Source organism: Musa acuminata, chromosome BXJ1-1 (genome assembly GCF_036884655.1).
Source record: "Musa acuminata AAA Group cultivar baxijiao chromosome BXJ1-1, Cavendish_Baxijiao_AAA, whole genome shotgun sequence".
Taxonomy (NCBI): Eukaryota; Viridiplantae; Streptophyta; class Magnoliopsida; order Zingiberales; family Musaceae; genus Musa; species Musa acuminata.
This window is the reverse complement of record NC_088327.1, coordinates 37911275-37983363: the sequence shown is the minus strand read 5'-3', so window position 1 is coordinate 37983363 and position 72089 is coordinate 37911275. Positions and strand designations below refer to the sequence as shown.

Here is a 72089-nt window from a genome sequence, read left to right as displayed (position 1 = left end):
AACCAATGAACGAATGAAATGATTTGGAAAAGAAGACTTTTTCCTTGAATGCTAAAGCGATGAATACTTTATTTTGTGCTCTCGATAAAAATGAATTTAATCGAGTTTCTATATACGAAACTACACATGATATTTAGCACACATTCGAAGTCATACATGAAAGTACAAGTAGGGTTAAAGAGTAAAAAATTAATCTTTTGGTTCATAGCTATGAGTTGTTTCACATGAAATCAAGCGAGACCATTAGAGACATATACACCCATTTTACGAATATCGTCAATAGTCTAAAAGCACTTAGTAAAAGTTTTTCTAATTTTGAATTTGTTAATAATATATTAAGATCTCTTTCAAAAAGTTGGGGTCCTAAAGTAACGACAATACAAGAAGCAAAGGACCTAAACAACTTTCCATTTGAAGAACTTATTGGGTTCTTGATGACCTATGAAATGACGTGTATAACACATGATGAACTTGAGAACAACCTTATAAAGAACAAGAAGGACATGATACTTATGTCAGGATCAAGAGCCAGCACTAAGAGGGGGGGGGGGGGGGGGGGGTGAATTAGTGTAACGGTAAAATAACGTTGATTTAAAAAACTTCGTTCGATAAAAATCGTTTCCGATGAAAAATCGATTTCGGAAACTTAAGTTTGAAACACGTTCGTAAATGAATAGAAGGCAGTAAGCAATTAATGAGGTTTGCAGTTAAAGTAAATTGCTCAAGACATAAATGCAAACCAGATTTTTATAGTGGTTCGATCGTCGTGACCTACATCCACTCCGTCGATTCCTCTTCCGTCAAGGCCACCGACATCCACTGTCGGTCTTCCTTCAATAGGCGAAGACCAACCACCTTTTACAACTCAATTCTCCTTTTATCGGGTTTAGGAGATAACCCTTACACCCCCACTCACTCCTCTCTCAACTATTCTAACACTTAGAACTTTGAGAGGAGCTCACATAAGATTGCAACAACATTTCTATATTTTTTTACTCTCAATACTTATGTGTTTTAACTAGGGATAAGAGGGATATTTATAGGCTTCAAATTAATTCAAATTTGGAGCCTAAAAATATCTCATCCCGGGTTCCCCGAGCATGGGCGGTACCACCGCCTAGTGTCAGTCTGACACTAACATTGCCTTGGACGGTACTACCACACAGTCTGACGGTACCACCGCTTGGGATACAATGCTAGGCGGTACCACCGCCTGGCACCCTACCAAGGGCGGTACAATCGCCTAACACAGTCTCGAAGACTGTGCCACGTCGGTGAAACTTCTTGGGGTACTATTTGGGCCCAACACAGTCCTTACATGGGCCTAGCTGGCCCTTAATTGTGTTAGCCCAAATCCAAACCCAATTACGTGCTAACTACGATTCCTAAGACATATTCTAAGCTAAACAAGTCCCTATGTCTATTCTTTCAACGAGCTTCCAGCGATCTTCCGACGAACTCTTGGCAATGTTCCGGCAGACTCTCGGCAAGCTCCTAGACTCCACGATGATCTTCTTTGTGAGTTTTGATGAGCTTCTCTAGTAAGCTCTGAGACTTCTCAGTTGGTTCTGCCAGAACTTCCGATGAACGTCTGGACTTCCAACAAGCTCTCGAACTCCGAACGAAATCGCGTCCTTGACTCCGGGACTTCATTTTACTTCATGCCTTACTTTCATAGTTAATCCTGCACATGTAAAACACACTTCGATCTGGACAATTAATACTAAGCATATAATCATATTGTCCGGCATGTCATTAGTCCCTCGATGCTTCGTCTAATTCTTCGGCGCATCGTCCTCTCTTGCGAACTATTGCCCAATCGACCAGTTAACTCCACAACTTCGATATCCTTAGTGCAATATCAGCTCTTCTTGGCCCGATGCCTGAAGCCTTCTATCGATACGTCGATCGTTACTCCAGCTCGATATCCAATCTTCTGACATGTTTTCCCTCGGCATAACATGATTTTTTCTACTTTAATTGTCTCATCTTGATCGAAGCATCCTACGTCACTGAAAACGCAGATTAAAACATAAATACTTATCAATTTGTTTCATCGTCAAAAATTGAGATTCAATAGTTTCTTCTTCACTTGGGAACATTTATTTTTGAAGTGCCCCGGCTTCTTGCATTCATAGCATATTATTTGATCTTTTTTAGTTTACTTTTATTCTTAATATCTTATTTTATTTTGTTTCTTTTAAAAAATTTTTAAACTTTCTTATAAGAAGTGACAAGTCATCGTCATCACTTAGTTTTCACCCAAGTGACCTTCTTTGATTATATATGTATATGTATATACATATAAATATATATACATATTAACATATATACATATACATATATATATATACATATATATATAAATAAATAAATAAATAAATAAATATATATATATATATATATATATATAAATATAAATACATATATATATACATACATACATATATAAATATATATGAATATATATATATGTATACATATATACATATATTTGTATACATATATATACATATATATGTATACATATATTTGTATACATATATATACATATATATGTATACATATATATGTATACATATATATACATATAAATATGTATATATATGTATACATATATATGTATATATATATATATATATATGTATATATATATATATATGTATATATATATATATATGTATGTATATATATATACATATATATATGTATATATATGTATATGTATGTATATGTATATATATGTATATATACATATACATACATATACATACATATATATATATATATATATATATATATATATATATATATATATATATATATATATATATGTATAGATGTATAGATGTATACATGTATACATATATACATATATGTGTACATATGTATATATGTATACATATATACATACATATACATGTATACATACATACATATATACATATATATATATATGTATATATATATATATATATATATATATATACATGTATATATGTATATATATATGTATATATACATGTATATATGTATATATACATGTATATATGTATATATACATGTATATATGTATATATACATGTATATATGTATATATACATGTATATATGTATATATACATGTATATATACATATATACATGTATATATATATATATATATATGTATATATATATATATATGTATATATGTATACATCTATACGTATAGGGAGGGATGGTGAGGGATGGTGGTAGCATAGGCCTGATTAGAGTTTGGGCATAAATTTTTTAAAAGGCAAAATCATCTTTTTATTCATTCAAAAGCTCTCCGTAGAAAATTTTCAAAGCGCCCTACTGAAAAATTCTAAAATTTATATTAAAAATTCATATAATTAGTAGGAAAAAGGCAATGACTGACTGACTACCTCATCACATCTCAATTTCTTTGCACTTCCGAATGGTACAATTGAGTAAGTATTATCTTGAATATTATTCAATAATATCTTTTATTATTCGGTATTACTTGTACGATCCCTTCGACATTTGCTCGTAGCCTTTTTTTTTTTTTTTGGTGGTGCTTCGACAAGATGGAAATTAGGTTGACAACAAATATTGGAAAGGTTAATATTTTTAAATATCCAAAATTTAAAAGTAAAAATATATTTTATAATTTTTGATGGAGAGGGTTATGGCTTTAAAAATTGTATGATCTTCCTAAAAAATATTTATATTTTAAGTATTTTTTAGTCTGTACCCCCATTTTATTTTTTCAAAAAGTATTCTTAATTTAAAAAAATACTTAAACTATCCCTCAAAAATTTTCTCGAATGTTATAGTATTTTGATCTATTATAATGTTTTTAACTTATTATAGTGCCTTTGCCAGCATAATAAAAACACTATAAAACTTATTTAAAAACATTGTAAATGATTTAAATATACTTTTAATCTCAATCAAACTAATTATAGGCCTAAAAATATGATATTATAATAATTTATAAGTAATGACAATCAAAGAAGCATGATATAATATTATTTATATATATTTTTAAATAACATTTATAGTATTTTTAATATATCAATAAAATATCATAAATATTATTAAAAAATACTATAAAGAAACCAAATGAAAGTACTACATCAGTTAAAAAATAATCAAAAATAAAAAAATTAGGGATATTTTGGATTTTTTTTAAATCAAGAGTATTATTTATTTTTTGAAAAATACGTAAATATGAATATTTTCTTGAAAAATCACACTTAGAAATTTATATCATTATTATTTGCTGTATATATACATATTAATCGTTGCATAAGCTTTTGACATTAAAAAATCTTGCCGTTTCGGAGTAAAACACTCTCTAGAAAAGTGCATAACCTGACACGGACATCTCTTCTTGCACGCCCGTCGAAGGATCACCAGCCGCGATAAAAGCCTTCCTTGCTTGTTCGTTGCAACTCTCTCTCTCTCTCTCTCTCTCTCGATCGAGATCGAGATCGAGATCGAGATCTATCGATTCATCTCTCCGAGAATTCTATAGCGCCTCTCGGTATCCCATCATGCATCGGTTGCCATTCGCAATAGGGGTCACGGCCAGAGCGCAGCGAGCGGGCTCGGGCTTGTTCCTCAATGCTTTGAGGTATCAATTCTCTGTGTCAGTTTGTTTTCTGTTCCTTAGGGTTTAGGTCTCTGATCATGGAATTCGGTCAAGATTTTTGCCTTTATGCAAACTTGGATCGTTTAGAGCAGCCTCCTGGGCTTTATCCCATTGCTATGAGAGCGAATTTGAGCTTGGATAGTTTTCTTGTGGATTGATTTTGGTCAACCTACTGTTCTAGATTAGGTTGTTTATTTTCTTGAAAGAAGTTCTGATTTTGTTTACGGTGCTGCCCAACTAGAAAGTTTGGTCACAGACATCGAATCATCGGTGCTGGATTTTGTTGGAGCATTGACTTATGATGTATGCTTCTCCGTAGGGTTTCTTCATTAGAATGTTCCTGATTCAGTTGTTTGGCGATTTTGTTGTGTATCTAACTTACTCTTTTAATTTGATGGTTATTGATGTTGATTATCAAGTCCTGTCTCTGATTCATTTAATTTTCAACATCAGCAGAACCCTACACTCAACATCTTTTGCTACAGTGACAGTCGAAGCTATTTCAAGTTCCCACCCAGCAGAAGTAAAGAACTTGGGTACGTTGCTGTCATCTCGGATGTATTCAAATGCTTACTATATTTGTTTCCAAGAAAGTTGAAATATGATTTTATAGTAATTAAGGAGCAGGTTTTTATAGAAGCACAGACTGGGATGCTTGACAAAGTCTTCTGAGTTTCAACATTTTGAAACGTGCTTTCTCTAAATGTTAAAAAGTGATGATCGAAATTGGATTGGTAAAAGCTTATGTCAAGTTGTTCATCATCATTTTTCGGTTAACAGCTATGGACATTATGAACATGTTTATACACACTTATGGGGGAATAATTCTAGCTCATACTCAGACAATTTTTTTTGTAAAAAGGATACCTCTTTATAAAGACATGCTTCAGTAATATTGAGTACTCTTGCTAGGGGTAAGCTTTATTCTTAGTCATTACAATAGAAAGTATGTAAAATAATTTATTATGTAAAGTCTAAACATTTCACTTCTCAATGTTCTTAACTGCAGTAATTATTTGCTCCCTGTGAAAAGAACTTTCAGTTTGCTTTGGTTCCATAATAGTTTATTATGGCTTTGTTCTAGTGCTTAGTAGGTTGCAGTTGTAGATGTAGAACAATTCTCTGTTTCTGTGGCATGCACTCAGTTGTTTAAGTCTTTAAATGAAACTCTGTTGCATAGATGGATAACTTGTCATGGTTTGATGATTTTGTTTAGTTCAAGGTGAATGGAAGGTATCTTCTGGTTGGAATTGGCTTCTTGATCCCTTAAATGGCAGTCCTTTCATTAAAGTTGCTGATGTTCAGGAAGCAGAAATTGAGGTATGCAGCATTTATGGCCCTGCAGCACATTTTCTTCCTAGCTATGCAAAGAGAAAAAACCATATGTTGGGTTCGGTTACATGGATCCTTGCCATTTAGCTGTGCTTAGTGCAATATATCCTCATTTGACCTTCATTAGTATATATGGGAATCAGTTTGGAATAATTATTGGGTATTCATCCTACTTCCGGGTATCATACTTCCTGGAACTAATCTCTTGTGGTATCAGATCTAATTGTTTCACTTGCTTTTTGCAGCCATTTGTGCACAGCTTATGCAGGTGCCCCAAGTATGGGCTCCACAATCCATTTAGAGCTCAAGATAGGTTTGTTTTCTTAGTAAATTAATGAAATTTGGAATAAGTTTTATAACTACTGCATAATAACATGGTTATTTCATGCTACTTGAAGTTCAGTACATATATTCAGTCACATGTTTGTAACAATATTTTTTTATCACCTCTACAACCTTGCAAATTCAGAAAAATATTGTAACTTATTCTTTCAAAAGATATTCTCTTCCATCTATCTTAAATTTTCTGTTTACCAGTGGAATTTGTTAGTTGTTTTACATTTAAACAAGTTTAGTCTGTTTGTTTCATAGATCATCTTGATCCATAAACCACAGGGTTTGATCTTTTTATGATTTTTAATACTTTGTTTCGCTTGAGGGACTAAAATTTGTCACTGTATCATAAGATTTTTTAATGTTTTTTATGTAGCCATCCAGGTTAATTTGACTGAATATGATAAAATTTTGTAAAATCCCATGGTGCCTTTGTCATAGTCTAATATGATAGGCCTACTTGCCTAGTGATTGGGATAAAATGAAATTTATACAAAGTTGTTCAAAATTCTTAGGCCTACTTGCCCAGTGATTGGGATAAAATGAAATTTATACAAAGTTGTCCAAAATTCTTACAGGTAGAAGAACCATCTGATCGTATATAGGATGACCATTAATCATTTGTATCCAGTACAAAGCTAATTTGGGCATCACAACCTTCTGCACTCAATGGCTTGATGCCTTGGTCAAGGCCCACCATGCATGTTCTAAAATTGACCTATGGGGTTCAAGAAAGCCCCCATCTTGACCCATATTAGTTCAGACTTCAGATCAAGTGGTTCACAAGGTTACCTTATAATGGATGTTGGATTTTGTTAGTATATGAGGTTTGATGGATCTAATACTAATATCTTGGGCAAAAGAATTTTGGGAAATATGGTTTTAAGTTTACTAGCATCTGGCCTTATATACCAACACAATCCACCATCCATTCCTTTTGTGGAACTATTTGTCACAGCCTTCTTGTTTTTGAGTTGTATTCTATAGCTACCCTATATGATGATGTGTACTTGACAAATTTTTAGCCTATCATTAAATGTTTATATGCTCTTCTGGGTTGAATAATCTGAATGTTGTGCTTTGTACTTAAAATACAGTTACAAGAATCCTGCTTGCTTTTTGAACTTTTTTTCATTGGAAGTACTTTACTTAAAAGTTGCATGTCTGCTTCTTTTGAATTATTGAGACAGAAAAAGAAAAAAGATCTATTTGTCTAGTTTCATCTGATTTTCTTGTTCGCTTTAAGCATGGTCACTTCTTTCTTTCCTTTTTTTTCCTTTCTTTACTTGCTGATTTTTGTTCTAATTTCGTGTAGATACTTGCTATATGGTGATGTATCTGCAAAAGCTGCACAGATGCTCGCTCAACCTCAGGTACATTCTTTTTGAATATAAATGATAATTTTTTTCGGTAGTTTTATTTTTTAAATATGTGTGATGGTCAGTGGACATTCAGGATGAAGCTTTGGATAGTTAAGTCATATATTTATATGCTTGATTCTTGTGTATAATATTAGGTTTCAGAATTTTTTGCAAGGCTTATCCAAAGAGTATCACCGAAGAGTTATAACCAAGCTCTTGGTGAAGTCAATGTAACCCAAAAATTTTTGGAGAATTTTTCTGGAGACCAGGTACAAACAGAAGGTTTAGACTTTTTTAAAATCTGCTGTTCTGTTTGGATCATCTGCTCATATTTTTTTTTCCTTTCAAATAGGATGCAGTCTGCAATCATTAACTGCCATCAGTTTTAATCATTTCTTTCTGATATGACAGGTGCGGTTCCTAGCTCGATCATTTGCAGTACCAGGCAACCACCTTGGGCAGCAGAGCCATGGCTATCGATGGCCATATGGTCCTGTAAGGCTTCTCTATTTCTCCTGTTTGAGTTAGCAGGTCTCCTTTGTATGGGACTCATAAGAAGGCTATCCTGTATTGCTTTACAATTTTGGAAAAAAAAGCATTGTTAGTTATAAAGCTCAGACACGTGTTCTTGTGTCCCTCTCAGATATCAATGCTTGTCAGAAGCTTCTTAAGTTGGACACTTCAAAGTTCAAAACACATGAGAACTAGTGAATTATCTATATTCCTCTGTCATTACATGATATTAATGCCAGAACCATGCGATCTATATAAGGCTTCTAGACATGTCGATCTTAAACAATGTATATATTTCAGATGTTCAGCTTATTCTGACTCTTAATATTTTAATCTTTTAAATGTAAATTTGTGGTACTTTGTGAGTGATTGTTATTTCTACTTATAAGGTACATATGAGGGTCATAATTATTTTCATATATCAAATGTTAAAAATAAATATAGATCTATGACAATTTGCTACAGCCACATCGATCCTGTCATGTCCATGTCTGTACTTTATAGATGGTCAGTGACAGGAGCATGAGTTGGAATTGTTGGAAATTTTAGGACTTGGGAAAATTATGGACAAGGAGCATAAGAATGGCTTACGCTGTGAGTTCTCATTTTTTGCAAAACTTGTATTGGTGATTTAAGCTACAGTTTTAAGGATCCATTGCAAGAGTACTATTTTCATCTTGCTAATGTTTATCAAATGTTCTATCTTTGGTGTCTTGGTGAGGCCCAAAATTGGAGTCCTGATTGCCCTGACATTGCCTTATATTTGGCATCATAAAGTGAGAGGATATTATGACTGTATCATTTAATTGAACGACACATAACTTCCATTAGAGATTTCATTAAGTGATTTGTTTGGCTGAAAGTCTTCAAGAGCTTATCAACCTGATCAAATCCAGGAACCTTAAAAACAGTAATTCTAATCATCCAAGCATATCTGTTAAGCTAAATAAATCATGTCAAGATTCAACTAAATGTCATTGAAGCCTGTCAATTTTAAGAAATCCCAACAGTAATTTAAAACTCGGTAGTGCCTTATGTTTGATATCCCTCTACTGATTCTCTAATATACATCCACTATGATTTTTGTTCTTCCAAATACAGTTATCTATGCAATATTATTGCCTTCTTCTAAAAGTCTTAAAGTGAGAACTTTATTTTGCATATCCATGTGTTGTTCCTGATTAAGTAATAGGGTATTTGTAGTCCATGGCACTATTGTCAAATCCCGAAAGCCTATTGTTAGCAAACATTCTTGTTTTCTATAAAACCCTGTTTCAGATAGGAAAACTATGTGGTTTATGGAATCAGATTTAGAGCTGCATCTCTAGATGTTGGTCCACATGAACCTCACAATTTTCCATGAATGAATACTTCTTTTAATTAATGACCTACTGTTGCCTGATCTACAAACAACAACAAATGCATCCTTTTAGGACACCTTCATATGAAAATACATACTTCCAGTGGTTTATGAAATTAGGGTGTTGCTTGTGAAGGTATTTGACTATGAAAAACTATGAAAATTCTCTAAATTTTGTCGGTCTATACTGTTATCTGCTATACGACTGCATTATTGTCACAGTTCTTTTTTACCTATGTACATATTAACTTATTTCTGGTTTTAGTCCTCATTTTAGTTCATGTGATTTTCTTCTTGCGAAGAAGTATTTCAAAGGCGAAAAATATATCAGAGGGTGATAATGGTCAATGATAATACATCTGATGCATTGTGACTATCTCTCTGCTTTGGAACTAATTTAATTGAATAATCTAATTCTTTAAATTGTTGAAATTTATACTGGAAACCTCTAGTGCCTTGGAATCTCTGTGGTTTCAATCTTGCATGCTACATCCATATTATAAGAACTTAAGAAGTATTCATTAAAAGAGATTTCTGTTACTAAAGAAATGAACAATCAAAGTTCTGTTTAGGAGGTTATCTGAGATGTGTAGTACAATAATTATCATTCCCTTCATGCAATAATGTAAATGCATGTGTGTTCATCGAGGAAAAGTATAAGTTAAATGCCTATCCGCATGCATTAAGTTATAATACATAGAGATGGTTATCGTTTTACTGGTATGCATGTCGCATGCTTTTTTACTGTAAAGACAAAATACATGCTAGTGCCTGTGTGGTTAAACCTGTATTAACCTTTTTGAATTTTACACTAAATATTGTGATTATTTATTTGTCTGTTTAATTCACATATTGTTACAGAAAAGAAATCTAGAAATTTTTATTTTTGAATTTCAACAGGTTGCTATAATTACGCCTTTCAATTTCCCATTGGAGATTCCCGTATTGCAACTAATGGGTGCACTATACATGGGCAATAAACCAATTATTAAAGTTGATAGCAAGGTAATGTTAATAAAATTTCTTTGTTTGAACAGATGCCTCTTTGAATTTCTCAGCTCCTACAACATCAATATTTCTAGGACTTAGTTGTATTGAAAATCTCAAATACTTGTTTGACCATTATGTACTAACCAGTATTTACCAATTCAATCAATGACTAGTACCAGACTATATATATTATTTTTTCTGGTGATAGCGTATGTTACAAATCAGCATATTGCCTAGTATCCTAGTACCAAATCAGCCCAACTGATCACCAAAACCAATATCGAATTGAAATTTAAATCCTTGGTTGGAACAATCCAATAATATATGTCAGTGGCTAAGTATTTAGCCTAGTATACTAGTCAAGGTCCACGCACAAAGAAACACACTCAATCCCCATGGCCTATACCAGTAGTCCATGTTAGACATGTGGGAAGGATAACATGATAGTGGTTGCTCCACTTTATGTTGTGCTTCACAGGTAGCACATTTATTCTGGCTCATTAGTGGACACATTTGCGGTCCTAGGTTTGGCTCTGTTCCAAGTGTCAGAATTCAATGTATCGACTGATGTAGCAACTTATACTTAAACTGATCTTATCCATGTGATTTGCTGAGTTATCAGGATTCAGTCTATCTATATATTCTGTAGATACCAACAATTCAACATCACCTGGTGATGTGGGAGATTGGGTTGTCATATCAACTCAGTAAGTTCTTTCTCGAAAAAAGCTTGCCTATGTTGTCAAGCTCAGCTCACTTTCCTTTTGCTCCAATTTGGGAAATAGATTGCATGTGGATTTAGATAACACACAATTTAGTTGAGGCAGTAAGATCCATAATAATGATCATTCAACTGATGTATGACATATTTCAAATTTTATTTGGAGTATCATTAAACTGAACTATATTTGGCACATTATGCCATGTCTCAGCCAAAGCCATGTTGCTTTATTCTTGGATTCAAATTAAATTTTTTTCTTTTTTTTTTCAACATAATGTCATTGGCTTGACAGGCTGAATGGTTCCATGATTCCATCTTTCTTCTTAATTTTTTTGAATGGTTGGTTTCCTTGTTGGTAAGTTGCAGTCACAGTTTTTAGTGGTAGCTTGGACACATTTGAGATCTGTTACCTCCAGCATCAAGATGTCATTATTGCCTGTTTTATCATGTCTTGCTGATGCTAATGTTTTCCTTTGCTTTTAATTTGACTATTCTGACCATTTGTATTTTGCACAACTGATGGGAAATTTTGGTTGCTACAGGTGAGCATTGTGATGGAGCAAATGCTTCGATTGCTTCATGATTGTGGGTTACCTAGAGAGGATGTTGACTTCATCAACTCGGATGGTAAAACAATGAATAAACTTTTGCGAGAGGTTTGCGTTTTCCTAAAGGAATTTTTATAGTTCATTGTAATGCTAAACACACCTGAACTTTTACTGTTTGTCTGAGTTCCCATTTTGTCAAATTGTTAAATTAGCTTTCAGATATTTGATCTAAATTTTAGTTGAATACTACCAGAAATATAATGAATGGGGAGTCCGCTTGCTGACTGTTAAAACATTTTGAATTTTCTATAATTATATTTACAAGCTTGTTGGTATTTCTCCTGTTCTAATTGGAATGTTTTATATCTTTGTGCTTTGTACAACCAGGCAAAGCCACAAATGACACTTTTTACTGGGAGTTCACGAGTAGCTGAAAGTTTAGCTGTGGACTTGAAAGGCCGCATTAAATTGGAAGATGCAGGTTATGATTGGAAAATCCTTGGTCCAGATGTTCAAGAGGTTTGTTAGTTTATAGCTAAAGCCACCTTTCATATGCATGTCACTTGCATATGTAAAGCCACTTATCGGCTGTTTATCATTCTGGCAGGTTGATTATGTTGCATGGGTATGCGATCAAGATGCTTATGCTTGTAGTGGCCAAAAGTGCTCTGCTCAGTCAATTCTATTCATTCATGAGGTGCCATTTGTCATCTTAACTTTAATGCAAGGATTGCTGTTATGATTGTCATGTAATGGGATATGTTGAAACTTGATACAACTGCTAGAAAGCTATCAATAAAAGCCATGTCAACCTGTTGGAGGTGCCAACATATGACTGCCAATTTCTGGTCTATGATTGCCTGCATAAGGCATACAGGTGAACACAACACAATTTTGTGCCATGCTAAAAAGGCATCAAGATTCTTGTGCCATGTAACTGTAGTATTTTCTTAATGACAAGAAGGTTAATCAAGACATTAACAAATCACTTCATTATATTATTAAATAAAAACTAATATGCAGCTTTAGTAAATTGCAATTTTTCTCTAGTCTATACTTCTTAATTTTGTGAAATTTATGATATACCATAGCTTGCTTGCATAAAAAAATTTAGATTGACATGCTATAGTTTAAATCAAAGACTCTTGTTTTACCTATATCTCACAAGTTGGAAAATTTTCCATTTTCGTTTGCAGAATTGGGCTTCCAGTGAGCTACTGTCTAAAATGCAACTTCTTGCTGGGCGACGAAAGCTGCAGGATTTAACTATTGGCCCTGTTCTTACTGTAAGTGTGCTAGTTTGATATTCATAGCAGATAAATTGTCTTTCAACTTAACATTAATTAGCAAATGCAGCACAACGTTGAATCTGGAATAGACCTTTATCAACAATATTTGAGTTCATTCGTAATAAGTTTCTTCCTTAATTAAACTTTTTGGGATTTGCAGTTCCTTAACATGGTGTATAATTTTTTTTAGCCAGAAAATAAGTCAAGCTATTTTTAATTCACATGCCTTCTAAAATATCAAAATTTTGTTTCTCAATTGGAATTAATTTTGTGTCCTATGGTTTATGATAATTAGTTATTGACTCTACTAGCTCTTTCTCCAATACAAACCTAAAGGAAATAACTCATGCCGTACTTTGTGTTTATATTTGTGTAAGATTTACTATAAATTTTTAGTTTTCTTCGCTTGAATGTAGGTTGCTATTCAAGATAAGAGACAAATGGTACTTGCAGTAAGTGGATTAAGATATTCGGTGCAGGCAGGAGCACTCCGCTAAGGGTTAAGGTTATGTGGCATAAAAATATTCTGGATATTTTAGGTAAAGGTGGATTAGAGACGTTGTAGATATAACAATTGAATGTCATCTCAGTGAAAATTAGTGTAAGCAATTTAATACGGAAGCTATCAGAGGTTGCTAGGAGAACAACAGCCAAGAAGCTTGTAAGCAAGGGCGTTAGTAACAACTATGAATCGATATTTATGTGCATTAGCGAGTTAGTTAAGTGAGTCAAGAGTCGTCTGGCTATGCCACTACATAAGTTGTGTACTCAAGGCTCTCATACCTAGTGAAAGCCATTGCTTGTTCTATAATTGAATAATTGATTATGTTCTAAGATAGCATCTCCTCAATCTGCAGTAGAAGCAAAGCAGTCATTTTACTACACATTCTACTATATATATGAGGTGGATAGCTTAACTCTCCTCTTTAGTGCTGTTGCTACGTGCAAATATTATCATGATCACCAATACCTATGCTATCTGCAAAAAATCATTGAGGTTTCAGCAAGACAAGTGTCCTAGAGTACAAGAAGATAAGCTTTTGTTCAAGCAAGCTTTGGTCCAAGCAAGACAAGCTTTTTCTTGTTCCAAAACAACATAATTGAATATATTTCAAAACAATTAAATTGAATTTTTTTATATTTGTCGGGTGCATATGATTTTGATATGTATATACACTGAGTCTGTTGGGTCAAAATATCTTCTATCTTTTATTTGCTTTATCATGAGATATTAAATTCTAAGGAATTGTCTTGTTCACACAGGTCACAACAGAAAGCATGCTGGAACATATCCAGAAGTTGCTTAAGATTCCAGGATCTGAACTACTTTTTGGTGGTGAAGAGTTGGAGAATCATTCTATTCCAAAAATTTATGGTGCACTGAAACCAACAGCTGTTTTTGTTCCTTTAGCAGAAATACTTAAACCTGATAACTTCGAGCTTGTTACAAAAGAAATTTTTGGCCCCTTCCAGGTAAATGTTAAAGTTAAAAGAGTGTACCTTTAATTTTACTCCAGGGTAAAATTTCTCAATTGTGATTTAGAATAATGGATATTAAAGCATGGTTGTGCTTCATTGTTTTATTTTTATCATGAACATTATTACTTGTGGTGAAGTTTTCTGTTTCCACCTTATTCCATAACTCAAGCCTTTTAAAGCTTTATATCTGCATTAGGTTTTGCTTTCAGATAAGTTCCTCTCTGACCTGAAATTTTCATGGCTAGACAATGGGCACCATCTTGTCTAGTTACAACGGGCTTAGGAATTTTCTCAGTTTGTTTGTGAAATATTTGACTAGTGGTCTAAAACTGACCATGCATTTGAGGTAAAATGGTCTAGATAATAATGATGGCCATGGTGATGAGTCCACTGTAGTTATTTTTTTCATGCATCTAGAAAAGTTCTCACTACATGACTTTTGTGGGCAAGAACTCTTAGCACACATTGAAAATCCATCTTTTCTTTTTTGGCTTTCAATCAAGAAATTCTACAAAGTCTCATCATTTAATTGCAACTGCTCCCTCACATAAGTCGCTATTCTTATCTCTGAGTTACCACCAATATAGATAAATCAAGGGAGAAAGGGAATGGTTGATGAGTCTAAAGCATGTCCAATTTGGAGCTCATTATTGTTCTTTCACTTGCTGATTGAACAGCTGAAATATGGATTCAGGAAAAAATATGCTTTATATTTTTTCTCCTGTACTTCCATTTTAAATAAGAGAAATTCATTTTGTATCTGTAAATATTTTATTTGGAGTTGTTTTTATTGGAACCACAGCTACAATTAAAACTCACTGATGACTCTTCTCACCCAGATTATCACTTACTACAAGCATGATCAGCTCACTGAGGTGTTGAATGTTTGTGAGAGGATGCATGCACATTTAACAGCTGCTGTGGTCTCAAATGATCCATTGTTCCTGCAGGTAAGATTTGCAACTGTCTGAAACTGTTGTGGGCTATATTTTCTTATATGTTCAAGTACTGATATAAATATCCACAAACCTAGTCACTTTTTATGGAATATGTGTTTGATCAATTTGATTTGGATTTTATTCATGTCTTCTGATTGACTTCTTACCGAGTAAAGCTTTGACAGATTGTAGCATGATTAAAGGAGCTTGTAAATGATGCCATTTTCTTTTGGAGAATAAGTTATACAATCTTAGGGCACAGGATTCAATAAGTATTATTATGATCCACCTAGACTACTAGGTCCCTAAAGGTCTCACATTTTGTTAAGGAAGGCTATCGCTGCAAAGCAAATTTGCTAAGTTGAAGTAAATGTTTTCAACCTTTTAATAATTATGGCTGTTAGTTATCCCAATCCTTAGAAGAAGCCAGATTCTATCACTTCAGCAATGCCTTTGGATTTTCTTTCCGTTTATGTTTCATTGACAGAGCTTCCCTTTAGCACTTGAGCTCCTGTCCATCACTGCATTTGCTTGGTATGCTGAACCACATCAGTCCCTGTTCATTTATTTATTTTGAAAATTAAAAGTTTAAAACTGCAACTTATATGGTAGTTCATAACTGTAGTTTTTTATTGTATTTCATTTTTTTTTCCCCACAATGCTATGTTTTGGATGTTGTGTAAGTTGGAACTGTTCATCATCACATAATCAGAAATTTTGATGAGAGATCTAATTGAATGGACAAAGGTCGTAATACCAAAGTAATGTGTTGTAACTTTTGGTATTTGATGTACCCCCTTTTGCATCCATGCAGGAAGTGCTTGGGAAGTCGGTGAATGGGACAACATATGCTGGAATCAGGGCAAGGACCACTGGAGCTCCACAGAACCACTGGTGATTGGAAATTAGTAGCATCAAATTTACTTCATTTTAGGCTGTGAAACTCACAGTATCATAATGCCAATGGTTTAACATTGTAGGTTTGGCCCAGCTGGCGATCCCAGAGGTGCAGGAATTGGCACCCCAGAAGCAATCAAACTTGTTTGGTCTTGCCACAGAGAGATTATACACGATATCGGGCCCTTGCCACAGAATTGGGAAGTCCCACCACCTTCATAAAGTAGCTGATTGAAAAATTGATCCATAAAAACAGAGTTAGCCGGGGCAGATATAAAACTGAGAAGAATGTACTTTTTATGACTGAAGAGAAAGAAAGGAGTCCTCTCATGATCCATATCAAGCATTCCTCTCATAGGTTTTGTTTATGGACCAGGATTTGGACGAGGGTAATACAACGTGAAGGCAGTGGGTCTGAGATGGTTGGCGTGCTCTCATCTTGCAGTTTATGTTATAACATGTATGCATTGTAGAAACTTACGTTATGGCGCTTAGTTCTTGCTAATTATAACCTCTTGAGCTCTTTGGTCATTAATTTGATTGATTTGTATTATCCATATAGTTATTTTATGTCTGATACTTCGGCCCATTGGTCTGGAGATCAGAACACAAGAAACAGTCTCTTAAACAGATACTAACAACAGGAATTTGTAAAGGCGGAGGGAGAAGCATTGATTGCAGGCAGGCCTACAGGAAGGGCATGCGATTGGCCCAACAATTCGATCATTTAGATTGATTAAATCTCATAAATATGCTATCTTGATCTTACCAGTGATGTATATCGATAGTTGATGACATCATTAACCTAGAGAGTTTCTTCTACACAAGCTGGCCAATCTTAGCCGCAGTAGGGAGAGGAAGGAGGTTGTTTCATGGGATGTTTCTACCAATGATAAACACAGTTCTTCAAATTTTGTTTCGCAAATTCTGCAATACGCTTGAGTAATTCAAAGTTTTCTTAAAAAAAAAAGCGACAGGAATTTGAAACATGGAAGGTGGATTAAGATGATAAGCATGTATTATCACCATTGCAGCAGCTTAGGAGCATCTGAACCATGGCATGCAAATCAGACATTGGAAAAAGAATGTTGTAGGTACAAATATTACTGCAAATCCTGCTGAAGTATGATCCTTTTATTTTTCTTTGAGAAGTATGATCTGTTGAGGTTGCAACTCGGTGCTACCATATATGATTTTTTATTATAGGTTGAAAACTAGAGATTTAATTGGTAATTATCTTGATACACAATAGCAAAATACCATAGTGTCACAACGCAAACTTGGTTGATGGATTTAGGGACAATAGGAGAAAAGAGAAGATCTCTTATCTTTAATATCTTATTGATTGATTCACGTAACTAAAGGAAGATAAAATTTTGTAATATCTCAATCATGTATCTATACATCTACTCACACATTATGTGTTTTCTGTATATAGTCCCACTTCCATCTCTTAAGGAATAATACTATAATTAAACTTTTTTTTTTCTATTGACCGATAATCATAATCAAAATCTAATTATATCCATAATATATCTTACCTAATTAGATAAAATCATACTCTAATATTCTCCCTCTAATATTCTCCCACTTACCCAAAGATACAAAAGGATAAATTAGAAAATTTAAATTATAGAAGGGTAAAACTATAATAAAAATTTATAATTTCTAAAGGGCTTAAACAAAAGGTAAAATTTAAGAATAGTCAGAGAAATTCCTTCGTTTCTAAATGGCAAAAATATTCCTTTAAAAAAAAATCCTAATTCTTTATTTCTACAACTACAATCACGGTGTATGGTCACCACCTGCATGAGGCATGACCACTGCTTGTGCGAGATACCATTATAGGGAAATCCAAGGGTGACATCACATGCATAGCGAAAGAACATAAAACAAAAATCCTAAATTTCCCAAAAGGTATTTATCATCGTGCGAAGATTGGTGCCCAAAACCTACGAAACAGAAAACCATGTTGAGATAGTTGTGTTACCTAGGGAGATCGTATATCCCTAAATCCTTATAGATCTGTAGGAAAGGATGAAAGAGGTCAAGCGTCCTCATCTCTAGTGGTGAATAGGATGTGACAACTAAGAAGCCCCAACCTATGGGCCTATAGTTCCCTCATATTTATAAAGGCCCTCAATTAACTTAATCCTAATTAATCTTGTCCTATTGAGTATTGGATCTTCATCCAATTACCCAAGCCTCTTAGATTAGTGGGTCTCTACCCAATAATCTCTTATTAGCTCTTATTAGATCTCATCCATGGGATCCAATAATTCATGGGCTTATTGGATATCCAATAAGATAGAGGCTCTAGTGAATATCTCATATCCGAACCTCTACTCGTTACAATACCTACCATATGTGTGTGACCCTCTAAGCCCAATATTAAGCTGGCCGTGAGTCATACCTATCAGAACTCCTTTTGGCTCTATAAATTATTATCTTCATAATAATTCACTCGACTCATCGATTATGGATATACTAGGCCACTACGTCATAGTCTTTAGGCGATACAGAGGAATCCAATCCATTAGACCTATCTGTCCTCAGTTACCGTATACCTATAGTCTCTCATCCATTTAATATCTCAGAAATCGTATATCAAGCATGATGCTGTTAGGCCCATATGGTTTCTTATCAAGTCTTGCTCTAATCGGATTCTCCCGAAGAACTCTTTCTCTCTTAATCCGAATGACCTTGGTAAAGGATTTGTTAGAGCAAGAACACACATGATATTCCTCTCATGATACCGAAAGTGGATGATCCTCTATCGACACTCAATAGCACATGTGCCGGAGGAACATGTCAGAAGATTGGACGTCGGGCCGGTGGATCGGTCGACGTATCGACAGAAGGCTTTGGGTCGTGGACTCGGGCATCGGGCCAAGAAGAGCGGGTATTGTGCCAAGGATATCGGAGTTGCGGAGTCAACAGGTCGATTGGGCAATAGGTCGCAGGAAAGGACGATGCGCCGAAGAATCGGACGAAGCATCGAGGGACCAATGACATGCCGGACAACTTGGTTAATTGCTTAGGATTAATTGTCTCGATCGAAGTTTTGTTTTTGAGTGTGCAGGATTGACTACGATGAAAGTAAGACATGCAGTAAGAGTTGCGCCGGAGTCATGACAATGATCACGTTGGGAGTTCGAGAGCTCGACGGAAGTTCGGACAGTCATCGGAGGTTCTATGGGAACAAATCCGAGAAGTCCAGAAGCTTGCCAAAGGAGCTCGTCAGAACTTGCCAAGTGGATCGTCGCAGTCCAGGAGTTTGCCGGAAGTCCGCAGGAGCATCACCGAGGGTTCATCGGATGATCGACGGAAGTTCGCCGGAAACTCGCCGGAAGAAGCGAGTGACGCACCGAAGCAAGCTGCAGAATATGTCTTAGGAAATAATCGTAGTTAGCACTTTGATTAAATTAGAAATGGGAGGTGATCCCATTAGCTTAATCCTGGGGCAATTGGGCCCTTGAAGAACTCAAATTGGGTCGAATGGTTCAACCCATTCGTACCCAGGTTGCTGTGGGAGGTGCAACCGCCCAGGCAGGGAGGTAGCACCGCCCAGGCTATGTCTCCCAGCGAGACTGGGCGGTGCAACCGCCCCAACCAAGAGGTGCAACCGCCTGGGCTCAGTCCTCGAGCTCTGCTAGGCGGTGCAACCTCTCCAGTCAGGAGGTGCAACCGCCTGATTCCGGAATTCCAGGATTTGATCGTTTTGAGCTCCAAATTTGAACTGGGTTGGGGCCTATAAATACCCCACCCATTCAGCACTGAAAAGATACAGACCTACACCGAATTCTTGATCTTTTCTGTGATTCTAAGAGCTCAAATTTGTGTAAAGTCCAAAAGTTCTCCTCTTTCTGTTCTTCAAGTCTTGAGTTGTAAAGAGAGGAGAGAAAGGTTCTGTAAGGGTTGTCTCCTGAGCCCGTCAAAAGGAGTGAAACTGTAAAAGGGCAGTTGGCCTTCGCCTATTGAAGGAAGGCCTCTAGTTGACGTCCCTCGTCGGTGGAGGAAGCCAAAAGTGGAGTAGGTCAAGACTGATCGAACCACTCTAAATCTCTGGTTTGCTTTTATTTTGAGCACTTTATCATTACTGCAAACCTCCTACATAGCTACTGCTCTCTGCGCTTTTACGAACAAGTTTCTAAGTTCTGATCTTTCCGAATTTACATTCAGACGTAAATCGGTGTTTTCGTATGATCTTTACATTGCAGTTTACATTTACGTTTTGATTCTATTTATAACTGCAAACTGTGTTTAGACGCAAACTGTGCTTAGACGCAATCTGCGCTTAGACGCAAACTGCGCTTAGACGCAAACTGCGCTTAGATGCAATCTGAGCTTAGACGCAAACTGCGCTTAGATGCAAACTACGCTTAGACGCAATCTGCATTTAGACACAAACTGCATTTAGACGCAAACTGCATAAACTGCGCTTAGACGCAAACTGTGTTTAGACGTAAACTGCACTTAATCATAAGTAATCTTAGAATCGGCTTTTGCATCAAAATAGTTTTTATCGAACGAACGCAGCTTTCGTTTTTAATCGCAGAAAGTTTTCCGCTGCACTAATTCACCCCCCCCCCCCTCTTAGTGCTCTCGATCCTAACAATTGGTATCAGAGCGGGGTATTTTTCATTTCAGATTTACACCCGAGTGAAATGGCTCTTCAAGAGGGCTTTTCGGTCTTTTGTCCATCGTTCTTTAACGGATTGGACTACACTTATTGGAAAACTCGAATGAGAGTTTTCTTGATTTCTCTAAATCTGGATTTATGGAATATCGTTGAAAACGGTTTTCAACTTCCCTCTAAACCGATGAACGAATGGTCGGATTTAGAGAAGAAGTATTTTTCTTTAAACGCAAAGGCTATGAATGCCTTATTTTGCGCTTTGGACAAAAATGAGTTCAATCGGGTTTCTTTGTGCGAAACGGCTTTCGATATTTGGCGCACTCTTGAAATCACGCACGAGGGAACTAGTAGAGTCAAAGACTCGAAAGTTAATATTTTACTGCATGATTTTGAGCTTTTTCATATGAAACCAAGCGAAACCGTTGTTGACATGTACACCCGTTTTACGGATGTCGTCAATGGTTTAAAATCACTTGGTAAAAGCTTTTCGGATTTTGAACTCGTTAACAAAGTTTTGCGCTCACTTTCTAAAACTTGGGATTCAAAAGTAACTGCTATTCAAGAATCGAAAAACTTGAACCAATTTCCACTTGAAGAACTAATTGGTTCATTGATCACATATGAAATGACGTGCAATGCACGTGAAGAACTTGAGAACCACCTTCCAAAGAACAGGAAGGATTTGGGACATAGAATATTTGAAGACCACTCGAGCATAAGCTCAAGTGATGGTGAACTTAAACTACAAATGAAACAAAAATTTAAAAGTAAAAAGAACGGAACTACTTGCTTTGAAAGCAAGAAGAAGAACAAAAACTGGGATGAATCGAGCTCCTCCGAAGACGAGGAGAAAATCAACAAAGGCGAGGTGGCAAACTACGCCTTTACGCCTTTCGACGCTGAGGTAATCAAAATGCATTTAATTTACTTTGAAATTACATGATGCTTTTCATAAAGCATTTCTCCTTTTTTAATTTTCTTGAAAATTGCATGTTTAATAATTTTATAATGAAAATACAAACAATTAGGAATCATGCTTATCATTCTAGTAATTTTGAAAATAATCATGAAAATTGCATGTTTATGATAAACAAAATGATTTTGATTAAAAATACCTTATGAAATCATGCTATATTTGGTTGAGAAGTAATAATGTGTATCATGTTGATTTCCATTATTATTTCTCGATTTTGAGTATATGAAATCATGTTTAATTTGAAGTTATGATTAATGAGTATATTTTTGAAATTATGTATGATGATTCTTGATTATCGATTTTCATGATAATAACAGTGGCTTTAAAAAAATTGATGCATGTTTTCATAAATGAAAAGGCATGCTAACATGAAATCGACCACTTAAAATGAAACACTTAAAAAGGGAAAAATATATTATCAATGAAATCATGAATCTATTTATGTTATAAATTTTGTGAGCCATAAAAATGATTTTGATGATTCAAATTTGAAATGAGTTTTATTAAAATCATGATCTTGATTTTTCTCTTGAATGATTGTGACTTGTATTCCTTGATATGATTTTTATGCAATTCTTTGTATTTATGAAATATTTATCTCATCACCCAATTATTTCTTTTTCAATATTCCTCAAGTGATGATATGAATGCATGAGATATTCATGAATTTATTTTGATGTATGCAAATGAGAAGCTTCGATCATGCATGGTAGAATGCAATGTGACAAATTAATACCATGATGATTTAAAATATTTATGATTTGAAATGATGCATATGCTTTTTTTTATGATGTGTATCATGAATGCTTTAAATGATAAATATTTGAAATCATGATTAAAATGAAGTGATAAATACTTAAAAAATATTGATTTAATGTTCGGTATCATGAATACTTCATTATCATACATTAAAATAGTGATAAATATTTTGAAAATAAATGATTGTATCATGTTAGATGATTTTATATATTGTGCATGATAAGCTATAAGTGGTGATTGAAACAATGATTGAAATAATATGAATAATGATTTGGAATCATGCATATAATAATGAGTTTATATGTTTTGAAAATGTGCATGTTTTAATTTGAAAATATAATGATGCACAAATGAGATTGATACTAACCTTTGTCATGATTTAAAAATTGATGTAAAGGGTTTTTCTCTTCTTTTTGACAATGACAAAAGGGGAGATAGCTAGCTTGCACAATTCAAGAAGAAAGCAAAAATTACACTTCTCAAAAGAGAAAAAATTGCTATCTTGAACATCACCAAGAAGTGCTATCTTGCAAATCTCAAGACACACAAATGTAATCATGCAAAATTTGTAATTTTGCACATCATTAAAATTTATGATGCTTTGGTGATTATGCATGTTCTAAAATGTTATAAAATTCACTAGCTTGCATGATGTAGAACTTAGCTATATTGAACATCACCAAGGAATGCTATCTTGCCTATCTCAAGAAGCAAAAAGTTAACTTGCACATCTAGCAAAACTTATATTTCAAGAAGCAAGAGTTGCTTTCTTGAACATCTCAAAATTGCTAGCTTGCGGGCCTTAAAATGTAGAAATTTTTTGCTAGCTTGTATATGGTAAACTTGCTATCATACTACCATGATGATGAGCATGCCTTATCTTCATGATTATATTTGAAAAACTATGGCAAAAATATGTCCGAATGATTAAACGTGTTAAAATTATTTTTCGGACTTTTTTGATTGAATGATCAAATCACTTGATTGCCATAATGATTTTACACAATTACTTGCCATGATTACATGTTGGAAATTATGTGCTTGAATACAAAAAATTTCATAATAATAAGCATGTTTTACCTTCATGATTGTAATTGAATATCTCTAGTAAAACCCTATCCGAATGTATGAAAGTGTCAAATTTCATTTTTGGATTTTCTTGATACATTATCCTCTTCCGAACTTAACAAGCATATGTCATATCAAGTTTAATTCACATCATTGATTTTTGACATATGGAATCATCTAGCAAATGCACTTATCATGTGAAAAAAAAAGAAAAATTTCGAGAAACATATTTGATGATTCCCTCTTATAAAAGGAAGATATTTTTACATACAAGGATTTAACTCACTTACATATCTTAATCCTTGCAAAAATGAAGTGTGCTTTAATATCTTATCGATTTGAACTTCACATATGGCTTTCCTCCTTTATGTAAAAAGATAACAAATAAAAAGGAAGAAACAATAAAAGCTATCTCCATGTCATTTTTCCTCGAGATGTTTGCATAATTGGTATCCTATCACTCACTGTTGGAAAATGACATGAACCAACTTATGGCATCGCACTTATATTTAAAATTTGCTTATATTGTTCTCCTTGTTGTTGATGACAAAGGGGGAGAAATATATAAATTGATACTATGAGTGCCATATTTGAAGAATATGAATAGATGTCATGAATGCCATATTATGATGAGATATCAAAAGCAGCATTCATATGAATAGGTGCTATGAATGTCATATCATGTTAAGATATCAAGAACTTGAATCGCAATTTTACATGTTGATATCTTACCATTTGATGATAGTAAACTTGCATGATGATAACAATAGATATTATGTTTTTCATGCAATGAGTTAAACTTATATCACAAACACTTGATTGTGGTACTTCTCCTTTTTGTTGATGACAAAGGGGGAGAAGTATGTTGATGACATGACATGTTATGCATAAGTTTATGATGACATGTTGCTTGGATTTTTGAATCCAAGAGTTTCTATCAATATGGCATATTGATAGGGGGAGTTTGTTTAAACTCCAGGAGTTAAGTTTAACTCCGGCATCAAGTGGTTGTCATCATCAAAAAGGGGGAGATTGTTGAATCTCGTATTTTGATGATGAAACTACTTGATATATGTTTATGATTTAATCTGCGTTTTGAGTGACGCAGGATGCTTCGATCTGGATGAGACAATTAAAGCAGGAAAATCATGTTGTGCCGGAAGAACATGTCAGAAGATTGGACGTCGGGCCGGTGGATCGGTCGACATATCGACAGAAGGCTTCGGGTCGTGGACTCGGGCATCGGGCCAAGAAGAGCGGGTATTGTGCCAAGGATATCGGAGTTGCGGAGTCAACAGGCCGATTGGGCAATAGGCTGCAGGAAAGGACGATGCGCCGAAGAATCGGACGAAGCGTCGAGGGACCAATGACATGCCAGACAACTTGGTTAATTGCTTAGGATTAATTGTCTCGATCGAAGTTTTGTTTTTGAGTGTGCAGGATTGACTACGATGAAAGTAAGACATGCAGCAGGAGTTGCGCCGGAGTCATGACAATGATCACGTTGGGAGTTCGAGAGCTCGACGGAAGTTCGGACAGTCGTCGGAGGTTCTGCGGGAACAAATCCGAGAAGTCCAGAAGCTTGCCAAAGGAGCTCGTCGGAACTTGCCAAGTGGATCATCGCAGTCCAGGAGTTTGCCGGAAGTCCGCAGGAGCATCACCGAGGGTTCATCGGATGATCGACGGAAGTTCTCCGGAAACTCGCCGGAAGAAGCGAGTGACGCACCGAAGCAAGCTGCAGAATATGTCTTAGGAAATAATCGTAGTTAGCACTTTGATTAAGTTAGAAATGGGAGGTGATCCCATTAGCTTAATCCTGGGGCAATTGGGCCCCTGAAGAACTCAAATTGGGTCGAATGGTTCAACCCATTCGGACCCGGGTTGCTGTGGGAGGTGCAACCGCCCAGGTAGGGAGGTAGCACCGCCCAGGCTATGTCTCCCAGCGAGACTGGGCGGTGCAACCGCCCCAGCCAAGAGGTGCAACCGCCTGGGCTCAGTCCTCGAGCTCTGCTAGGCGGTGCAACCTCTCCAGTCAGGAGGTGCAACCGCCTGATCCCGGAATTCCGGGATTTGATCGTTTTGAGCTCCAAATTTGAACTGGGTTGGGGCCTATAAATACCCCACCCATTCAGCACTGAAAAGATACAGACCTACACCGAATTCTTGATCTTTTCTGTGATTCTAAGAGCTCAAATTTATGTAAAGTCCAAAAATTCTCCTCTTTCTATTCTTCAAGTCTTGAGTTGTAAAGAGAGGAGAGAAAGGTTCTGTAAGGGTTGTCTCCTGAGCCCGTCAAAAGGAGTGAAACTGTAAAAGGGCAGTTGGCCTTCGCCTATTGAAGGAAGGCCTCTAGTTGACGTCGATGACCTCGTCGGTGGAGGAAGCCAAAAGTGGAGTAGGTCAAGACTGACCGAACCACTCTAAATCTCTGGTTTGCTTTTATTTTGAGCACTTTATCATTACTACAAACCTCCTACATAGCTACTGCTCTCTGCGCTTTTACGAACAAGTTTCTAAGGTCTGATCTTTCCGAATCTGCATTCAGACGTAAATCGGTGTTTTCGTACGATCTTTACATTGCAGTTTACATTTACGTTTTGATTCTATTTATAACTGCAAACTGTATTTAGACGCAAACTGCGCTTAGACGCAATCTGCGCTTAGACGCAAACTGCGCTTAGACGCAATCTGAGCTTAGACGCAAACTGCGCTTAGATGCAAACTGCGCTTAGACGCAATCTGCATTTAGACGCAAACTGTATTTAGACGGAAACTGCGTAAACTGCGCTTAGACGCAAACTGTATTTAGACGTAAACTGCACTTAATCATAAGTAATCTTAGAATCGGCTTTTGCATCAAAATAGTTTTTATCGAACGAACGCAGCTTTCATTTTTAATCGCAGAAAGTTTTCCGCTGCACTAATTCACCCCCCCCCTCTTAGTGCTCTCGATCCTAACAAATAAAAATTACATCGAGTTAAAAATCTTCATAGGATGAAACTTGTTTTAGAAAGATGTTAACTTAAAAGCATATTCATAAGGTAGTGAAAGTAATAATTTAATTTATAATTAAAGTAAAGAGCAAAATAGAAATGCAAACCAGATTTTTATAGTGGTTCGATCATCATGACCTATATCCACTCCCGATTCCTCTTCACTCGAGGCTATTAGCTTCCGGTACCGATCTTCCTTCAATGGGTGAAGATCAACTATCCTTTTACACCCCTCTTCTCTATTTTATAAGTTTAGGAGATAACCTTTTACAACCCTCTTTTACAAGGTATCCCTCACACACCTCCCTTAAAACTCTTTCTAAGCTTTAGGAGGAGAGAACTCAACTTTCAAATAGGGTTTACAACTTTAGAATTACATAGTTTTGCTCAACTTTCTTGCTATTATATGTAAGAATAGCTGGGGTATTTATAGGCCCCAATTGACTTCAAAAATGGAGTAAAAAAAGGTCTTATCCCAAGTTTCCCAAGTCCTAGCGATACCACCACCTACAGCACTGATACTGGGTGGTACCACCACCTAGTCTGGTTGTACCACTGCTTGGGAAACTATGTCTAGGTGGTACTATTGGGAAATCATGGGGGCGACATCATATGTGTAGCGGGAGAACATAAAACAAAATCTCCAATTCCCAAAGATATGTTCGTCGTCGTGCGAAGATTGGTGCAAAAAATTCGTGAAACAGAAAATCACGTGTGAGATTGATTATTACCTAGGGAGATTGTATATCCTTGAATCCCTACAGATCTCTATGAGAGGGTGAAGGAGGTCAAGCGCCCTTCTCTCTAGCGGTGATCCACATAGTAGGGCTGTGATGATGCTCCTCAAAACTCCAAGTCTGCTTTGAGGTGGAGAGAGAGAGAGAAGAATAGGATAAGCAACTAAAAAGCTCTAACCTAGGAACCACTAGTTCTCTCCTATTTATAGAGGTCCCCTATCAATTTAACTCTAATGGATCCTACCCTATTGGGTATTGGATATCCATCCAACTACCCAAGCCTCTTAGATTAGTGAATCTCTATCTAATAATCTCTCATGGACTCTTATTAGATCTCATCCAAAAGATTAAATAATTAAAGGGCTTATTGGATATCCAATAAGATAGGGGCTCCAACGGATATCTCATATTTAAACCTCTACTCATCGTAACACCTACTATATGTGTGTGACCCTCTAGACCCAATATTAAGTTAGCCGTGAGTCACACCTGTCAGAACTCCTTTTGGCTCAGTAAATTATTATCTCCATAATAATTCACTCGACTTATTTACTACGGACGTACTAGGCCACTACGCCGTAGTCCCTAGACGATACAAGGGAATCCAATCCATTGGACCTGTCTATCCTCAGTTACTATATACCTATAGTCCCTCATCCATCTAATATCCTAGAGACCATATATCGGGTATGGTGCTATCAGACCCATACGGTTTCTACTTGAGTCTCACTCTGATCGGATTCTTCCGGAGAACTCTTTCTCTCTCAATCCGAATGACCCTGGCCAGGGATTTGTTTGATAAAAAAACACATGAGACATTCCTCTCGTAACACCGAGAGTGGATGATCCTCCATCGACATTCAATAGCCATCATAAGGTTGACTACCACTCCCAATGATCGGTTGTGCTAGATCTAGGACATCCAAACTTATAAGTCTAGTATCAAAGAGTGAAGGACTCATACATGACATCCTTGGTGTCTTAAGTCTAAGGACCAGATACACCACTAGGACTACGGAATCGTTGTCTGACAATAATGCATTATCAACCATCCAGCATTCCTTAAGCAGATCAATCAGTAAACTCATTCTCCAATGAGCACCTATATTGTATCCATAGTGTCCCTACACGAGCAGCTATGAGACTAGCTGCATCCATCATATGGACGAGCATACAACACACTAATATGTCCGGTTATCTCGATATCTCTTTCGAGTAACCTATGACCGAGATTATTTAGGATCTGTGTTTAAAAGTGAATCGGTCTCATTATCGTGATCTCATCACGATCCGATTCCCATTGCACAAATCCAAGTACATCACTATATATATATATATATATATGCAACAAGTAATATAAAGTGATAAATGCCAAAATATAGTAAGCAAAAAGACTACGTGTCAAGTCACACGTGTTATCACTCACGTGATTGACTTGCAGGACACATATAACTAGTAGGTACCATCGCCCAGACTAGTGATACCATCGCTTGATAGTCTCAGAGACTGAGTCTGGGCGGTACCACCACCTGACACAGTCTCGAAGACTATGCCACTGATGGTTCAATATATTGGGTCATTGTTTAGATCTTTCACTTAACCCAACACAGCCCAAACTTATGCCCAATTGGCCCCTAATTGAGTTGGCTCAATTCCAACCCAATTACGCCTAAAACCTACTTTGATTTAAATAATTATTACAAAGCTAATCAAATGTTGTCCGACATGTCATTGGTTCATCGATGCCTCATCGATTCTTCAGCGTATCATCCTCTCTTGTGGCCTATTGCCCAATCGATCAGTTGACTTCCACAACTCTGATTTTCTTGGCATAATTTTCGCTCTTCTTGGCCCGATGCCCGAACCCATGGCTCGAAGCCTTCTGCTAATACGTCGACTGATCCTCCAGCTCGACGTCTAATCTTCTAACATGTTCCACTCTGGCCCAACATGATTTTTCCTATTTTTAATTGTCTCTCCCTGATCGAAGCTTCCTACGTCACTCAAAACGCAGATCGGATCATAAACACTATCAACTTGATTCATCATCAAAATTTAAGATTCAATAATCTCTCCCTTTTGATGATGACAACTAATTGATGACGGAGTTAACCTTAACTCCCCCTATCAATATGTCATATTGATAGAACCTTGAATTCAAGTTGAATTTAAGTCAAAGAAATATTTCATCATGAATATATACAACACATTATATGGATAATCAAAATTTCAATACATCATTCCATACATGATTATCATCATACATTCTCCCCTTTTATTATCAACAATAAAAGAAGTGCAACTATGCAAGCTAGTAAGATAGAAAGTATTGAACATGCAAGTTAACAAGTTTTAGAGATGTGCAGAATTTAGTATGTGTGCTTTTCTTTGTAATATTTAAGCTAGCAAGTTTTTAAAAAAGAATACAAGATAGCATTTTTGCCTCTTGTTGAAGTATGCAAGCTAGCAATTCTTGCTTCCTGAATTGTACAAGCTAGCAAATTTTATCTCCTCTTTTGTCATTGTCAAAAAGAAGGGAATAATATAATTTTATAATTTTTTTCTCTTTACATCAATTTTCATATCATAACAAAGATAAATGTAAATCAAATGTAATGAGGTATATAATTTATGAATACAAGGGAGTATCATAAATAAATCATGACATGGAAGATATAATATCAAAGATTATTTGAATACCAAAAGACATGATTCATATAGAAATTTTTTTCTTAAACAAAATGCAAGAATCATATGAGAATAAAAGAAAATCTCAAGTTAAGAAATCAAGAGAAGGTTTATGATTTAATTGGAAAAATCTCATTTAGATTTAAATCATCTAATCATCAAAATTATTTTCAAGAGACTCAAAATGACATAAATAGATTTATCAATTTCTTAATATGCTAGCGATTTTCTTTCTCCTTTTTCATTATAAACAAGAAGGAAGAAGAGAAGAATTTTATAATGGTGCAATTCTTTTCTTTCTTACATCAATGCTCTAAGCATCACATAGATACAAAGGTGTCATATAAAAATCATGAAATGAAAGATAAAAGATCATGAAAGATCAACTGTGAATGATTCATCTAAATACCTTTTTAGTAATTATCAAAAAGAAACATAGGAGTTCAAAAATAAGATTTTGATTCATAGAAAAATATCATGTATCGAGAAATCAAGATCATGATTGATATAAAAAAAATCACAAGTTATAATTCTGAAGAATTAAGAGAAAATTCATCATTCATTTTCAACTCATTCAATTTATTAAATCAACAAAGTCATTTTAATAGTTGAAGAATAGATTCATTAATCTCTTTTTGAAAAATCGATAAAATAGAGAAAAAAAAATTTCAAGAAAAATGCTTTCCTCTTTTTAGTTGTTTCAATTTAAGTGATTTGATTTCATATAAGTATACCCAAGTTTTTTATACCAAATTAAAACATGCATCATCGTTTAAGACTGAAAAATAAATTTCATCATCAAAATCATCATGACAAAAAATATAACACATTAAACATAAGGCTTCTTTATACAAGAGATTTGATTTATCATTTTAATTCCAATGATAATACATTTTTCTTTTTAAGTGTTTCATTTTATGTGATTGATTTCATATAAGTATGCTCAAGCTTTTCATATGAAAACCATCCATCATGTTTAAAACTGAAAAGTAATACAAAATCATGAAGATACATATAATTATTTCTTATAACATACAAAGAATTAATCTTATTTGATGTATAAGCATTATTAACAATCATACAATTGTCATGATATATATATGTATATATATTTAAAACTAATCATGAAAAGCACTAAGTTATTTCAGGGTAAGGAAAAAGAGATTCGATTGAGTCACTTACCTAGTTGACGAAAGCCGTCAAAGCGTAGTTTACCATCTTGCCCTTGTTGGTTTGCTCCTCATCTTCGAATACACTCGATTCGTCCTTTGGTAATTTTTTCTTTAGTTTTATATACTCATCTTTTGAGTGACTCAGCTTCTTGCATTCGTAGCAAGAAGTTGTGTTCTTGTTTCAAGTTTCATCACTTGAGCTTTTGCTCAAGTGGTCTTCTTGAGTTCTAAGTATTAAATCCTTCTTATTCTTTGGAAGGTTGTTCTCAAGTTTATTATGTACCACATAAGTCATTTCATAGGTCATCAAAGACCCAATAAGTTCATCAAGTGAAAAATAGTTCAAATCTTGCGCTTCTTGTATTGCGGTTACTTTCAGATCCCAATTTTTAGAAAGAAATCCTAGAATTTTGTTTACAAGTTCAAGATTAGAAAAATATTTACCAAGTACTTTTAAACTATTGACGACATTCGTAAAACAGTTATATATGTCAATAATAGTTTCACTTGGTTCCATTCAAAATCATGCATCAAAAGATTTATTCTAGACTCTTTTACTCTATTCGTACCTTCATAAGTTACTTCTAGTATGCCAAATCTCGTGTGCAATTTCGTATAAAGAAACACAATAAAACTCATTTTTGCTCAAAGCATAAAATAGAGCGTTTATAGCTTTAGGATTCAAAAAGAAAGTTTTCTTCTCTAAATCATTTAATTTGTTCATTGGAGTAGAAGACTTTTGAAATACATTTTCGATAATATTTCATAAATTTAAATTAATAGAAAGCAAGAAAACACTCATTCGAGTTTTTCAATATGTGTAGTCCGTTCCATTGAACATAGGAGGATGAATAATAGAAAGTCCATCTTGAAATCCGAAAAGAGCCATTTCTCTTCAGTGTTAAACCAAATGAGAAAAAATGTGGCTTTGATATCAATTGTTATGATCAAGTCAACACTAAGAGGGAGGGTGAATTAGTGCAGCAAATAAAAATCATGTCGAGTCAAAAATCTTTGTAGGATGAAACTAGTTTCAGAAAGATATTAACTTGAAAGTGTATTCGTAAGGTAGTAAAAGTAATAATTTAGTTTGCAATTAAAGTAAAGAGTAAAATAGAAATGTAAACTAGATTTTTATAGTAGTTCGGTCGTCGTGACCTACATTCACTCTCGATTCCTCTTCACTCGAGGCCACTGGCTTCCACTACCGATCTTCTTTCAATGAGCAAAGATCAACTATCCTTTTACACCCTTCTTCTCCTTTTCATAGGTTTAGGAGACAACCTTTTACAACCCTTTTTTACAAGGTATCCATCACATACCTCCCTTAGAACTCTCTCTAAGCTTTAGGAGGAGGGAACTCAACTTTCGAATAGGGTTTACAACTTTAGAATCACAGATTTTTGCTCAACTTTCTTGCTATTCCATACAGGAATAGCTGGGGTATTTATAGACCCCAATTGGCTTAAAAAATGGAGCCAAAAAATATCTCATCCTGGGTTTTTCAGGTCTTATCGGTACCATCACTTGTGCTTGGTGGTACCATTGCCTGCAGCACTGACACTAGGCAGTACCACCACTTAGGAGATTATGTTTGGGCGATAACACCGCCCAGACTGGTGGTACCATCGCTTGACAGTCTCGAAGACTATCTCGGTGGTACCACTGCCTAGACTAGCGGTACCACTGCCTGACATAGTCTCGGAGATTGTGCCACCGATGGTTCCATCTGTTTGGTCACTGTTTGAGCCTTTCACTTGGCCTAACATAGTCCAATTGGCCGATAATTGAGTTGACCCAATTCCAACCCAATTACGCCTAAAACCTACTTCGATCTAGATAATTATTACAAAGCTAATCAAATGTTGTTCGGCATGTCATTAGTTCATTGATGCCTTATCCGATTCTTCGTCGCATCATCCTCTCTTACGGCCTATTGCCCAATCGGTTAGTTGACCTCTACAACTCTGATTTCCTTAGTGTAATTTCTACTCTTCTTGGCCCAATGCCCGAACCCATAGCCCGAAACCTTCTGTCGATATATCGACTAATCCTCTGGCTCGACCTCTAATCTTCTGACATGTTCCACTCCGGCCCAACATGATTCTTTATGCTTTTAATTGTCTCTCCCTGATTGAAGCTTCCTACGTCACTCAAAACGTAGATCAGATCATAAATACTATCAATTGGTTTCATCATTACAATCTAAGATTCAATACCATATACACTAATGGGACTACGAAATCATTATCTAACATTAAGGTATCATCAACCATCCAGCATTCCGCAAGCGGATCAATCAGTGAACTCATTCTCCAAGGTGCACCTGCACTGTATCCTTAGTATTCTCACATGAGCAGCTATGAGACCAACCGCGTCTATCATATGGACGGGTATACAGTACACCAGTCTATCAGGTTATCTTGATATCTCTCTCGAGTGACCTATGACTAGGATTCTTTAGGGTATATGTTTAAAAGTGAATCAGTCTCATTATCGTGATCTCATCACAATCTTATTCTCATTGCATAGATCCATGGACATCACAATGTATGCAACACGTAAGATCAAGTGATAAAATATCAAATAATGATAATAAGCAAAAAGAATACATGTCGAGTCACACGTGCCATCACTCACGTGGTTGGCTTACAGGGCATCTATGACTAGCAGCCACAATTGTCGTGGTGCCTCATCGACGGCTACTACATGTGGTGCCGCAACCTAAGCTCGGTGCGACTGTCACGATGCATGGCTATTGCCCACATGATATGTGTAGGCATCGTCTACAACCATTGCACGAGGTGTGACCGCTGTAGTGTGTGGTCATTGCCTGTGCAGGGTGCAACCGCTTTTGTGTGTGGCTATCGCCTGCGCGAGGTGTCATAGCCACCGTGGTGCCTTATCCGCGGCTACTACACGAGGTGTCATAGCCTATGCTTGGACCAACTATCATGGTGTGTAGCCACTGCTTATGCGAGGCACCGTAGGCATCATCTGCGGTCGCATGCCATTGTGCTACGCAACCACCGTAGCCATCATGGATAGTGGCACTGCTATAACCACCGCACACAGTGGTGCTATGCAGCTACTGCTTGCGATTGGGCAAGCAACCACCAGAGGTTGCCACCCTCAATAATACTGTCACTGATAGCAAGCTATCGATAGTAGTCTATCGATCAAACCCTAGCATAGTGTATGTGAGGTATAGCTCAATGGTGATTCAATGTTGTTACGAGTCCTCTAACTTCATCCATAGGTAACCCCTTCCTACTTGAGCCCCCTCATCATGTCTAACTACTAAGTCAGCCTTAATACCAAATTTCAAGCATAAAAAACCATAATATGCTATTATTTTGTAAAAGACTTTTATGTCAAAATCTAAAATTAAATAATAATATACCTCTAAATATTATGTTACGTATCTTTTTTATACTTCTCAAAAAAAAATTTCTTTATATTATTCACAGGACCATTATGATCAATGGATTTAGGGACAAAATAGAGATGAGAAAAGATACGTCGTCTTCTATTAAAAGATTCATATGACTAAAGGGATACGAGAGAAGATATCTTATACATCTCTTATTTATGTATCTGCATATCCATATATCTACATATTATGTGTTTTGTGTTGTCAAAATGCTTAAGCTGAAGTTTATATAATAATATACTTATTAGACTCCTATAAATCAATATTAATCTCACCCACTTTCGATGTGGGAGTAATCAATATTTTACGATCTCTCCCACTCAAGGGCTTGACGTCCTCGTCAAGTCTCAACATAGCATAGATCAAACTCCAGCATGGTGCATATAATGCACAGCTCAGTAGTGGTTTAATATTGTTACAAGTCCTCTAACTTTATCTATAGGTTGCCCTTTCCTATCCGAGCCCTCTCACCATATCTAAATACTAAGTCAGCCCTAATACTAAATTTCAAGTATAAAAACCATAATATGTTATTATTTGATGGAAGACTTTTATGTTAAAATCTGAAGTCAAATAATAATATATCTCTAAATATTACGTTGTGTGCCTATTCGATACTTCTAAAAAAACCTTTATTTGATCTGTAAGCGTCATTGGATTTGAGATATATAATGATGTCGATCTGCAAAGAAAATTAGACTCACATTTTCTTTATAGCCTTCACAGGGCCATTATGATCGACGGATTTAGGAACAAAAAGAAGATAAGATAAGATATGTAATCTTTCATTGACTGGTTCATGTGATTAAAGGGAGATAAGAGAATATCTGAATCTCTCAATATCTACACATATCCTTTTATTTATATATTTGTATATCCGTATATCTGCATATTATATGTGTATAGTCCCTAGAAAGTCCTATCTATTTATAGACAAGAGCATAGAATTTAGAATAAATAATTAAAAAAACCTCTCCCATCAAGATCATCAAAGTCATAATCAAAATTAGAATTCAATCATATTCACAATATATCTTAGATAGGATAACATAATCTTAAATTATAGAATCCGAATCATACAGAATCATGTGCTCTTATAATAAAATAATTCAAAATCTTTGTAGCAATTTGGAGATCACCGTCATCACGGTGCTACGGTGCTTGCGTTTGTTGTAAGATTAAACATAAGAACCAATGCCCCAATGATAAACCAAAAATGCTTATAAGAAGAAAAGGAATAATTTTTAATGGGCTAGACTTTATAACTTTAAGACATTTTTAATACTTCGTGTATACTTAGATGTTATTAACTTTGATTATGCCCTTGTTGATATTCTAGCCGAATTACTTTGATTATGTTGGTTACTTCTAAGATTTAGGGGTCTTATTTCAACCTCCAACACAACTCTATCATGATAGCTCAAGCGGCATTCAAATCGCTCATAACGAGAACGATTGTCATTTTCAACTTTGCTCAATGAACTCTATCGATAAAACAACTAGCATATTTAGCAAACCATTATCATCACGACGATTTAGCTTCTTCATTGGTTTCTATTAAACCATATTAACAACATGACATCAATAAAACAGACAAGCTTTCTTCCGATTTTTATTTTTACCTTCACTTCTTTTGATCATCACGGTGCTACAGTGCTCGCCTGTCTTGTAAACGAGAGAAACAATGCGCAGATGACGAACCACTTGCAATCCTGTAGTAGTAATTCGATGAACTTTTAAGCTCACATCAAATGAAGACTCCAAACCAGAGGAATCACCAACCAGAAAACAACAGCAACTCATACTCTGTTGACGTAGAAAGGTGGCCCCTGAGAGTTCCAAAATGTGCTTCTCATGCTTCAAGCTCTTCACACACTGTCACTCCGATTTCGCGGAATAGAAAAGATCCCAAAGACGACCACTACCAGCCCCCCTGATATCCCAAGATTCTTCGAGCATGCATTCTAAAGACTACCTCTGAGTCCATTCAACTATATAACAACCACGACAGATGATTGATGGACCGTATGAGGTCGGCATCAACTGTCAATATTCATCACAGTTATATTTCAGAAAACAAAGGGTGGTACCAACAGAAATACCCTCGTAAAACTTCCATTCACGACAGCCCATCAGACTCCACAAAGTCCTTAAACTCACCGGTGGCCAGCCCGATCTATTTCCTCGAGTAGAAATGACAACTGATCCATTCATGGTTATCGCCCGCTAGGCTTTGGAGATTGGTGGTATGAAGAAGCATGTGCACCATGTGAAAGGCTCCTCATTGGCTGTTGGCCATTCCTTCCGAAGGAACCCTGCAGCTTCGATCCATTTCTCGCACCCAGGCTGTTGGAATGTGCCATGGCTCGTTCTGTTTGCATGGTCTGGAAGAAGTAGGAAGAGCTGGCCATGTCTTTAAGGCTAACAAGTGGTTTGAGGGCTTCCACAACCTCGCTCATCATCGGCCTTGCCTTGGAATCCCGACTGAGGCATGCATACGCAAGTTGGGATACTTTCTGGGCACCTTTCACAGAGAAGTTGCCTTCCAAACGTGGATCTATGAGTCTGTAAAAGCGCCGTCTTTCTCCGAGGTGGGGACGTGCCCACTCCACCAGGTTGTGCTCTCCATTCGGCCGGTTTTTGTCCATGGACCTTCGACCTGTCATCATTTCAAGCAGCACCACTCCAAAGCTGTAGACATCACTCTTTGATGTCAAATGCCCTGCAAACAAACAAGGATAGTCAAGGATAATATCCAGAATGTTGAAGCAAGAATAAAAATACTGATATAGATCACTCAATCATTGAAGATTCATACCTAAATGTATGTGTATTATCTTAAACGGGTATGAGAAGCCACAAACATTTATAAAAGTAAAAAATATCTTACTAAAATCAACATGAAAGTAATTCCAGATAACCACCGCTGTTTCTTCAATTGAAGGATATGGTATTGAATAGAGAACTTGCCACACAAGTAGGCATATTTCTAGTTTGAGAATGGAAACAAATTCTAACCTTGATGGATTAAGATCTTCTATAATCAATTTCGAAAAGGGGCATGATGACAAATGGAACATGGTAGTATATGTGAATGCTAAATCTTCTGCCACAAGGTGACCAACATTTCTCCGTCCACACAAAAAGTCTACCAAATAATCTCCTCAATTAGTTCTGGAGGCCAACTACGAATCTTTGAATTATACTCACGATACCTGCTGAACGTGTTCTCATGCATATTAAACTATTATTTCACATCTGCTGATATCTAATGGGAACTTACTTTATCTATGTTTTCTTCCAAATCATTAAAAGCATATAAAATAAGTAGCACGCTAGAGTCAATCGACAATTATTGTTTGTCACAGATCTACGATAAGATTTAAAAATACAAATTAGAAAGGGAATGCAGGTGACTGCAAGTCCAAGGCAAAGAATATGCCTAGGGAGTTTATTTTTTCCATCCAAATGACTATATTACCTTCCAGGACCAGGCTTACATATTAATCCTCAGTGTTGCCATTTACAAAAATTCGGTGGAAGTTTTAAAATATATTTCAAGAAACAAAAATGGAGCAACAAGATGATACGTAATCTAGAGATGAGTGTACAATGGACGATCTGTACGGCCTACTTCTGTAGTGATCAGAAGATGAACTATCCAAACCGTGGATAAAGCAGTGAAAATTTATTAAAAGGATAACAATGTTGATAACATATTCCCTAAAAATGGCATTCTATAAACATTATTCAAAATGATTGAGCAAAAATGAAAAAACAAGAGAGATTTAATGAAGAGAGTTTTCAAGCATCATGCTGTAGCAACCAACCATCAGTTGTTTCAAGTAGAATCAGTGATGTAATTGCATGTGAAACATCTAATATAAAGTCCAAAAATAAATCAACCCAGAAAAAAAATCAATGATAAACTGACCTGTCATAACATATTCTGGAGCTGCATATCCATACGTCCCCATCACTCGGGTAGACACATGGGTTTTATCACCTTCAGGAGCATCTTTAGCAAGCCCAAAATCTGAGAGCTTTGCATTGTAATCCTGGACGCTTGAAGTGCAAGAAATGAGCCAATACCAAAGGAAAAATGTAGATATATAGCATTTAAAACATACCACATCTAACAGAATATTAGAAGATTTAAAGTCACGATATATCACTGGTCTTTCAGCTTCCTCATGAAGAAAAGCAAGACCCTTTGCTGCTCCAAGTGCAATTCTTATTCTGATGGACCATGGTAAAGGAAGGGATCCTGTTGCAGATAGGATAAACAGTAGGAAAGATTATAAGATAATTCTCCAGATGCAACATATATATAGGTGAAAAACAGCAGCATGAGATGAAACACAGAGAAAAGAAACTGCAAGTTCTCCAAAAGACTACATGAACAAAGCGAAAAAGAAAGTGATATAAACTGAGTGACGGATATATATATATATATATGTATATATGTATATATATATATATATATATATATGTATATATATATATATGTATATGTATATATGTATATGTATATGTATATATGTATATGTATATATGTATATGTATATATATATATATATATATATATATAGAGAGAGAGAGAGAGAGAGAGGATCCAGAGCAGTAATGAAGAGAAATTTATATGTAAAAGAGGGGCCAACATCCTTTAAAAAAATTAACAGGTTGGACAAGATTATCCACACCAATTCTTTTCATTGAACCAGATGCATAATCATGCCCTATCATATTAATACAGAGATTAGGCTCCACAGGTGAAGGAAATGAAGGGAACCAATAAAAATGGATTTTGTACAACCCATCCATGTTCTAACAGAAGAAATACTTCTACATTCATCTAGATCGACAAAAAGGTTCTTTACCCAAAATGGAAGACTGAGACAACAATATCAACTAGAACAGGAATTTCACAAAGATTTTTAGTTGTAAACTCATGTAAGAATTGACTATTTTCCTAACATTCATGTAGTTTGTCACCGAAACAAGAATACGCTGGAGAGAAAGATTTTGAGCACAGGCACCTATTAGGTCTCATATAATTTATTGTATCTAACAGAATCCATCCTAATGAAAAGGAGGAGAAATGATCTTCAATTTTTTACCTATGGAAATACCAGATGAAAACCCACATTTAAATAAGGAAGTTGTTGTGAGCTTGTTACCAGTACTCAAGAAACAATGTTTATATTAAATCAGCAGAACACCAATTTGTCAAAATTTAATGAAACAATATGACATTATTTGTTTATAATGGAGCAGACAAGCTACAGAAGCATCCACCTTCACAGAACACAATAAGGTAACAGATCTTGAAGCAACAGCCAAGAACCTGCATAGCATGGATATAGACCGACTAGAGATGGAAAATACAAGATATAGGGACACAAGACATAATGATGAATATATTTTATGATAATATTGTGGTAAGAGGATGACTTCAGCTTATATACGAAGTTGATCATCCTCTATGTAATTAGCATTACCTATATTTCACTGCTTTTAGACCTTGACTAGGAACAAGCCTAAATGAAGACTTAACACTGAAATATACGAAAGTAATAGCAGCATATCGACTAAACTCAAGGGCTTTAAATGCCATATGCTTCCCACATGCCTTCAACATGGACATAATATAGAGTTAACTATAATAGCACAAAATGAAACTCACCACTGATATATTAAACAAGTAAAAGAAAGAAATTGTTTGTCAGGTAAATATTTCGACTTTCAACCAGGTTCAGGAAATAGTGATAGGATTCAACAAAAGGGAAAAGGCTTTCTTAATACATAAAACAGTTGGATATTGAAACAAACATAAAAGATCCAAGGCATGGTGAGTTGTATACTTCTGAAAAGATGGTTTTCCAAACTTCCACGAGGCATAAACTCATACACTAGCAATCTTTGATCATCTTCAGTGCAATACCCGATCAACTTTACCAAATTTGGATGTTGAAGTTCACCAAGATAGTTAACTTCAGCCTGAAGGTAAATGAAAAGGAAATTACATCACAAATTTTCATCAACTAAGGACACATGGTAAGGAAAATATGCTTGTTACTCATTACTCAAAGCTAGTATTTTCTGAACAACGTACCAGCCATTCTCTATGACCTTGAAGACCATCATGGTTTAGGGTTTTGACTGCAACAGTAAGTCCTGTACCAGGTCTCACAGGAGCAGTTCCATTCTCTTCAATCCATCCCTTAAAGACACAACCAAATCCTCCCTCTCCAAGGAGGCTTTCTGGCCTAAAGTTTCTTGTTGCAGACTTGAGCTCATTGAAGGCGAACTTCCGCAATTGGGATGCAACCTTTAGATCCTCCCCTACTTTAGAAGCAGATGAACTGCTTTCAGCATTACTAGTGGTGGTAGAACCAGATGCTAGTGGAGCAACTGGCTGGTCCCTGCTACCATCATTTGTTGACTTACTTTCTGCAAGTCCATGCACAATTCAGTGTTAACTAATTGACATGCAGAATACAATGGAAAGCTATGAAAGGATAATCATGAGCAAGCATGTATGCCTAGAACAAATGTGAAATATAAACATATATACACCCTAGGGAAAAGAAATTTATAAAACCATAGATGTAAGTTAAGAAACTACAGTAGCCAATCATAATCATCCGGTGTATGAATGAGAAGAAACAGCAACTATATCTACGGAGGTGAAATGCAAGTATGTCATGTGTATCAAAGAAAACAAACATAATCTGAAGAACACCTACATTATGCGATTTTATTAAGCTTGTATTGCTGCATCTTTTTAAATTTTGACAAGTCCCATTACGGCCTATGAGCTATGGTAAGCAAATTATCAGAATACTTTCATAAGCATTGCAAACCATAGTAAGTTCAATTCTGCTGTTTTATTTGCCAGTGGAACTAAGTGTAGAGATGCTTCACTTTGAATGCTGACCGATCCAACCACCTTCATGTCAGTCACCTGAAAATCTTGGAAAATGGTTCCTACTGGGATCACCAGCCAGCCAACAGGGCCTCAATTAGTTAAACAGCAGTTGAGGGATCCCATTAGATCTGCCATTAGGTCCTTCAAAGGAACGAAAAAGTAATGAAAATCTTAAAGCTCTCCTCTAGATTCTATGGCTGTATTACTTTGAAATTCCAACAAATCTAATAAAGAAATTCACCTAAGGATACCCATCACTACCATTACAATACAAGTTCTTAATCTATTCCAAAGAACCAGAATACAAAAGTGAATATATACCCATCTCAACAGACCTTCATAGGCAGCAATATGCCCTCAAATGGTTCACTTATCCATTAGACTAGTTAAATTCTAATAAAGGAGTATAAAATTAACTAAAAATCGCCATTATTTAACCATTAAACAAGAACTTCAGATCTTCTGCCATGCAGAAGTGAAGGTACTATGAAGAACAGTTAGCAAGAAAGAGTAAGTAAAAGTCAAGCTAAAGCAATAGATCACCTTGGGCTTCAACAATTTCTTATCCCTCTTAATTTCCTCTAAATATGCCTGCTTCATCCTAAAGATTTTGCAAATTCCATCAAATCCTGTTGCTTCTCACATAATTGTAGTAAACTTTAACATCCAACGTGAGGATCTATCGTACATGGAGAGGGGTAAATTGTTGGGATATTGCAGCTTGTTGCTTTTGGAGAGGGAAAATTCCACAGACAAACTTGAAAGGTGTGTGTTTCATTTAAATACATGCATGCTAAAAACAATCTCATCAATCACAGAAGAAACTAACTGAAGTTGCAAGATGTGGAGCCTCCAAAATTAGGTGGCAAGTTAAGTTCAAAGTTAATACCTTCCTTTGACTGCAACACCACCTCTTTTTCTTTTTTTTACCGACTGGGCAGGAAAGCAATCGTTTTCCCAGATAATGCTCAGCAAACTAAATTATTGTTATGCAATAATCACCAAACGACAAGCATCATACAGAAGCATATCAGTACGAAATTAAGCAACATGCATTGCCTATCAAACCTCGTGCAGTACCAAGTAACAGTCCTCTTCACATTTTCTGCTGGGTATCGGATCATTTCTAGCAATAATTACCAAAAGACAAGCACCCAACCTAATAATAGAGATGGTCCAGTGGTACTAAAACAACAACAAGCCTATCCAGTGCCTATGAACGTCAAGCAACCCGGATCACAGATTAGTAACAGAGCATCAGGAACATTGTGGGAGACCCAAGTCAAAGGTAAAATGCACAGGTGGCCTAAATATTACCGCACTGAGTGGTGGCGCTACTGATCGAAGTATCCACCTTGGCTCTGGAAGGGATGCAACCACCCATCAGGCGGAACTTCATCCAGCACCCTGTCGCTTCCCGCTTGCTACTGCTTCCCTCCTTCTTCTTCTTCTTCCTCCTCCTCCTCCTGTCCTTCCTCCCGATTCCCTCCTTGGTTGCTTCCCACGCTGCCAGGTGAGCCTCCTCTGGTCCCAAGCCCATCGCCAGGAAACCAAGCGGTTCGAAATCCACTCAGCACGCCAAAGATCCTCGCACAAGAAAGACCGCTCCTTCCACTGCCCGCAGGAAATAAATTATAAAAAAAAGGCCTCAAACAATCCCTCCTTTCCACTGGAAAAATAAATACCACAGAATTGGGAACAAGAAACGAAAAAAAACGAAAGAAATTGTAAGGGGACAAGGATTGGAACGGGAATCAAGGTGAAAACCGAGGAAAAAGGAGGAGGAATCGAACAAGAAACGGAGGGATCCGGCGAAGGAGGAGGTCTTCTCAGGAACCCTAACGAGTAGGCTAAAAGAAGAGTGAGGGCAGGAGAGGAGGAAAAAGGAACTGGGGGCGGGCAGAGCGGGCAGTGGCGAGAAGTTCGAGAGAGGCGAAATCACGGGCAGGGCGGGCAGGAGGAATTTTAGCAGTGACAGAGGTGGGCGATGAGAGAGAGAGAGAGAGAGAGGTACAGTGATGGAGCTCAGTTTGTGTTCCCTTTTCTACGTTTAGTAAAAGAAATAGGAATTATAAGAAACTTCAACCATTAAGTCAAATTAATATTTTTGGGGACTATGGTTCAAAAATACTGTAAAACATGATAATTACGCGTGCACCAGCCGGGAATCGAACCCGGGTCTGTACCGTGGCAGGGTACTATTCTACCACTAGACCACTGGTGCTGTTGTGACAAAAGGCCCTCTTATTAATCTTAACATTATATAAGATACATTAGAATTTTACCCGATAAACATAAAATTAAGGGTACAAAACTGTACTTATAATTCAAATCCTAATCAAGCAAATGAACAAGTTGACCATTGTACCTACATATTTTTAAAGCTTAATATTCTTCCATGTATTGTCTCATGCAAACATAATTTCTGATCTCGTTTATTAATCTGAGTGAGTAGCATAAATAATACAATACAGTACCTTTTTTGGTGAAATCAAGAAGATTTATCATGATTTAAACATTGTTGGGGAAAAAAAGAGCAATAACAAAAAAGAAAAGCCAAATCGTACACTGTATTTTCTTGTGGCCTAGTGATATTTGATTTGGTCATGAAACAAGCAATAGTTCCTGTCTTCCTTCCACGGTGAGCACCGATTGTTCTAGAAGCTTATTGGTGGCAGCCAGCAGCAGCTCAGTCGGATCACTGGGATGGGAATCATCAGACCATGGGCAACGACCTCATCTCAGCTCGAGCAATCACCAATGGAAAGCTCTTCTTCTGATTACGGTTGACGGAGCTCCTCAATGCTCTGGTTCATGCACTCTACTGTGTCTCGTCATCACCTGCATGCGTTGCTGCATCGGTTCCCCCACAGCATTCCATAATGCTCCATATACAACAATTTGTTTTACCTTGAACATCAAAATACAACAATTGTTTGCATATCAGAACTTCACAAGCAATGTAATTCGTTCATAATAAACAACGTATTTCATGCTCAAATTTTACCAAATATAATTCACTGGCTAGATAAGTTGAGTGGAAATGCAGCTACCACAATACAATCTACTAAACGGTCCCCTCTACTGGTTTCCAGAATAACAAAAACATCCTGTTATACTGACCTTAATCATTTGACAAAAATCAGCTTTTCAAATTTGATATCTTGAAACCTTTTCAACCATTTAACTACTTAAGCAGAGTTCAAATTATTTATGTGAAGTCATGACTTTTCTTATTCTGTTTGTTTGTTGTCGTACAAGGCATATACACAAGCAAACCTGTTCAAAAGGATCTGTCCTATCTGCAACAAATGTCATCAGAATATGTTGCTTCGCCAAACAATCCAGATGGGCTTTTGAAATGATCTGTTCTTGAAAGTTATCAGTTATCAACAGTGATCGAATTGTGCCTGTTGTTGGCCTCATTAGTCATCAATTCCAGCTCCAGCCGATGAAGATACTATCCTGATCACCATTTCCAAAATCTCAGGTCATGCCGGTATTAGTCTGGGTATGTCCCTTCTTAAGCATATTGATGCAATTTGCACCATTGCATCTCCTAGATAAAGCAACATTAAGATATTAGCTACAGCTAGTAAGTAGACTTGTATGAGGATTGGAGGACCAGCTGTAGTGGAAATCCTTGCCTTATGTGTGCCTTATAGACATCTATACAAGAAAAAAAGCAAAAAATTCTGCACTCAATTTTTTTCTTTTCCTTCAATATAGTGGATTGGTTTGAACAGGTATTGTTGCAGACAAGTTGCAGTGGCTTAAAGCCCAAATCTTACACTCTATCACATACCTACGTGCACGAAACATAAAAGCAGATAAGGGTCAACTAATTAGCATGATTCAGTAACAATCTCAGTTATTGATATGGAAAATGATATAATAGCTGCTTTGCTGTATTTTATCTCCAATATAAGATGAGACAAATAAAGGGCAAGAAGATATACCAGAAAGATGCAGACATTATGTCTCTAAACTCCATGGTTGTTTCACATCATGTCCAACTGACTGTTCTGAAATTAATTGAAATGAGGACACTCACATTCTTCTTTCTAATAGAGGAGTTCTATTTCTCTTGAATCCTTCACATCAAAGCAAGTCTTTTGTTGTATCTTTTTTCCAAAGAATTGGATCATCATTCACCACCACGTGGGACAATACTAGGTTTTGCTTGAGATCCTATATTTCAACAACCCAACTGGACCCAAGTTCCTTTACTATACCTTTCTCTCTTAGTAAATTAAGAAGTTCCCTTGATTCCCTTCCAGTTTCTGTTCTGCAATAGATGTTTGCGAGTCCTAAATAGCTCTTTGTGTTATCAGTCTCCAGCATCTGCAGCTCTTGTGCTGCGACTCTGCCTATGTTTAAGCTCCCATGTATCGAACATGCATTAAGAAGAGTAGACCATGCGACAGAATTTGCTGCAAAGGGCATGCTTCGCAACAGGTCACGAGCTTCCTTAAGCATGCCAGTTCTCCCAAGCATATCTACCGCACAAATGTAGTGATCTAAAGTTGGTTCTATGCCGTATTTTCTACTCATTGAGTTGAAATAATCCAAACCGTCGACAACTAAGCCACCATGGCTGCAACTAGTAAGTATAGCCGAAAATGTGTTGCCATTAAAGTTGTTTGAAGCCAGTGCCTTTTCTGCAATCTCCAAAGCTTTTTGAGCATGCCCATTTTTCCCAAGACCATGTATCACAGAGTTCCATGAGATCACATCTTTCTTTGGCATCTCCTTGAACACTTGCAACGAGTCTTCCATCAATCCACAGTTGGCATACATTGTGACCAAGGAGTTTGAAACAAATATGTTGTTTGGATATAGACTATTCTTCACAGTGTGACCATGTATCTGCCTTCCGAATTCAAGCATGGTATGAGTAGCACAAGCAGTTAAGATGATCGTGTAGGTCGACAAGTTGGGCTTTGTGTCATGGCCTAATCTTAACAAGGAGAGGAATAACCTCAGAGCTTCTAATCCACGACGGCCTTCCAGCAATCCCGACATCATAATGTTCCATGAAAGTGTATCCCTTTCGTTCATGGAGTTGAAAATCTTGAAAGCTTGGTCCAGTAACAAGTTATGGGCATAGGCATCCATCATAATATTCCTTGAAGCTAAATCCTTCCACTTCATCCTATTGAAGACATGTTCTGCGTCATGTAAGCAATCCAATTTGGCATACACATCGATTAGAGCATTCTGAGCAAAGACAGATCCTTCTCCTGCCTCATCCAACAGCTTCAGTGACAAAGAGTGGATCTGCCTTACGGCCACAAGAGATCGTATGCAACCACAAGACTTGAGCACAACACTCAAAGTATAAGAGTTGGGTATCACTTTCGACTCGAAGAGTTCCCTGTAGAGACCCGAGAAGAGGCTCACAGCTCGGTGGGGCTCATTGTTCTGCGCGTAGCAAGATATCATGGCTGTCCACGAGAACACGTTCCGATCACTCGGCGGAATGGAATCAAACAGCTGCCGCGCTTCCCTAACGTGTCCTGACCTCGAGAGTCCAGCGATCATCGACGTGTAGGACCACGCATTCTTCCGAGGCATTTCCTCGAACAACTGCAAGGCGGAACCTAAGCGGCCCGAGTCGAGGAGGACGGAGAGCATCGCGTTGTAGGAGACCTGGTTTCTGTGGGGCATTTGTTCGAAGAGCTCTATGGCCTTCTGCACGTCCCCGTTCTTCCCGTACGCCGTGACCATCTTCGTCTGCGAGACGATCAGGGAGCGAACGGCGCATGGTTTCGAGACCAGGAAGTGCGCGAGCTGGCAAGCGCTGCCGGAGCGCAAGCCCATGGCTCGTGGTCTTCCGGCGTCTCTACCTCCAGAAAAGAACGGCTGAGGGATGCATTCAATTACAAATGTCACCCTGGGAAGAGTACATGTTCTCCGATTTCCTGGTAGAGAGGTTGAATCAACGTGAAATTGTTCGGGTACTATTTCACCGGCTTAATTAGTTAGACCCACATAATGTCAATCCCTTTGCATTTGAGGCCCTAAATGGCCTGGGTTTATTCCCCATGGTCTTAGCAACATGATCCAGTGTTCATTTGGTTTCTTGGATGTACATATAGATTTTGTATATATAGACATATAGATATGGCATGAGGGACGATTTTGCCCCACTGTTACGGACAAACTTTTAAACAGGATGTTTGATGTAATGTTTATGTATGTCCGTGTCTTTTAGTATGTTCATGCTTTGCACAGCATATAGAGGGACGATCGAAGGCTTAATAGTCTCATTTTAGTTGGGTTTGGTAGCCGTTTTAGGCTCGTAAATAAAGGTTATATCATGTGGACACTTGTGAGAGATTTTAGTGGATCATTTTGACCCTTTATTATACAACTGTTCAGAACTTATAAAGTCTGTTTATATAATGTGCATTGTCTATATAGTGTTTTCAGAAATGTTTACTTGTGGATCCTGAGTGAGGCGTTTTCTCTAACCCGTTTTTTCTTTTGTGAGTCAAAAAGGACCATGGGAGGCTTCGGGGAGGTTGATCTTTGCGCACGGACATGCAAGAGTGCTGCACAACTTAGACAAAACCAGCTAAGTCCGTGACAGATGGTATCAGAGCAGGACAAGCACTCATAGAAATACTTAACATGCAAACGTGTGGGACCTAGCGGGGCTGCGTTGAGGGTAGTCAGCACATGCGCGACCGTTTGGGGAAAAACGGGCATGGAGATGTAGGGAAAAAGAGTTGCTCGGAGGAGCGAGCATTTGAGATTGGCATTCAGAGGAATGGCCAACCCTTCGCGCAAGAGGGAGAACAAGCAAGCTTGGAAGAATACGGAGCACACAAAGGTTGGGATGGCTGAGTCCGAGCTACGGCTTGACATTGACAACTATACTTAATGGTGCTCAAGGCAAGCGAGGTGCTTGGTAAAGGATGAGACCATGCAAGGTGGAATGAGTTGCTCAACGACCGAAAGAGTTGTGCAAAGCTCACAGAGGTGAGGGGAATTGCTAACTTGAGGAATTCGGTACTCATGCATGGGCTTGTATGTAGACAATGGAATGTTCGCGGCTATCCCAAGGCAACCAAAACTCAATGCCATGGAGCATTGAAGCTTTCTCTTCAGCATATGAAGGATAGGTCCATAGGAGGTTGAAGTGTGCAGCGAGTTCAGGATGTTGTTAGGCCTTGAGTGGTGTAGCGGGGGCTGTATTGACGTGGAGTCATAATCTAGCAAGTGTGTTTGCAGGAGGCAGAACAATGCATAGTTTGTTCAGCAAATCAGAGTAGTCCAAGGGGAAGGTGGTCTCCGAAACAAAGAGAGATGTTGCTCCAATGGGATAGTTATCCAGGAGGGATAGATCCTGATTTTTCCAGAGAGAGAATCATGTGCATGATCTCGCTTGAGAGAATGCATTGGTGGATGCATTGCGAGATCAAGTGGGAGAGCAACACAAATGAAGGCACACTTGGACTCGATATGAAGATCGGACTCAAGGGAGGGCTAACCCGTGGAATGGTGGGCGCGAGGGCCACCATTAACTCAATGTAAAAACGAGGAGCGGAGCATTTTGGGTATAACTTGGCGAAGTACATAAACCGCATGAAGGGAGCCAGTATGGAAGATGAAATATGGAGCGGAGGCACAGTGCTTTCCTTGAACAGAGGTCAAGGACATGAACTCTTGCAGAGGCAAGAGTAGGATCATGTTGTTCTATGGGTCTTTCATTCTGACGGAGCGGACTCATCTTGCATGGTGCCAAAGACGAAGGGAGCTTCTGGGCACATGCACCTTATCTCGGAGAAGTATTTGATGGAGGAACTAAGGCGACTCAACTTGCGGAGGCGAAGTTGGGTTCAGAAGGCCTTAGCACGGGCAAGAGAACGTGGAAGCGGGTACTCTTGAAGAATATGTCATATTGTTGCCATTCAAGATGCCATGAAGGAAGCGGTGCGCAGCGAAGATTATGCTAGTAGGGGTAGAGGCCTAGGATCCAAACAATGGTGCATCACTTTCAGCGAAGTCGATGGACTTCGGGAGCTACTAGGCGACAGACTATCCTAGAGCGGTGCTTCATCTAGGTGTGACCCAAGAGTGGGTGGATGAAAGTCAATTGCCAAAGGAGCGAACAAAATCAAAGGTGGAAGAGACCCTGCGATGTGTTGGTAGAGGTCACACATGGAGGGGTCACAATTCGAGTTTATCCCACAAGGATCAGAATGCAATGGAGATGTCACCAGGAGACGATATGGTGTAGCGGATCATGGTGGAACAATTCATAGTAATGCGATACATACGACATAGTCCCGTGAGGGACTAGATCATACGGAGGTATGATCAGGAGCAACTGGAAGCTCCACTTTGATGAACAACTTGGCGGCAAGAAGGGCTATGGATTCAAAGAGTAAAGGTCATGGTACCGCAAAGGCGGGTCTTCCGTGTGTGCATTGAATTTTGTATCGAATGAAAACCTTAGTCATCAGCATATGGGGGCTATGTTCCACCAAGGGAAAAGTTCGAATGCAAGTACCAGTGAATCCCATGAGAGGGACTTGATCATGTAGAGGTATGATCGAAGTAGCTAGAGAGTTGGACTGCTCCAGAGCCTATATTCGCTTGAGGGAGCCCGATAAGTCAGAGGATAAGATCGAGTAAGCGAACATTGCTACCAAGGAAGCTAAGGAGAACAGAATCGGTGCAAACTCTACAACGTGCTGACAAAGGCCATGCATGGGAGTTTAGTTCGTCTTTCTATCGACCAAAGAGAGCTGCTTGGAGAACACAAAGGTGTTGAAGCAGGGGGTCGAAAGGGGCGAGGAAGTGACGATGAGTCCAGAGGGACTTAGTTACCCAAAATCAAGCATCAGTTAGAATGGAGGTGGACTCGGAGGAGTGCCATGGAGACATATCTATTGATCGTGAAGAAAAGGGATGCAAATGCGAGGCGATGGATAGTAGGGCCATGGACATGGCAGCGCCATGGTACCACAGAGGCAGTGTTGAATCTCGGATTTTGATGATGAAACTAATTGATTGTGTTTAAATGTTTGACTACATTTTGAGTGATACAGGTCTACTCGATCAGGATTAGACAATTAACGCAGGAGGAATTGACGTTGCGTCGGAGGAGATCACGTCAGGATATTGGATGGCAGAAGGCTTCGGGCGTCGGGCATCGGGCCAAGGAGAGCGAAATTGCGCCAAGGATATCGGGGTTGCGGAGGTCAACCGCCGATTGGGCAACAAGCTGCAAGAGAGGACGATGCACCGAAGAATCGGATGAAGCGCCAACCAATGACGTGCCGGGCAACAGAATGTCAATTTGCGTTATAATAATTGTCTAGATCGGAGTAGAGTGTTTGCTTGTGTGTGCAGGATTAACTACGATAACCAAAAAACACAAAGTGAGAATACCGGAGTCAAGTTCGATGGACGTTTAAGAGACCGAAGAATCATTGGAGATGCTGCCGGAACCGTCCGAGAAGAAATCGGGAACGTGTCGGAAGTTCGCCGAAGAAATCGTCGGAGGCTCGCGGAGATCACCAAGAAGGCTCGGCTACTCGTTAAAGTCATCACAAAGATTGGGAGCTTGCAGGGAGTCCGTCGGAAGAAGTTCGTCGGAAAGCTCGCCGGAACAAGACTCGACGTTCGCGGTTAAAAAACTTGCTTAGGATGTTTTTGTTATGTAGTTCACCTGTAATTAGGATTAGGATTAAGAGATAATCCTATATCCTAGTTAGGGGCCAACTGGGCCCAAAGTCAAATTTGGTTTGGGCGAAAAATAAGCCAAACCAATGAATCGGAAAGCCAGGCGGTGGAACCGCCTGGCTGGGCGGTGGCACCGCCCAGCACCCGAGTGCTGGGCGGTGACACCTCCTTGGCTGGGCGGTTGCACCGTCCAGCACCCGAGCGCTGGGCGGTGGCACCGCCTGGCTGGGCGGTGGAACCGCCAGCACCGGGAACCCTAAGAGAATTCAAATTTTGGAGCCCAAAATTTGAATCCTCTTGAGGCCTATAAATACCCCTCAAATCTCAGCTGAGGTTACAACTTTTGAGAAGCATTTTGATTGAGAGAAAAGTCTTAGAAAGTCTTAGCAAGTCTTGTTTTCAATTTGCTAGAGAGTTCTCCTCCTTCTTTCTTATTGAAAATTTGTAAGAGGTTGAGCTGCTTGTAAAAGGTTGTAAGAGGGGTGTTTACCCTTCCATTTCAAGAGACTTGCTAGTGGAAGGTGGGAGCCTCATCGAAGAGGGGCCTCGTAAGTGGAGTAGGTCATTTGACCGAACCACTCTAAAAATCGGCGTAATCTCTGGTTTGCTTTTTATTATTGTCATTTACATTACTGCAAATCTTCTTACTGCTTTAGTTCCTTATTACTCTTGCTGCGCAACTTTAAGAATACGCCTTCAAGTTAAATTTCTCAAGTTTCGTTCTTAACGTACGAAAGATTTTATTAAAATCGAAGTTTTAATCCGCTGCACTAATTCACCCCCCCCTCTTAGTGCCGTTCCGATCCTAACAGGCAGGACTTTCGTGAAAGTCATTGATCCCTTACTATCATGGAGGGAGAGCGCTTGGTCGTGAAAGGGGCCGAGGAGGTGGAGCATGCAGAGGCAAACTCCAAGTACCGAGATAAGGTTGAAGGGCAGAGGCCATGAAAGTTCGTAAGACTGGTGTCAACGAGCTTCTCATCAAGATAGCCAAAAGTGAAGGACTTCAAGTCATGCAAGAGTGCATGACCAAGGAATGAAGTAGGCAGTACGTGGTGCTATACCTTTGCTACTCAATGGAGTAGGTGGCCGGGTTGATGAAGAAGACGGTACAATCCCAAAGGCGACCAAAACTATTAAAGACTTACTCCAAGTTGGGGTGAAAACTTCTTGTATTCCAGAAGTTCGATGGCATTGAGAAGGTGAATCACAGTAGCGAACTCAATGCAAGGAGTGCAAACACTTCAAGTGCTTCAGAAGTGTAAGCAAAGAGTAGGCGAAGGCCAGTAACTAGCTCGATGTATGGAGTACAACCTCGAGGAAGTGGGCGAAGTCAAGTAACCTTTGCCTTCTCAACTCTTAAGAGAATTGGTGAAACTGAGTACCCCAATTCTCTTATCTATCCAACAGAGGAGCTCTGCACAGGTTCGAAGACCCTTCGAGGATAATAGAAGATAATAGTTGTCAAATCCTCACCAACGATGATCAGTGCTACTGAGAGTAGATTGTCCGCTTCATTTCCCAACAAAATGCTAATCGAAAGCAGAAGTTATGCGAATCTACTTGGAAGTGACAACTAAGTGAAAGAAGAGTCAATAGGCAAATTGAGAGACTGGCGCATAAGCATAAGGCATCATAAGGCATTTGAGAGACTGGCGCATAGTAAGGATGGTCTTTTCCTTCATCTAGAGGATCCACATGAACCAACAGGGATCAACACAACTCAACTAACCCCACACTAGAGTCAGAGTCATTGGCGAGTTGAAGCAGTATGGCGGATCAAATGTTTGACTACTCAAAAACAATAGTGAAGAGCAGTTGGGAGCCAAGAGGCTCATTGCAGCTAGAGCAGAAGATTGAAGACTTAGCAAAGGCGAGGAGTTGTAGTGTCGGCAAAGGCTTCGACGAGGACGTGGAAGGGATAAGTGGGGGAGAATGTCACGGACAAACTTCTAAACAGGATGTTTGATGTAATGCTTATGTATATCCATATTTTTTAGTATGTTCATACTTTGCACAACATGTAGAGGGATGACCAAAGGCTTAATAGTCCTATTTTAGTTGGTTTTGGTGGCCGCTTTAGGCTTGTAAATTAAGGTTGTGTCATGTGGACACTTGTGAGAGATTTTTGGTCCATAGTAGACCATTTTGACCTTTTGTTGTGCAACTGTTCAGAGGTTGTAAAGTCTGTTTGTAATTTGCATTATTTATGAAGTGTTTTCGGAAATGTTTGCTTATAGATCCCGAGTGAGGCATTTTCTCTAACCTATTCTCTCTTTTGTGGGTCCTAAGGGACTATGGGAGGCTTCGGGGAGACTGACCTTTGCGGACGGACACACAAGGGTGTCACACGACTTAGGCAAAACCAGCTAAGTTCGTGATACCACGCCAGCTCACCTACCACCGAGACTGATACCTAAGCAAGGCTTTAGGTCACTAGCCCCAAAATGGTATCGTAGTGCGTCCCGATAATCGCTCTATATTATCAAGATCGGAGAATGATTAGGTAATTCATCTAATCTTCTCCCAGATCAATCAGTAAGAAGGTCTAGAGATCAGGTATAAAAAGGAACCCATAAGCTCATGCTAAGGGAGGTGGGGCTTTCTATACACTAACTCAATCATACAACTTACACTATTATTTTTTCCTTCGTTGACTTAAGCATCGAAGGGGCCACGCTAGGCAACCCCTGATGCCGGTTTGTCATGTAAGATCGTCGGAGGTCAGGATGCGCCCCGTTGTTAGGATGTAACCACACAACCACGAGACGAACTATCTCTCGAGGACACCCAAACAATCTAGCCTCGAAAGGGAACCTTGTAGTCAGGAAGACCGCAAACTGCTTGCTCGGTTATCCTAAACCAGGTCCACATAGACAAGACCACTTCCGATCAAGTCATCCATGCGGTCTCACATTGCCAAGTCTCCTATGTCGGCTAGGAAAAGGCACTTGGGCTTACACCTTCATCAGTGAACCAATCGTGCTGACTCACCAGTAAGGATGTTAAACCGTGTTGACTCACCGGTAAGGATGTTAAACGAAATGATATTCTTAAGCTATTAACTAAAATAGATCACTTTACTTTATGGTTCGTATGTTGAGATAATTATAAAAAAATTAAAATCATCAAGATACAATACAATATGAATTTAATATATTATAATTTATGCTTGACTTTTAGTAAATTATGACTCATTAATTAGGTAATTAAGGGATTCAATATACAAGAGATATATAAAAGGAGAAAGAAGAAAGTTTGATAGGATATTCTTGGTTTTAAAACCTAATCAAACTCTTATATTTTGAGTTACTGTCTCTTAGTTATCTCTTAAAAGATAAAGTTATCTTTTTATTTCTCTTATAATTCACTTCTTTTTCTCATCCTCTTTTTTTTTTTTGTTCTTGTTTTATATTATTTAATATCGGAGTCTTACTATGTTCTTGGAGTACTTCGTGGAAAAGAATGATGCAACAAGATAGAGAAAAAAGAGATACAAAAATTGAAGCACTAAATTGACAAGTTGAAAAGTTTACTATGTGCCTCATATATCAAGAAACCCATGACTCTAGAGGATCAAGTTATGGTTATACAAGTGATGAATTCGAAGACATGAATCTGTTTGCATCCAAAGAATCTGTAAGAGGCTAATCTATGGAGAGGTTTTTCTTGTGCAAATAACAACATCAAAATTGACTTGTCGGAGTTCTATGGTCAACCTCAACATGAAGAGCTTCTTGATTGGCTTAATACCATTGAGAAATTCTTTCAGTATAGGGAAATACTTAAAGACCAAAAAGTAAAATTAATTGCTATAAGGCTTCAACGTTATGTTCTAATCTGGTGGGACAAAGTATAAGAGATGTGCCTTTGGAAAGAGAAGATAAAGATTTCATCTTGGGAGAAGATGAAATCTTGGTTCTATGAGAATTTTTTTCATGTTGAATCTTGGATTTTGATGATGAAATTAATTGATGAAGTTTGTAATCTAATATGTGATTTGAGAAAAGTGATGTAGGACTAACTTTGATCATGAAAAGGCAAAATGATTAAAACAGAAAAATCAGACGTTGGGCTGAAGTCAAAGATCAAGCATTAGGCATTGTGCTAAGATCGGATGTTGCGAGAGTTAACATGCCGATAGATTAGGCGATACATCGAAGATTCAAACGATGTGCTAAAAGTTTGCTGGGAGTTCGGATGAACTAATGACATGCCAAACAATTTAGATTTCTTGTCTTGTAATTGTTTAGGTCTTAAATTGAGTTAGTTTTAGATGTAATCCTATTAACTCAATTAGAGGCCCATTAGGCCTAATATAGGGTTAAGTTAGGCCCATTGGTAGGCCTATTCAATGACATAAAGTTAGGTCAGACGGTGGCACCGCTGGACCAAGCAGTGGAACCACTTATGAGCTAGAACATACAGTGTTGAATCTCGGATTTTGATGATGAAGTCAATTGTCATTTGTTATCTAATCCATATGTTGAGATAAGTGTGTATGATTAACTATGATGGAAGTAAGACATGTAGCAGGAGTTGCACCGGAGTCAAGACCATGATCACGTTAGGGGTTCGAGAGTTCGACGGAAGTCCGGACGGTCGTCGGAGGTTCTACGGGAATAAATTCGAGAAGTCTAGGAGCTTGCTAAAGAAGCTCATTGGAACTCACCAAGTGGATCATCACAAGTCCAAGAGTTTGTCGGAAGTCTGCCGGAGCATCGCCGAAGGTTTGTCGGATGTTCGCCGGAAGCTCGCCGAAAGAAGCGATTGACGCACCGGAACAAGTTACAATAAATGTCTTAAGAAATATCGTAGTTAGCATGTAGATTAAGTTAGGAATGAGAGGTGATCCCATTAACTTAATCTAGGGGCAATTAGGCCCTTGACAGACCCAAATTGGGCCGAATAGATTAGCCCATTTGGACCCAGAATTCCTGCCAAGCGATGGCACCGCTAGGGCCGACGGTAGCACTGCCCAGGAGCTCAGTCTCCGAGCGAGACTGGGCGGTGGTACCGCCCTTGTCAGGCGGTGGTACAGCTTAGGTTCAGTCTTCGAGCGAGACTGGGCGGTGGTACCGCCCCTATCAGGCGATGGTACCGCCTGAGCTCGGTCTCCGAGAGGTAGTACCGCCCAGTCTAGCGGTAGTACCGCTAGGACCCCGGAAATCTGGGAGATGATATTTTTGAGCTCCAAATTTAAACTAGTTTGGGGCCTATATAAATCCTACCCTTTTTTGCATGAAAGGGCACCGAAAATCCAATCTTACTCTATGATTTTTAGAGCTCAAAAGTGTTGTATAAGCTAAAAGTTCTCCTCCCTTTTTTCTTCCAAGTTTTGATCATTCAAGAGAGGAGTGAAAATTTTGTAAGGGTTGTCTCCTAAGCCCGTCAAAAGGAGTGAAATTGTAAAAGGGTGGTTGACCTTTGCCTATTGAAGGAAGGCCTCTAGTGGACGTCGGTAACATCGTCGAAGGAGGAAGCCAAAAGTGGATGTAGGTCAAGATTGACTGAACCACTCTAAAATTACAATGCTCTCTAGTTTGCATTTATTCTTGCTACTTACCTTACTGCAAAGCTCCATATGTGCTTTACTTCCTCATTACTTTTGTTGCACTCCTTTACGAACTCACTTTCAAGTTAAGTTTCCGAAAATGATTTTATGTTGGAAACAATTTCATCGTACGAACATCGTTTTAAATCGTCGAAAGTTTTCCGCTGCACTAATTCACCCCCCCCCCTCCCCTCTTAGTGCTCTTGATCCCAACAATTGGTATCAGAGCGGGATTAACTTTCAAACGGATTAAAACCCAAGAGAGATAGCATACGCTGGAAACCAAGAGGGCCACTCTATTACACGTCCACCCATGTTCAATGGGACGGACTACACCTATTGGAAGACCCGAATGAGGATCTTCCTTATTTCAATGGATTTTGAACCTTAGAATCTTGTCGAAAATGGATTTTTGAAGTCTTCTCTTCCAATGATCGATTGGAATGAATTGGAGAAGACTTTCACTCTTAATGCACAGGCTATGAATGCCTTATTTTGTGCGCTTAATAAAAATGAGTTCAATCATGTTTCGGTTTGTAAAACCGCGTTTGATATTTGACATACACTCGAAGTGACTCATGAAAGCACAAGTAGAGTGAAAGAGTCAAAAATCAATCTTTTGATACATTCTTTTGAACTTTTCCAAATGAAACTGAGCGAGACTATTGGCGACATGTACACCCATTTCACAGATGTCGTCAATGGTCTAAAAAGACTCGGCAAAAGTTTTTCGGATTTTGAGCTCGTAAATAAGATTCTAAGATCCCTTCCTAAGAGTTGGGACCCTAAAGTCACTGCTATTCAAGAGGCTAAAGATTTAAACAACTTCCCTCTTGAAGAATTAATCGGATAATTAATGACCTATGAAATGACTTGCAAGGCTCATGAAGAGCAAGAAGATATCCTTCCAAAGAACAGGAAGGATATGACACTTAGAACTGTAGATGACCACTTGAGAGAAAACTCAAGTGATGAGGACTGTGACGATGACTTGGCACTTATAACAAGGAAATTCAAAAAAATCATTAAGAGAAATAAGTTTAAAATGACACAAAAAATAAATTTGAACCCAAAAAGGACCAAGTTATTTGTTACGAGTGCAAAAAGCCAGGACACTACAAAAGTGATTGTCCCCAAGCCAAGAAGAGAACATCAAAGAAGAATGCGCTCAAAGTAACGTGGGATGACTCAAGTGCATCCGAAGAAGAGGAGTCCAACATTGAGCAAGTTGCTCATTATGCCCTAATGGCCATCGGAGAGGAGGTAACAAATTTAATTGATGCAGATTTATCATTTGATGAATTATTAAATGCATTCCATGACTTATTTGATGAATGCAAAATAATTAGTAGAAAATATAAATTATTAAAAAAGGAGCATGATAGTCTTATTAGTAATTTCGATAAATTAAAAATTAAATATTATGATAGTTTAGCTCTATGTATAAAATGCCATGATATAGAAACTCTCTAAAAAGAGAACTTGCTAATTAAGGACACCTTGAAGAAATTTGAGGTTGGTAGCAAGTCTTTGAACCTGATCCTTACAAATAAGGGTCACGTTCTCAAACGAAGCGGAATCAGATTTATGAGAAGTCCTCATCAAAATCCAACCACCTTCATAAAAGGCCCTATCTTACATGTTCGGCACCAAAACAAATGCAACTTTTGTTGCAAACATGGACATAAAACGTATCATTGTCCATTCAAGAAAATTAGTCCGAACAAACTGATTTGGGTTCCGAAAGGAATCATGATAAATTCTATGCAACATGATAAACAATGTAGACCAGTTTTTGAGGCACCTAAAAGTAAATGGGTACCTAAAAATCACCCTTTCTTGTAGAAACATACACCATCAAAAGTTAGGAGCAAGAGATAATATCCTGCTTTTTGGGTACTCGATATTCATGACTCGAGATCCAAAAGAACTCGTAATGCTCTCTAGCCTAAATAGTAAAAAGAGGATTAGAAAATTAATATTACACAATGATACTTATACAATCCTGTTTAATCCCTCATATTTCGAAACTCATAAGTCTCCCTTCACATACCCTCCGGATTTCTAAACTCATCGAATTGATTTCTTCTTTACCTTCGGATCCAACTATATCATGAACTTACATCTTGCAAGCAAAGTTTGTCATAAACTTGTGAAGCTTACCAACTTGGATAATAAGTCATGAACATGTCTACAATTGTATACGACATTTAAAGTAGAGTATACGCGTCACAAGATCTATCTTGAACATACGAAATTTCTCATCTTGAAATGGAAACTCTTACATAATTACGAAAGTAAAGTTGATTGCTCCACAAACGAAAACTCTCCTCAAGTAGAAAACATCCAAATCAGCCCATATAGCCCCCAAACAAGTGCTCACCGCCCAGTTGGCGGTAGCACTGCCGGTTGTCATGGGTTGCAAGCGATTGCACCGCCCGCAACTTTGCCCCCTTTTAAACCAAGCTAGGGCTAGCGGTGGAACCAACCCCAACTCACTTCTCCACCTCCATTTCTTCCCTTTAGCTGCTCAAATACTGCCCATTTCAAAGCAAAGATCAACAATCTCTCATTCTCTTGAAGATCTCACTTAAGGTATTCTTTAAGAAGCTTTTGATTTCTGTTTACTCTTGCTCATTACTATCTTCTTAAATAGCAATAGTTATGGGCTCTAGAAGATCCTCTAGGGACAAAGGGAAGAGGAGATTAGAAGAAGACTTTGATTCCACCCTTTTCGATTCAAAACTTCATGGCCAAAAATTTGCTTCCATAGAGTTTAGAAATATCCATAAGGGAAAGTATGTTGATCTAAATGAACTAAGTAATTTAGAGACAATTCAATAGTTTGTAAATTTAGATCTACTCCCAATACTACAAATTAGTGAACCCATCTACCTAAGATTTGTTAGGTTGTTTTACAACAATCCACAAGTAGATGAAGAAGAAAGAGTGTCTACCTATCTCTTAGGATAACACATTTTCATTATAGATAGATTCATCGACATGATAGGCATTCCCGTAAAAGATAGAGATCTTTATTTTAGAGGATTGTGGGATGATGAAACAGTTGGGACAACCTACGTCGAAGCCTTAGGAACAATTTTCGGTAATCCCAACTTAGTGATAGTTCCTAAAAGCTGTGAGCATCTACTACCACTAAACACTAAAGTACTTCATCATATTCTAACTAGCATCATTCTCCCTAAACAACACCATCATGATGAAGTGAGTCAAATGAAATTAGGAATCATGTATTGGATCATTAAAGGACATAACATCTATTTTGGTTACCTTATCTAATAGAATATGATAGAAATATCTAAGAAAGATATGATGCTTCCATATGGTGGTATAATCACTATAATACTTAAAGCCTACGATATTCCAATACCACCCGATGAAGAGGTAATAAAAGTAGATAGGTTTAGCATAATAAATAAAAATCTACTTCACCGATTGAGATGTCTTTATAGAAACGGTAATTGGGTTAGAATGCCTAGAATAACCGATCCCCCTCAACCTGAACCTGAACTAGAAACACTAATCTTTAGGGGTACTCAATCTCTTCCGATCTGTCCCTTTGAGGAAACACATCCATTTGAGCAAGCTCCTACATCATCTATCGAAGACAGAGGGATTCGGATGGACCGATTTGAACAAAGACAAGATCGGCTTGAACATCGACAAGATCAAATCCTATCTGAGCTGCAGCAAATTCATTGACAATTTGACTCCTTATTTAGGCATTTTAATTTTCCACCTCTTGAATGAGCTTGTATATATAAATGTGGTCATAATTTTTTCTTGTCTTATTGTAATAATTATGTTGTTGTAAACTCTTTATGCCACTCACCTTGATCACAATGCCTTAATAACTACTAATCCTTGATATGCTTTACTTAATATATTATTTGGTAAGCATATGCAGAGTTAGGAATATTAATATAGATTGAACATCGTTTTCGGATTTTCCTTGAATCTCTTTGCGATACTCATTTTCAAAATATTCTTGACCACTTAAGTTTCACGTTGAAATTGAATGCTTCTATAACATGCTTACTTTATAAGTTGAAAATCTTGTGCCTTGATTTCCATGATGAGCATATTATATTCTCATTGTGATTTGAGAAGATTCATACATCGAATTCTTAATCCTTGAGCACTACAAAAATGTGTCCAAATGCATGAACTTGTTAAGATTATTTTTCGGACTTTTTTGATTTAATGATTAAATCACTTAATTGCCATGATGATTTTACACAATTACTTGCCTTAATTACATGTTGGAAATTATGTGTTTTGGATACAAATATTTCCATGATAATAAGCATGTTTTATCTTCATTTTTGAAAGTGTTAAATTTCATTTTCGGATCTTCTTGATCTTAACAATCGGATTTTCTCGATACATTATTCTCTTCCGGACTTAATAAATATATGTCATATTGAGTTTTGGATTCACATCATTGATTTTTGACATATGGAATCAACTAGCAAATGCATCTCTCATAGACTTATCATATGAAAAATATCTTTCGAGAAATGGATTTAACGATTCCTTCTTATATCTTTTGAGAAATAGTTTTACGTGCAAGGATTTGATTCACACACATATCTTGATCCTTGTAAAAATAAAGTGTGCTTTAATATCTTATCAATTTTAACTTCATTCGAGTAAGCTCACAAATGGCTTTCCTCTGCAAAAAGATAATAGCAAATAAAAAGGAAGAAGTAATGAAAGTTATCTCTATGTCATGTTTTCCTTGAGATGTTTGTATAATTGGTATCCTATCACTTATTATTGAAAAATGACATAAACATAGTTAAAATTTGCTTATATCATTCTCCTTTTTGTTGATGACAAAGGGGGAGAAATATATGAATTGATATAATGAGTGCCATATTTGAATGAGAAATATATGAATTGATACTATGAGTGCCATATTTGAATGAGAAATATATGAATTGATGCTATGAGTGCCATATTTGAATTTAATGCTATATAAATTGATGCTATGAGTGCCATATTTGAATTTGAATTATGTTAAGATATTAAAAGCTTGCATCGAAATATATGATAAATTGGTGATAGAATTGCTATGATTGCCATATTTGCACTATACCATATTTGCACTATGTTATTGCCATATTTGCACTATGTTAAGATATCTAGAGCATACATCGTAATTCAACAAATTGATATCTTGTCATGTGATGAAATGCTATGTTTGCTAAACACTTAAAACGTTTGTATTATGTTAAGATATCAAGAACTTACATCACAGTTTTTCATGTTAATATCTTACCATATGATGAATTGCTACGATTGCTATCTTTCACATTTGAAATGTAAAACCTGAAAATGGATATCAAGCCTTAACATCATTTTCAGAGAAATACATCATGATAGGAATCATGATGGGAGTATTGATAAGGTTAAACGATCTTAACTTATTAATATGTCTCTTGAATTCAAAGGCTTTGAATTCAAGAATGACTTATCTCAAGTATGGCATATAGATAGGGGGAGTTAAGGTTAACTCCGTTATCAATTGATTGTCATCATAAAAAAGGGGGAGATTGTTGAATCTCGGATTTTGATAATGAAGTCAATTGTCATTTGTTATCTAATTCATATATTGAGATAAGTGTGCAGGATTAACTACGATGGAAGTAAGACATGCAACAGGAGTTGCGCCGAAGTCAAGACCATAATCACGTTGGGGGTTCGAGAGTTCGACGAAAGTCCGGACGGTCGTCGGAGATTCTATGGGAACAAATCTGAGAAGTCCAGGAGCTTGCTAAAGAAGCTCGTTGGAACTCGCCAAGTGGATCATCGCAAGTCCAGGAGTTTGTCGGAAGTCCACCGGAGCATCGCCAAAGGTTCGTCGGATGTTCGTCGGAAGTTCGTCGGAAGCTCGCCGAAAGAAGCGATTGACGCACCGGAACAAGTTGCAGTAAATGTCTTAAGAAATGGTGCACAATGAATATGATGAATATGATGAACAAAACAAGCTTCCAAAGAAAAGAAAGTATTTGGGACATAGAACATTTGAAGACTACTCGAGCATAAGCTCAAGTGATGGTGAACTTAAACTACAAATGAAACAAAAATTAAAAAGTAAAAAGAATGGAACTACTTACTTTGAATGCAAGAGAAGAACAAAAATTGGGATAAATCGAGCTCCTCCGAAGATGAGGAGAAAATCAAGAAAGGCGAGGTGGCAAACTATGCCTTAACCGCTTTCAATGATGAGGTAATCGAAATCCCCCTAATTTACTTCGAAATTTCATGATGCTTTCTATGATGTTTTTTTTTAAAAAAAAATTCTTTTAAATTGTATGTTTAAAAATGAAAATGCAAAAATTATGATCATGCTAGTAATTTCAAAAATGATAATAAAAATTGCATGTTTAATAAAAATGGAAAGATAAAACTAGATCATGCTTACCTCTCTAATGATTTTAAAAATAGTCATGAAAAATGCATATTTTATGATAAGCAAGCAAAATGATTTTAATCATGTTTGATGAAATAATGTAATTAGAGATCATGCTTAATAAATTTATATTTCAAAATTGTGCATGATGATTTTTGTGATTATCGAACCTTGCAATCTTTTAAAAGTTCTTTTTTTTCGGCATTAATGAATGCATGGATTTGACATAAAAGAAAAGAATAAACATCTATGAAATCAAACAATAAGTTGAAACTAAAAAGAGAAAAGTATTTTTCTTGAAAATTCTTTTTCTTTATCTTATTGACTTTAATGAAACTATTTGATCATCTTTTTATGAATCTCTTGAAAATAATTTTGATTTGATGATTTGAATTTGAATGAGTTTGTATTCAAATCATGATCTTGATTTCTTGGATTTACTACTTGAGATTTTTTAATCACGATCTCTTCTTTGTACACCTATAATTTTTGTAATTTATAAAAAGAAGATATTTGATTAAAATGAATCATGTCTTTTGTAATTCAAGAGGTCTTATCTTTCACGACATGATGCCATTGGATTTATGGCTTGTATGCCTTGAAATAATTGAAATATTTGGCACTATTTTGTTCTTCCCTCATTTTTTCTAGTTTACAAGGATAAAAGAGGAAAAAGTCATGATCATGCATGGTAGGATGCAATTTGACAAATTAATACCATGATGATTTGAAATATTTATGATTTGGAATTATGCATATGCTTTTTATTATGATAATGTATGTATTGCATATGATATGTATCATGAATGCTTTAAATGATAAATGTTTGGTATCATGATCCAAATAGTGATAAATATTTTGAAAATAAATGTTTGTATCATCTTAAATGATTTTACATTTTGTGCATGATTAGCTATAGTGATGATTGAAATAATGATTGAAATAATATGAATGATGATTTGGAATCATGCATATAATAATGAGTTTATATGTTTTGAAAATATATATGATGATAATGATGCATGCAATGATGAAATATTCATATTCAAACCAGTTTGGGACCTATATAAACCCCACCCTTTCCTGCATGAAAGGGCACCGAAAATCCAATCTTACTCTGTGATTTTTAGAGCTCAAAAGTGTTGTATAAGCTAAAAGTTTTCCTCCCTCTTTTCTTCCAAGTTTCGATCATTCAAGAGAGGAGTGAAAATTCTGTAAGGGTTGTCTCCTAAGCTCGTCAAAAGGAGTGAAATTGTAAAAGGGTGGTTGGCCTTCGCCTATTGAAGGAAGGCCTCTAGTGGACGTCGGTGACCTCATCGGAGGAGGAAGCCAAAAGTGGATGTAGGTCAAGATTGACCGAACCACTCTAAAATTGCGGTACTATCTGGTTTGTATTTATTCTTGCTGCTTACCTTACTGCAAAGCTCCATATATGCTTTACTTCCTCATTACTTTTGCTGCACTCCTTTACGAACTCGCTTTCAAGTTAAGTTTCCGAAAACAGTTTTATGTCGGAAACGATTTTATCGTACGAACATCGTTTTAAATCGTCGAAAATTTTCCGCCACACTAATTCACCCACCCCCCCCTCTTAGTGCTCTTGATCCTAACATACAGAGTGTACATTTTTTGGAAGACCCGACGGTAGTACTACCAGTGTCCAGTGGTGGTACTACCCAGACGAGCAGCAGTACTGCTAGTATACACGGTCTCCCATGTGTCAGGTGATAGTATCGCTGAGACTAGGCATTAGTGCCGCTAGTTGTCAACGATATAGGCGATGGTACTACTAGTCATAGGTGCCCAGCAAGCCAATCACGTGAGTGATGGCACGTGTGACTTGACACAGAATCTTTTTGCCTATTATATTTTGGCGTATATCACTTTATAACTATTGCATATATGCATATATATATTGTGATGTCCTTGGATTTGTGCAATGGGAATCAGATCATGATGAGATCAAGATAATAAGATCGATTCACCTTTAAACACATATCCTAAATAATCCCGGTCATAGGTTACTCGAGAGGGACCTCGTGATAACCGGACAGACTGGTGTACTGTATACCTATCCATATGATGGATGCAGCTGGTCTCATAGTTGCTCGTGTAGGGACACTAGGGATATAGTACAGGTGCTCATTGGAGAATGAGTTCACTAATTGATCCACTTACGGAATGCTGGATGGTTGATGATGCCTAATTGTCAGATAACGATTCCGTAGTCCTAGTGGTGTATCTGGTCCTTAGACTTGCGACACCAAGGATGTCCTGTATAAGTGCTCCACTCTTTGATATCAGACTTATAGGTTCGGTAGTCCCAGATCTAGTACAGTTGGTCATTGGGAGTGGTAGTCGACCTTACGAGGGCTATTGAGTGTCGATAGAGGATCATCCACTCTCGGCGTCATGAGAGGAATATCCCATATGTTCTTGCTCAGAAAAATCCCTAGCCAGGGTCATTCGGGTTGAGAGAGAAAGAGTTCTCCGGGAGAATTCATTAGAGCGAGACTCGAGTAGAAACCGTATGGGTCTGACAACACCATGCTCGATATACAGTCTCTGGGATATTAGATGGAGGAGGGACTATAGGTACACGGTAATTGAGGACAGACAGGTCCAATGGATTGGATTCCCCTGTATCGTTTGGGGACTATGGCGTAGTGGCCTAGTACGTCCGTAGTCGATGAGTCAAGTGAATTATTACATAGATAATAATTCACTGATTTAAAAGGAGTTCTGACAGGTATGACTCACAGCCAGCTCGATATTGGGCATAGAGGGTCACACACATATGGTAGGCATTGCGATGAGTAGAGGTTCCGATAGGTTCCGATATGAGATATCCGACGGAGCCCTTATCTTATTGGATGTAGATCCAATACCCACTAGGGGAGGATCCATTAGGGTTTGATAGGGGACCTCTATAAATAGGAGGGATTCAGAGCCTCATAGGCTAGAGCCTTTGCTTGCCTCTCCTATTCTCCTTCCACTCTCTACCTTAGAGTAGGCTAGGAGTTTTGAGGAGCGTCGTCGTAGCCCTGCTGTGTGGATTACCGCTAGAGAGGAGGACGCTTGACCTCCTTCACCCTCTCCTAAGGATCTGTAAGGAAACAGGGATATACGATCTCCCTAGGTAACACAATCTATTCTATACGTAGTTTTTCAGTTTCACAGATTTTGCGCACCAATCTTCGCACGACGACGAATATCTCTTTGGGAATCGGGGATTTTTTTTTCTTATTCTTCCGCTATGCATGTGATGTCGCCCCTAAGATTTCCCAACAGTGGTATCAGAGCTAGGTTGTTCGTACGAATGATTAATTTTGAACTGCGTGTGTTGTGTTTAGGAAGAATTTTAACGCAAAAACAAGGAAGGGCAGCAATAGTTGCTGCCCTCGATCTACGTGCGTGCAGTGCAACCGGAGGCAGGCAGCATAGGGTCTGCCCCTACAGTAGCCGTCCGGTAACCTGCTTGCAACTAGTGGGGCTGGCAGCCCACGGGTGCCCCACCCGCGGTCGTTTCCGCATGGCGCCGACAGGCAGGGCTACGGGCAAGGCGACCACCTGCGTGCGGGCACTGTGCCCGTGCGCAAGGGCGACGCCTGCGGGTGCTGGACCCGTGGGCAGAGGCACCGCGGGGCGAGGCGCCTGCGGCCGCAGCGCCCGCGGGCTAAGGCACCACAGGGCAACGACGCTTGCGACCGCTGCTCCTGCAGGCAAACCCCCCCGCAGGGGTGGCCGCCCGGTGGGGCACTGCACCCGAGGGCACAGCGCTCGCGGGGGCAACGCCACCCGCAGGGGCGCCAACCCACGGTGGCGCCCACCTACAAGGGCGGCGCCCCCGCGCCCCGCTGCAAGCAGGGTGGTGGCGGCGGCAGCAGCAAAGGGGAGTATGGCATTAGGGTTTTTGAGCAAAAGATAGTTTTGCCCATCGGAATTTTAGAAATTCCAATTTCTGTCTTTTGTCTAAATTATGAAAATACCCCTAGGAATTCAAAAATTCCCTATATGTCCCTGATTTCATAAAATACTAATTAATTAAAAGGTTTAGTTGATTATTATTTTTATCATTATCCAGAAGTCCTACATGATGATGATTATTTATACATGTGATGTATGATGTGTGGACGGATGATCATGGACCGTATGATGTGTGTACTTGTGATTATTATTATTGAGGTCTGCGAGCCTCCATTATATTTCTCGTTTATTGTCGAGCATACATGCCTATGATTAAGTTGTAATCACATGAGGAGGCGTAGTGGGAGAGTGGATGCGATAGCGGGACCCACGAGACGGACGATCGCGATGCATGAAGATGCATCAAGATGTCGACGGAACCAACGAGGACGAGATGGACGATCACAGGGCATGGAGATGCACCGTTGCACACATAGATCTTGATGTGAGTGATTAGGCCTACTGGCTCGGGCCTAATCACATTAGGTTGTGGTCTATGATCATCTGGTGTGATTGCTTATATACATACTAGATATGTATATATATTTGTATGCGATGTAGATATATATTAAATGTGTATATGTGTGACATATCATATTAGGAGACCAAATCATAGAAACATCTCTCTCGATAATATTAAGTTGGTAAACGTGAGGCAATTAGATTGACCCACGTGGCCTTTCATCGTTATAAGTAGGAATCGATTCTCGGTGTAGGTTGAGTTGGTCGAGTCCCTCGAGACTCACCTATATCACGATTCGCTATCTTGCTTACGACATAGAGATGTCACCGGTGACCTGAGGGCATGGTATGCTTGGTCGAGTCCCTCGAGGGTATATCATCAAATCAGATTCATCTTGTAACGAAGGTGTTGACTTAACCGAGCATCATGGTTGGTCGAGTCCCTCAAGACCATGGTGATTCGGAGGCCGAACAGGACGGGAATCACAAGGAGTTGTGATCGGCATGAGTTGCCTACCTTTTAAGCTTAGTATGATTGGTCGAGTCCCTCGAGATTACACTAAGACGCTGATTGGATCTTGATCCCCACTAGAAGTCTGCCGGAGACTTCCGTTTCATGTGCTGAGGGTATCGCGTGACTCGTTAGTAAAATAGTGAAAGCATATTAAGATAGAAGTCCATATCTTGATAGTTTATTTCTTGCAAAATCTGCATGTTATTCATTTCTGCTGCATCTTTATTTTTAGAAAATGTCGCTTTCAATTCCCTTACATGGCATACTTGATGTCAACCGCCTCACTAGTCCAAATTATACGGATTGGCTCCGTAACTTGAGAATTGTTCTCACGGCGGAGAAAATTATGTATGTCCTTGATATAGTGATGCCTACGCCCGAAGAAGGGACAAGCGAGGATGAGATCGCTCGCTGCGTGAAGTACATTAATGACTCCACTCTTACTCAGTGCTATATGTTGGGCTCTATGACTCCTGAGTTATAGAGACAACATGAAAAGATGGATGCCATATACATTCTCCTACATGTCCGCAAATTATTTGAGGAACAGGGAAGGACTCAACGATATGAGATATCCAAGAGCCTCTTCCGCGCTAGGATGACCAAGGGGACACCGGTTCAGAACCTTATCCTAAAGATGATTGAGTGGATAGAGAAACTCACAGGTCTTGGTCCTAGAGGATAACTTGTGTGTGGACATTATGCTTCAGTCCCTACTAGATTCCTTTTCACAGTTCATAATGAATTTTAATATGAACAAGCATGAGGTGACTCTCCCAGAGCTCCTCAATATGTTGAGGGATGCAGAGAGTACTTTTAAGAAAGAGAAGCCAGTTCTCTACACTGGTGAGACCAGAAAGAAAAGGAAAGCAGAAAGGTCCTTTAAGAAGGGAAAGGGCAAGGGCAGACTAGGTAAAGCAAATGTTGCTAAGAAAGACCCAACAAAGGACAAAGGCTAGTGCTTCCACTGTGGTAAAGATGGGCACTGAAAGAGGAACTACAAAGAGTACCTTGCAGAAAGGGCAAAATAGAAGCTCGGAGAAGCTTCAGGTACATTCATGATCAATCTCCAATTGTCAGATTTTTGTGATAGTGCATTGGTATTGGATACCAGTATTGCTTATCATATATACAATTTATTATAAATTCTAGCAAAGTAGAGGGGAGATTGGTGATAGGAATATTGCATAAAGGTTTGTTTATGCTAGATACTACTCCACATATCATGAATGTAAGTGTGTCTAAGAGGAAACGAGATAAGGTGAACATTGCATACCTATAGCATTGTAGGCTAGGTCACATCCATGAGGGAATGATTCAAAAGTTGCTAAATGATGGATATCTAGATCCATTCGACTATGTGTCATATGCAACTTGCGAGCCTTGCCTTCGTGGAAAACTAACCAGCTCTCCATTTAGTGGAACTGGAGAGAGAGCCACTGAGTTGTTGGAACTCATACATAGTGATGTATGTGGACCTATGTTAACTCATGCCATTGGTGGTTACTCCTACTTCATTACCTTTACTGATGATTTCTCAAGGTGTGGATATGTGTACTTAATGAAGTACAAGTCCGAGGCTTTTGAGAAATTTAGAGAGTATAAGAATGAGGTGGAGAAATAGACTGGAAAGAGTATCAAAACTCTTCGATCGGATCGAGAAGGTGAGTACTTAAGTACAGAGTTTACTTAGTTCCTCAAGGACCATGGGATATTATCCCAATGGACACCTCCTTATACACCTTAGCTTAATGGTGTCTCTGGAAGGAGGAATCATACGCTGTTAGATATGGTACGGTCCATGATGAGTTTCGCTGACCTACCCATCTTATTCTAGAGATATGCCCTAGAGACCGTAGCTTACCTTCTGAACAGAGTTCCAACTAAGTTGGTAGTGTCTACACCATATGAGATATGGAAAGGGAAGAAGCCTGATCCTAAGGTTGTTAAGATTTGGGGCTGCCCTGCCCACGTTAAAAGACATAACCCCAATAAGTTAGAATCAAGGACAGAGCGATACAAATTTGTGGGATACTCCAAGGAAACTTGTGGGTATTATTTCTATCATCTCGAGGACCAAAAGATCTTTGTAGCTTAGAGAGCAGTGTTCCTTGAGAAGGAACACATTCTTGGTGGAGATAGTGGGAGAATGATAGAGTTAAGCGAGGTTGGAGAACTAAGTTCAAGCACCACTCTACAGCCCAAGTCTGTTCAGGTACCTAATACACAAGTTTCAACTTTACGTAGGTTTGATAGAGTATCTCATCCCCCTAAGAGATATGTGGGACATATTAGAGGAGAGGATGTTGAGGATATTGATCCTCAAACCTACGAGGAGGCTATTATGAGTATAGACTCCGGGAAGTGGCAAGAAGCCATGAATTCTGAGATGGATTCTATGTACTCCAACAAAGTTTAGAACCTAGTTGATACGCCCGAAGGTATTGTACCCATCGGTTGCAAGTGGATATTTAAGAAAAAGATCAGAGTAGATGGAAAGGTAGAGACCTATAAAGCAAGGCTAGTGGCTAAGGGGTATCGTCAAAGGCAAGGTGTTGACTACGACGAAACCTTCTCACCCGTAGCAATGCTGAAATCCATCAGAATTCTATTGGCTATTGCAGCACACTATGATTATGAGATCTGGCAGATAGATGTGAAAATTGCATTCCTCAATGGGAACCTCGAGGAGGAGGTGTATATGGTGCAACCTGAGGGATTCGTGTCCAAGAACTGCCCAGATAAGGTGTGTAGGTTGCTTAGATCCATTTATGGACTAAAGCAAGCTTCCCGAAGTTGGAACATAAGATTTGATGAGGCAATTAGATCTTATGACTTCGTTAAGAACGAAGATGAGCCTTGTGTGTACAAGAAGGTAAGTGGGAGCGCTATCATCTTTTTGGTGTAATATGTGGATGACATCCTGATCATTGGGAATGACGTAGGAATGCTATCCACAGTAAAGACTTGGTTATCTAGACACTTCTCCATGAAGGACTTAGGGGAAGCATCCTATATCTTGGGGATTAGAATCTATAGAGATAGATCCAAGAGGATGCTTGGCTTGTCCTAGTCTAGGTACATAGAAACCATTGTCAAAAGGTTTGGCATGGAAAATTCCAAGAGAGGTCTCATACCGATGAGACATGGGATATCGCTTTCTACGAGTATAAGACTCCAAAAGAAAGGGCGAACATAGATATGATACCTTATGCCTCAGCAATAGGGTCTATCATGTATGACATGCTATGTACTAGGCCTGATATAGCGTATTACCCTGAGTGTCATGAGCAGGTATCAGGCGGATCCAGGCTTGGAGCATTGGAAAGCAGTAAAGTGTATCTTTAAGTACTTGAGAAGGACTAAGGATCTTTTACTAGTATATGGAGGTAATAGCCTTAAGGTTGAAGGCTACACAGACTCAAGTTTTCAGTCTGATGTCGATGATAGCAAGTCGAATTCAAGGTATATGTACACCTTGAATGAAGGAGCAGTGTGTTGGAAGAGTTCCAAGCAAGATACTACTACTGACTCGATCACAAAGGCGTAGTACATTGTTGCATCAAATGCAGCAAAGGAGGGAGTTTGGGTGAAGAAGTTCATCATAGATTTGGGAGTCGTGCCGAGTAGCGAGAAGCCGACTTTCTTATATTGCGA

General features: G+C 37.9%; 3 protein-coding genes and 1 non-coding gene across 7 annotated transcripts; 1 reads left to right on the top strand and 3 right to left on the bottom strand.

Annotated features, from left to right (window-relative positions):
* Positions 1-4337: 4337 nt before the first annotated feature.
* On the top strand, positions 4338-16936 carry LOC135678586 (probable aldehyde dehydrogenase). Of its 2 annotated transcripts, none has more exons than XM_065191549.1 (16): positions 4338-4622; positions 5097-5176; positions 5857-5960; positions 6218-6285; positions 7621-7678; positions 7822-7935; positions 8078-8161; positions 10440-10544; positions 11793-11906; positions 12186-12317; positions 12406-12495; positions 12995-13084; positions 14351-14560; positions 15406-15516; positions 16319-16398; positions 16485-16936. In XM_065191549.1, the coding sequence occupies exons 1-16, from the start codon at positions 4543-4545 to the stop codon at positions 16621-16623; spliced, it is 1659 nt and encodes a 552-aa protein (XP_065047621.1). In that variant the 5' UTR covers positions 4338-4542; the 3' UTR covers positions 16624-16936. The 2 variants fall into 2 exon arrangements, with proteins under 2 accessions (XP_065047621.1, XP_065047618.1); XM_065191546.1 differs by having other exon boundaries at positions 5094-5176.
* A 19889-nt stretch (positions 16937-36825) lies between these two features.
* On the bottom strand, positions 36826-43786 carry LOC135678575 (serine/threonine-protein kinase PBL34-like). 3 transcript variants are annotated; one of them, XM_065191540.1, is made up of 7 exons: positions 43566-43780; positions 43116-43412; positions 40983-41320; positions 40732-40867; positions 38998-39134; positions 38802-38925; positions 36826-37589 (listed from the first exon to the last, which is right to left on the bottom strand). In XM_065191540.1, the coding sequence occupies exons 2-7, from the start codon at positions 43336-43338 to the stop codon at positions 37084-37086; spliced, it is 1464 nt and encodes a 487-aa protein (XP_065047612.1). In that variant the 5' UTR covers positions 43339-43412; positions 43566-43780; the 3' UTR covers positions 36826-37083. The 3 variants fall into 3 exon arrangements, with proteins under 3 accessions (XP_065047612.1, XP_065047599.1, XP_065047602.1); XM_065191527.1 differs by having other exon boundaries at positions 38802-39134; positions 43566-43786; XM_065191530.1 differs by having other exon boundaries at positions 38802-39134; positions 43592-43786.
* Positions 43787-43951: 165 nt separating this feature from the next.
* TRNAG-GCC (transfer RNA glycine (anticodon GCC)) lies at positions 43952-44022 on the bottom strand. Its single transcript has one exon. It is a non-coding gene; the product is annotated as a tRNA-Gly (tRNA).
* A 195-nt stretch (positions 44023-44217) lies between these two features.
* On the bottom strand, positions 44218-47839 carry LOC135678567 (pentatricopeptide repeat-containing protein At4g02750-like). Its single transcript, XM_065191517.1, has 2 exons — positions 45758-47839; positions 44218-44708 (listed from the first exon to the last, which is right to left on the bottom strand). The coding sequence occupies exon 1, from the start codon at positions 47619-47621 to the stop codon at positions 45990-45992; it is 1632 nt and encodes a 543-aa protein (XP_065047589.1). The 5' UTR covers positions 47622-47839; the 3' UTR covers positions 44218-44708; positions 45758-45989.
* Positions 47840-72089: the final 24250 nt, after the last annotated feature.

Coding starts and splice junctions, on each gene's coding strand:
- LOC135678586 (XM_065191546.1), top strand. CDS start 4,543: ATGCATCGGTTGCCATTCGCAATAGGGGTCACGGCCAGAGCGCAGCGA. Junction 4,623..5,093: donor TTGTTCCTCAATGCTTTGAG/GTATCAATTCTC, acceptor TTTCAACATCAG/CAGAACCCTACACTCAACAT. Junction 8,162..10,439: donor ATCGATGGCCATATGGTCCT/GTAAGGCTTCTC, acceptor GAATTTCAACAG/GTTGCTATAATTACGCCTTT.
- LOC135678575 (XM_065191527.1), bottom strand. CDS start 43,338: ATGGGCTTGGGACCAGAGGAGGCTCACCTGGCAGCGTGGGAAGCAACC. Junction 41,321..43,115: donor TAGCGCCACCACTCAGTGCG/GTAATATTTAGG, acceptor ATGGACTTGCAG/AAAGTAAGTCAACAAATGAT. Junction 40,868..40,982: donor AAGGTCATAGAGAATGGCTG/GTACGTTGTTCA, acceptor ATTTACCTTCAG/GCTGAAGTTAACTATCTTGG.
- LOC135678567 (XM_065191517.1), bottom strand. CDS start 47,621: ATGGGCTTGCGCTCCGGCAGCGCTTGCCAGCTCGCGCACTTCCTGGTC.